Source organism: Anoplopoma fimbria, chromosome 17 (genome assembly GCF_027596085.1).
Source record: "Anoplopoma fimbria isolate UVic2021 breed Golden Eagle Sablefish chromosome 17, Afim_UVic_2022, whole genome shotgun sequence".
NCBI lineage: Eukaryota > Metazoa > Chordata > Actinopteri > Perciformes > Anoplopomatidae > Anoplopoma > Anoplopoma fimbria.
Genome location: NC_072465.1, coordinates 24,852,916 through 24,923,108, shown reverse-complemented (window position 1 = coordinate 24,923,108; position 70,193 = coordinate 24,852,916). Strand labels below are relative to the sequence as shown.

Sequence of the window (70,193 nt, the reverse complement as noted above, 5' to 3'; positions counted from 1 at the left end):
TTGATTAACATTGATCATTTTGATCAAAAATGTAAATTGTCCTTTTTATGGACCTTTTGTCATGATGGAATTTTACACACATTATGTGATTATTGAAAAATCATCTGTTTTAGGATCAATAGAGTTTTCCTTTTTTTGTAAAAGGTTTGTTTAACGTCACACTGTCACAGTTTTCCAGTGACAATGTAATTTTACATTTTGTAATTCAATTGAATATAGTGTTTACTGAAAACAATGTGACCTGTTGTAAGGTCACTTTTTACTATTTGTTTTGTTCACTAAGTGCAAATGTTTAAATCCATTTAGAAAAAGTATTTTTTAAAGACAGTGAGTACTGTGTACTCAAATATTATAAATGGTTTGTCTTTTATGAAGACAGTTGTTCCTCTACTCTCTCTGAGTACAGTGTGTCTTGTAGAAATCTACAAGTTGTTGTTGTGATGTATCATCACCTCTAGTTGGAGCTTTCATACTTCATGTTGCTCGTTGTCTGTTGTTGAATAAACAAACACCTCTAACTGAAAATCTTCTCTTCTCATGTCGTGTTTTATTCATTTCATCATAACTGATAGAGGTCTCCATGATCGATCATATCTTTGAATGACAAACCAAGATAAGGTTCAGGACATACAGTAATTGTTCATCCATAATATAATTGTTTATCATTAAACTATGTATAGGAATGTTGTTCGATTAGGATTATTGATGAAGAAGGAAAATCAATAGTACATCACTCTATATGGAGTAAGTCAATTCATCAAACCAAATGAGAAAAAAGTACATTTCGAGACAATTTTGTTGTCATTGAAATGTACTTGATTTTCTTAAAATCGTAAGTGTGAGGTGTTGAAATGTAAAAACTTTAAAGTTAACTTTATACATCTTTTAAGAGGTCAGTCATTGTATACGATGTGATGGGTAATAAGACACACTTCTATTGTTCCTCCAGTGAAAGGACAGAGTGTGGGAAACCAGAGGAAACTCACTCACAGAGTCCTGTGGGACAATAGATCCAGACCTTTGCCCTGAAGGGACAGAGATTAAAAGAGACTCTGGCTCTTAAAACTGGGACTTGTTTTAAATAACAACTTTGCTCTTAACTGTTCTTTTGATATGAATCAGTATAAACACATTTTCAGAATGTTACATTTTATTAAGACAAGGACAATACTTTTAGTATAGTGTTTTAAAGGGTTTCTGTCCGATAGTTTAAGTTAATTAACCTAAACATGTGGTTAATTGGTTTGAACGTTGGAAACATTCACAACCTATGTTTTTTTTCTCTTTATTATTATTCCGCTACTATTATTTTAATTTAATTGTTCCGCACACTTCAGTGTAAAATTTCATGTCTGCTGATACTTTTTGCATTTGTATCTCTATTTAATTTTGTAAAAAAAAACATTAAACCGGTCGTGACGCGGTTGACTTCCTCACATTAGTTCAACTTTCTCGTTTCTTTCAGAAATTTGAGGCAAATCGCTATATCGTTTATATTTTTCAACCTTCAACATTCAGACAGCAAATTCTTAAGATATTGCCTTCTATAGTTGAACTTGATGTCATGTTCCAGTTATTCATTTCAATGACAAATAATTTTTTGAGGAGGGCCACACCCTCTTCTCTTGGCGTCACACACTGCGTGCACAGGATCCTCAAAGGATCCATTAGTAGAGGAGCACATGCCTCTTTACTGCTAATAGACGGAGTGTGGGAAAGCTCTGGAGGAAAGAGTTGAGTGTGAATGACTTTCATCCCACCAGCAGACAAGAAATTCTCCTAAGGGATTTGGCACACTTCAGGAAACAGCTGCCCACAAAACCTCCCACCTTCATGTCTAGAGCTGGAGGTTTGATCTAGTTAATTGTCAATAATAAAGGTATGATTATTTATGGAAGTTCAAAAGGTATAAATATGATTGGACACTGAAAATATGACAGTACCAATTCATTTTGTGATCCTTAATGATAGATATTCAACCATAATTTCAAATATTACAAATGGTCAGAGTCAACCAATGGTGTTCTTTACCTCCAGATGGTTGGTGATGTCAGGCTCTTTTCCTACTACAACACACGTCCAGCATCAGTCACAAAGGCTCCATTCAACGTCCTTTTGTTGTTCATTGACCACAGCATTCAAGAAGTCAGTGTGGGAAACTGACACCAACTTTCTAAGTTTTCGAGAAAAGTCAAATCGTAATAAAGAAAGGTTTAATCTTAAATTATGAAGAAAAAGATACTATGGCATTTTATGTTTTGGCACAGATATACTACTTAGAGACACATATCTATTTTCACTGATTATTTAGTTTAGTTAAATGTTAGTCTTACAAGAGATTGTAACCAAGATGGAATTAGTTCTCAATCTCCCACGTTTCTGACGGGATGATGAGCGTGTGCTCCGTCAAAGTCATTGATCCCAGCATCAGGCAGCAGATCTGCTCTCTCTACAGGGTCACCACTTTCCCAGATTCACACAGAGCTCTGAGAGTCTCTCTCCATCACCCCCCCAGTCCTCCACCTGTTCCCTTGAGATCTAACCATTTCCCCCACATCAATAAAACCATTCGGAGTGTGGCATCCCTCATTGTCTCACCAAGCTCTCTGATTGGTTGAGACTGTGGGAAACACCAACTAGACCAAGACCCACACATTCATATGGAGATGAGGGACTATAAATAGGAGGGATGAAGCCAGCAGAGATCAGATTCTCTCTACAGAGACCTCTACAGCACAGAGATCCAGACATGGCTCCTACAATCACTGCAGCAACGACCAATTCTCAGGAGCATCTGACTCTGACCCACAAGGTAAATTGAAGATTCAAGAAGATTTAAATGTTGTCAATAGAAGTTGTCTTTCTTCATGCTAACACTAAACTCCAGAATAAGATTATTAATGACTTTGTTCTTCTATCTGCAGCTCAGAAAGCCTCTGGTGGAGAAGTTACGCAGAGATCGAATCAACAGCAGCATTGAGCATCTCAAGTCTCTCCTGGGTCCAGAGTTCCTCAAACAGGAACCAGACTCCAAGCTGGAGAAAGCAGACATCCTGGAGATGACAGTTTGTGTCCTGACACGACTGCAGCAGCAGCATCAACAGCAGAGAAGACTGCTGAACCACTTCAAAAAGCTGCAGTCTTCCTCTGATAAGAACCTGAGAGAGGCTGACTTCTCTCCTCTGAGCTCCACAGTCCAGACCAGCATCACCAAAGAGAAGAGTCCAGTCAACAGCGCCCCCTGGAGGCCGTGGTAGACACCTTCAGACTGGAGCAACTACCAGACAAACTGAGACGACCACATTGGTCAAAGATTACTGGAAGTGATTTCTTCTGAATTCTGAAATGTTATCAATTGTTCTTCTGTTTGTACAGAAGGATGTTTTTTGTTTCTATTTTCTTTGTGGAAGATGACATTTCCTGAGGAAATGACAACAACTTTCAAGTTAAGAAAGAGAACATCTTGTCATGCATGTTGCATGAACCAAATTTGATTGCATCAGCAATTATTATGATGTCTTACTCTACTTCATGTATTGGTGGAATGGTAAAAGATATGGATACCATTGGTATCTTTTGATTGTTATTGATCATTTTGATCAGAAACTTTAACTCTTCTTTTTGACACATGTTAAAGGACTTTAATCTCTCTGATTACTCCAAACTGATCTGTTGTTAGATCCAAATGTTTATCCTTTTTTATCTAAAAGATTTGCTTAATGTTACAATTTACCTGTGATACTTTTATTCTTCACGACATTTTTGATAATTTTGATCAAAAATGTAAATTGTCCTTTTTATGGACCTTTTGTCATGATGGACATTTCCTCACATTATGTGATTATTGAAAAATCATCTGTTTTAGGATCAATAGAGTTTTCCTTTTATTGTAAAAGGTTTGTTCAACGTCACAGTCACAGTTTTCCAGTGACAGTTATTTTACATTTTTGTAATTCAATTGAATTTAGTGTTTACCAAGAACAATGTGTTAAAAACATTGGGGAAGGTATTTTTTAAAGACTGTGAGTACTGTGTACTCTAATATTATCAATGGTTTGTCTTTTATGAAGACAGTTGTTCCTCTACTCTCTCTGAGTACAGTGTGTCTTGTAGAAATCTACAAGTTGTTGTTGTGATGTATCATCACCTCTAGTTGGAGCTTTCATACTTCATGTTGCTCGTTGTCTGTTGTTGAATAAACAAACACCTCTAACTGAAAATTGTCTCTTCTCATGTCGTGGTTTATTCATTTCATCATAACTGATAGAGGTCTCCATCATCAATCATATCTTTGAATGACAAATCATGATAAGGTTCAGAACATACAGTAATTGTTCATCCATAACATACCTGTTTATCATTAAACTATGTATAGGAATGTTGTTCAATTAGGCTTATTGATGTAGAGGGATTATCAATGGTACATCACTCTATATGGAGTAAGTCAATTCATCAAACCAAACTAGAAAAGCTAATTTCGAAGGCAGTTTAGTTTTCATTGAAATGTACTTTATTTTCTTAAAATTGTAAGTGTGAGGTGTTGAAATGTAAAAACTTTAAAGTTAACCTTATACATCTTTTAAGAGGTCAGTCATTGTATACGATGTGATGGGTAATAAGACACACTTCTATTGTCCCTCCAGTGAAAGGACAGAGTGTGGGAAACCAGAGGAAACTCACTCACAGAGTCCTGTGGGACAATAGATCCAGACCTTTGCCCTGAAGGGACAGAGATTAAAAGAGACTCTGGCTCTTAAAACTGGGACTTGTTTTAAATAACAACTTTGCTTTTAATTGTTCTTCTGATATGAATCAGTATAAACACCTTTTTAGAATGTTGACATTTCATTAAAACAAGGACAATACTTTTAGTATAGTGTTTTAAAGGGTTTCTGTCCAATAGTTTAAGTTAATGAACCTATAAATTTGGTTAATTGGTTTGAATGTTGGAAACATTCACAACCTATGTTATTTTTTCTCTTCATTATTATTCCGCTACTATTTTATTAATTTAATGGTGACGCATATTTCAATGTCAAATTTCATATCTGCTATTACTTTTCGCGTCTGTATCTCTATTTAATTAAAAAAACAAAAAACAAAAAACTGGTCAAGACAAGGTTGACTTCCTCATATTAGTTCAACTTTCTCTTTTCTTTCAGAAATTTGAGGCACATTGCTGTTTAGGTTTTTCAACCTCCAACATTCAGACAGCAAATTCTTAAGATATTGCCTTCTGTAGTTGAACTTGATGTAATGTTCCAGTTATTCACTTTAACGAGAAATCATTTTTTTGAGGAGGGCCACACCCTCTTCTCTTGGCGTCACACACTGCGTGCACAGGATCCTCAAAGGATCCATTAGTAGAGGAGCACATGCCTCTTTACTGCTAATAGACGGAGTGTGGGAAAGCTCTGGAGGAAAGAGTTAAGTGTGAATGACTTTCATCCCACCAGCAGACGAGGAATTCTCCAAAGGGATTTGGCACACTTCAGGAAACAGCTGCCCACAAAACATCCCACCTTCAAGTCTAGAGCTGGAGGTTTGATCCAGTAAATGGTCAATAATAAAACAACACACAGCCAGCATCTGTCACAGAAGTGCCTTTGTGGTTCACTGACCAGACCATACAGGAGTCAGTGTGGGAAACTGAGCTCAACTTGTTACTCACACTGACTACAAGGCACGTGTCAAAAGACTCTGCTGCATCTGGACAGCAGCATGATTATTGTGTTGAGTTTGTTTCAACTAGCAGGAATGTGTATCAAACTGGTTTCTAACATATTATATTATCATTTCACAAAATGGTGCATCTTTGATGCAGCAACATTCAAGAGAAATGGATGAAGTTTAAATACAAAATGGATCATCTCACTAATTTCAAACCAGACTATGTCTGCAACCTCTTAGTCTTAAAATCGAGAAGTCTTTCTCATTCTGGTCTTAATCGATTAAGATTATTTTGCAGATTTGTTGGATTCTTTAAAAGCATTTTCATGCTTAATAACTAATTTCCAAGATATTCAAGAGCACATCAACAATACAAAGGGGTGTTTATGTGTAATTATTCTTGAGAAAACTCAGCTTAAAAGATCTTATGATTAAATCAACTGATCAATTAGTCGACAAACTGTATCATTGATCGACTAGAAATTCTTTGGAGTAGGAGAGCTTTAAACAAGACAAGGATTTTACCCACTATTTAATGTTTGAATCATTATAAGCACTGAAGACATAAAATATCTGCTTGTGTTTTACATGTTTCTTTCACAAAGTAATCTAATTCATATATTTCACCATGGATGTTATTCTCCCACGTGTCTGACGGGATGATGAGCGTGTGCTCAGTCAAAGTCATTGATCCCAGCATCAGGCAGCAGATCTGCTCTCTCTACAGGGTCACCACTTTCCCAGATTCACACAGAGCTCTGAGAGTCTCTCTCCATCACCCCCCCAGTCCTCCACCTGTTCCCCTGAGATCTAACCATTTCCCCCACATCAATAAAACCATTCGGAGTGTGGCATCCCTCATTGTCTCACCAAGCTCTCTGATTGGTTGAGACTGTGGGAAACACCAACTAGACCAAGACCCACGCATTCATATGGAGATGAGGGACTATAAATAGGAGGGAGGAAGCCAGCAGAGATCAGATTCTCTCTACAGAGACCTCTACAGCACAGAGATCCAGACATGGCTCCTACAATCACTGCAGCAACGACCAATTCTCAGGAGCATCTGACTCTGACCCACAAGGTAAATTGAAGATTCAAGAAGATTTAAATGTTGTCAATGAGAAGTTGTCTTTCTTCATGCTAACACTAAACTCCAGAATAAGATTATTAATGACTTTGTTTTTCTTTTTGCAGCTCAGAAAGCCTTTGGTGGAGAAGTTACGCAGAGATCGAATCAACAGCAGCATTGAGCAGCTCAAGTCTCTCCTGGGTCCAAAGTTCCTCAAACAGGAGCCAGACTCCAAGCTGGAGAAAGCAGACATCCTGGAGATGACAGTTTGTGTCTTGAGACGACTGCAGCAGCAGAATCAAGCTGTGGACTCAGCAGCTGTTGGTCAGGGCTACTCCAGATGTGTCCAAGAGGTGACACACTTCCTGTCCAAGGAGCAGGTGAAGACACAGTCCCAGAGAAGACTGCTGAACCACTTCAACAAGCTGCAGTCTTCCTCTGATAAGAACCTGAGAGAGGCTGACTTCTCTCCTCTGAGCTCCACAGTCCAGACCAGCATCACCAAAGAGAAGAGTCCAGTCAACAGCGCCCTCTGGAGGCCGTGGTAGACACCTACAGACTGGAGCTACTACCAGACAAACTGAGACGACCACATTGGTCAAAGATTACTGGAAGTGATTTCTTCTGAATTTTGAAATATTTTGAATCGTTCTTCTGTTTGTACAGAAGGTTGTTTTTTGTTTCTGTTTTCTTTGTGGAAGATGACATTTCCTGAGGAAATGACAACAACTTTATCTTTCAAGTTAAGAAAGAGAACATCTTGTCATGCATGTTGCATGAACCAAATCTGATTGCATCAGCAATTATTATGATACCTTACTGTATTTCACGTATTGGTGGAGTGGTAAAAGATATGGATACCATAGGTATCTTTTAATTGTCATTGATCATTTTGATCAGAAACTTTAACTCTTTTCTTGACACGTGTTAAAGGACTTTAATCTCTCTGATTACTCCAAACTGATCTGTTGTTAGATCCAAATGTTTATCCTTTTATTCTAAAAGATTTGCTTGATGTTACAATTTTCCTGTGATACTTTTATTCTTTACGACATGTCATGTGTTGGTACAATATTATCCCATTGGTTATATTTGTAACCTATTGATTTCCATTGATCATTTTGATGTAAAATGTAAATTGTCCTTTTCATGGACCTTTTGTCATGATGGAATTTTCCTCACATTATGTGATTATTGAAAAATCATCTGTTTTCGGATAAATAGAGTTTTCCTTTTATTGTAAAAGATTTGTTTAATGTCACACTGTCACAGTTTTCCAGTGACAATGTAATTTAAAATTTTGTAATTCAATTGAATTTATTGTTTACCAAGAACAATGTGATCTGTTGTAAGGTCACTTTTTACTATTTGTTTTGTTCACTAAGTGCAAATGTTTAAATCCATTTAGAAAAAGTATTTTTTAAAGACAGTGAGTACTGTGTACTCAAATATTATAAATGGTTTGTCTTTTATGAAGACAGTTGTTCCTCTACTCTCTCTGAGTACAGTGTGTCTTGTAGAAATCTACAAGTTGTTGTTGTGATGCATCATCACCTCTAGTTGGAGCTTTCATACTTCATGTTGCTCGTCGTCTGTTGTTGAATAAACAAACACCTCTAACTGAAAATGTTCTCTTCTCATGTCGTGTTTCATTCATTTCATCATAACTGATAGAGGTCTCCATCATCGAACATATCTTTGAATGACAAACTAAGATAAGGTTCAGAATATACAGTAATTGTTCATCCATAACATACCTGTTTATCATTAAACTATGTATAGGAATGTGGTTCAATTAGGATTATTGATGAAGAAGGAAAATCCATAGTACATCACTCAATATGGAGTAAGTCAATTCATCAAACCAAATGAGAAAAAAGTACATTTCGAAGACACTTTTGTTTTCATTGAAATGTACTTGATTTTGTTAAAAGGGAAGCACCAAGCTTTCAAAGTTGAAGAAGTTTGAGAAGATAAGAGGATTTTCCCCATAGGGAACCATTTTATGAAAAATATGAATATTGCTTAATATTTTTTAAAAAATCACAAGAGGTAGAAATGAGAAAAGTCATTGCATGAATGTCCTGAAAGAGCTGAATAATTTGATAGTTGAACGGTTTCTGTAGCTGAAAGTATGCAGAACTAGTTAGCTGCCAAAAAACGTACGGAAGAAATAGAAGAAGAAGAAGAAGAAGAAGAAGAAGAAGAAGAAGAAGAAGAAGAAGAAGAAGAAGAAGAAGAAGAAAAGAAAGCTTAGAAGAACAATTGTTGGAATGCTTAATCAGCATTCCAACAATAATACATCACTCTATATGGAGTAAGTCAATTCATCAAAACAAATGAGAAAAAAGTACATTTCAAGACAATTTTGTTGTCATTGAAATGTACTTTATTTTCTTAAAATCGTAAGTGTGAGGTGTTGAAATGTAAAAACTTTAAAGTTAACCTTATCATCTTTTAAGAGGTCAGTCATTGTATACGATGTGATGGGTAATAAGACACACTTCTATTGTCCCTCCAGTGAAAGGACAGAGTGTGGGAAACCAGAGGAAACTCACTCACAGAGTCCTGTGGGACAATAGATCCAGACCTTTGCCCTGAAGGGACAGAGATTAAAAGACACTCTGGCTCTTAAAACTGGGACTTATTTTAAATAACAACTTTGCTTTTAACTGTTCTTCTGATATGAATCAGTATAAACACCTTTTTAGAAAGTTGGTTAATTGGCTTGAAAGTTGGAAACATTCACAACTTTGGTTCTTTCTTGCTCTTTATTATTACCCCACAATTTTTTTTTAACTTTACTTGTGCCGCACATTTCAGTGTAAAATTTCATGTCTGCTGATACTTTTCGCACATGTATCTCTATTTAAATTTCAAAAATCTTTAAACCGGTCGTGACACAGTTGACTTCCTCACATTAGTTCAACTTTCTGGTTTCTTTCAGAAATGTTAGGCAAATTGCTGTTTAAGTTTTTCAACCTCCCACAATCGGACAGCAAATTCTTAAGATATTGTCTTCTATAGTTGAACTTGATGTAATGTTCCAGTTATTCACTTTAACGAGAAATAATTTTCTTGAGGAGGGCCACACCCTCTTCTCCTGGCGTCACACACTGCGTGCACAGGATCCTCAAAGGATCCATTAGTAGAGGAGCACCAGCCTCTTTACTGCTAATAGACGGAGTGTGGGAAAGCTCTGGAGGAAAGAGTTGAGTGTGAATGACTTTCATCCCACCACCAGACGAGGAATTCTCCAAAGGGATTTGGCACACTTCAGGAAACAGCTGCCCACAAAACATCCCACCTTCAAGTCTAGAGCTGGAGGTTTGATCCAGTTAATGGTCAATAAAGAGACATGATTATTTATGGAGGTTCAAAATGTATAAATAAGATTGGAGGGTAATAATACAACATGACAATTACATTTTGTGAAACTTTATGATAGATTTTCGACCATCATTTCAAATATTACAAACGGTCAGAATCAACCAATGGTGTTCTTTCCCTCCAGATGGTTGGTGATGTCAGGCTCCGTTTCCATAACAACACACAGCCAGCATCTGTCACAGAAGTGCCTTTGTGGTTCACTGACCAGACCATACAGGAGTCAGTGTGGGAAACTGAGCTCAACCTGTTACTCACACTGACTACAAGGCACGTGTCAAAAGACTCTGCTGCATCTGGACAGCAGCATGATTATTGTGTTGAGTTTGTTTCAACTATCAGGAATGTGTATTAAACTGGTTTCTAACATATTATATTATAATTTTATCAAATAGTAAGGATATTTCATATGGAATTATTTGTGAAAAAACTCAGTTTAAACAATATATTGATTAAATCAGCTAATCGATCAGTCGACAAATCGTATCAATGTTCGACTTAGGGCTGCACAATATATCGAATTTTTATCGCGATGACGATATTGGCTTCCCACGGTGACATGTTGTGTTCTCGCGATATTTTTTTAAATAATGCTTCCACAAAAAAAGGAAAACGAAAAAAGAAACGAGCCCCGCCCATGCAGTATACGCTCTACCTCCGCTGCAAACCAAGCGCTCCCTGTACACCTGCGGTCTGCGACTGCGTGAGTACATCGGCGGCGGCGCGAAGCACTTGTGCATCCCGGCTACAAGTTCCCCTTCAGAGAGGGTTTTTAGCACTGGGGGAAATGTGGTGACCTGCCTTCGCTCATCCCTCAAGCCAGAAAATGTTGACAGGCTGGTGTTTCTTGCCAAAAACCTGTAAACTCTAAGGCAGTGCCCTTTCTGCATAGTCCTGCATTTAATTGTTTAGATTTTTTTTTTTTTCGCTTCTAGGAGGTCACGTGAATAATAACCTATTTTACAAATTCAACATAAATCGTTTACAATTTAAACATTGTAGAATCTTTGCCCTGTTGTTTTAAGTTGGTGTTATGTTTATGTTATGTATTCAAGTTTATGTATTCAAGTTTATGTTATGTATTGTGTTATGTTATGTATTCAAGTTTCCGTGAATGTTCAATAAAAAAATGTATCACTAAAATCAATGAATAATCGTGGTAAATAATCGTGATATCAATATTGATCCAAATAATCGTGATAATCATTTTGGCAATAATCGTGCAGCCCTAGTTCGACTAAGAATATCTTTTGAGAAGGACAGCTCTAAACAACACAATGATTTAACCTACCATTTTAGGTCATAAATCAAAAAAGGCACTGAAAACATATCAATATCTGGTTAGTTTTTATACATTTCTTTTATACACTAATCAAATTTATATATTAGACCATGGATGTTATTCTCCCACGTGTCTGACGGGATGATGAGCGTGTGCTCAGTCAAAGTCATTGATCCCAGCATCAGGCAGCAGATCTGCTCTCTCTACAGGGTCACCACTTTCCCAGATTCACACAGAGCTCTGAGAGTCTCTCTCCATCACCCCCCCAGTCCTCCACCTGTTCCCCTGAGATTTAACAATTGTCCCCGAGGAATTAAGAGCAATAAGTGTGCTGTGTCCCTCATTGTCTCACCAAGCTCTCTGATTGGTTTAGACTGTGGGAAACACCAACTAGACCAAGACCCACGCATTCATATGGAGATGAGGGACTATAAATAGGAGGGATGAAGCCAGCAGAGATCAGATTCTCTCTACAGAGACCTCTACAGCACAGAGATCCAGACATGGCTCCTACAATCACTGCAGCAACGACCAATTCTCAGGAGCATCTGACTCTGACCCACAAGGTAAATTGAAGATTCAAGAAGATTTAAATGTTGTCAATGAGAAGTTGTCTTTATTCATGCTAACACTTTACTCCAGAACAAGATTATTAATGACTTTGTTCTTCTTTCTGCAGCTCAGAAAGCCTCTGGTGGAGAAGTTACGCAGAGATCGAATCAACAGCAGCATTGAGCAGCTCAAGTCTCTCCTGGGTCCAAAGTTCCTCAAACAGGAACCAGACTCCAAGCTGGAGAAAGCAGACATCCTGGAGATGACAGTTTGTGTCCTGACACGACTGCAGCAGCAGCATCAACAGCAGAGAAGACTGCTGAACCACTTCAACAAGCTGCAGTCTTCCTCTGATAAGAACCTGAGAGAGGCTGACTTCTCTCCTCTGAGCTCCACAGTCCAGACCAGCATCACCAAAGAGAAGAGTCCAGTCAACAGCGCCCCCTGGAGGCCGTGGTAGACACCTTCAGACTGGAGCTACTACCAGACAAACTGAGACGACCACATTGGTCAAAGATTACTCGAAGTGAATTCTTCTGAATTCTGAAATGTTTTGAATTGTTCTTCTGTTTGTACAGAAGGTTGTTTTTTGTTTCTGTTTTCTTTGTGGAAGATGACATTTCCTGAGGAAATGACAACAACTTTATCTTTCAAGTTAAGAAAGAGAACATCTTATCATGCATGTTGCATGAACCAAATCTGATTGCATCAGCAATTATTATGATACCTTACTGTACTTCATGTATTGATGGAGTGGTAAAATATATGGATACCATTGTTATCTTTTAATTGTTATTGATCATTTTGATCAGAAACTTTAACTCTTTTTGACACATGTTAAAGGACTTTAATCTCTCTGATTACTCCAAACTGATCTGTTTTAGATCAAATGTTTATCCTTTTTTATCTAAAAGATTTGCTTACTGTCACAATTTTCCTGTGATAGTTTTATTCCTTACGACATGTCATGTGTTGGTACAATATTATCGATTGGTGATTGCGTTACCTCTTGATTAACATCGATCATTTTGTTCAAAAATGTATATTGTCCTTTTTATGGACCTTTTGTCATGATGGAAGTTTCCTCACATTATGTGATTATTGAAAAATGATTTGTTTTAAGATCAATAAGTTTATCCTTTCATTGTAAAAGGCTTGTTTAACATTACACTGTCACAGTTTCAGTGACAATGAAGATTTTACATTTTGGAATTCAATTGAATTTAGTGTTTACTAAAAAGGATGTGACCTGTTGTAAGGTCAGGTTTTACTATTTGTTTTGTTAACTAAGTACAAAAGTTTAAATCCATTTAGAAAAAGTATTTTTTTAAAGACAGTGAGTACTGTGTACTTAAATATTATCAATGGTTTGTCTTTTATAAAGACAGTTGTTCCTCTACTCTCTCTGAGTACAGTGTGTCTTGTAGAAATCTACAAGTTGTTCTTGTGATGCATCATCACCTCTAGTTGGAGCTTTCATACATGTGGCTCATTGTGACTTGTTGAATAAACAAACACCGCCAGCTGAAAATGTTGTGTTCTGATGTCATTGTGTGTCATGGTTTCCCGCTTCATGATGTTGAAAAAGAGACCTTCTTCAATTAATTCATTTTAACTCGATTAATAGAGGTCTCCATCATTGTTTCTAGTGAGAAGGCAAGATAAAATTCACCACACACACTTATTATTTATCCATAACATATATGTTGACTGCTAAAATAAGCATAGGACTGTGCGTCAATAAAGATTTTTTGACAAAGAGGGATTATCTATGATAAGTCACACTGTTAATAAAGGGTAAGTCAAGTAATCATACCAAATAACTATACATTTCAAAGACACTTTTGCTGCATCAATATTTTGGTTTAAGTTTGAACCTTTAATGGAAAAAGTGTAAAGCTAACCATGTTCCTCTTGAAAGAGGAGGCTCACTCACAGAGCCCTGTGGGACAACAGAACTTGACCTTTGCCCTGAAGGGACAGAGATTAGAGACTCTGGCTCTTAAAATTGGACTTTTTTCTCAATTACGCCTTTGGTTGTAACTGTTCCTCTAATTCTTACCAGCATTACCACTTTTTTTAAATAAACTAATTTAATCTAGTGAAAGCCGATACTTTTAGTACACTCTTTGAACATGTTTTGGTCGTTACGCTATGAAGCGTTAAATTGACCTAAGAATTTGATTTATTTCACTTAACGCGATATTACTCAAAACAACCTCACGATACTTGAGCTTTGAACGTATACCTGAGACAGTTGAAACATAAAACTAATGTACTGCACACAGTTGGTATGCTAACAGGCTGTTTTGAGATCAGTAGGCCATTAGCTAGCTAATGACATTAAGAGCATACCAGAGCTACCGTTAGTTAGCATTACTGAATAACTTAACGCTGGACAACTAACGGCATTGTTTCCCAGTCCGGATGGTTTTAGCTAACATTCCAGTAAAAACGCACTTAAAATACTTATATAAATGATCGTGTAATGTTTTCAGTTGATTTAATGGTGTTAAACTAAAGCTCAACTTCTTACCTTTCTAACTAAATATCGTTTTAATTATTAAATGTAGCTTTGCCTTTACCGTAGTCGGTAAAAGGACGCTAACGGCGGAGAATTAGCCGTGCGCCGCTCTTGTCCTAGTCCGGATTTACTTTTCTCGCCGTTGTTAACACTTGGTGCTGCTGGTTTTTTGGGGATATTAACTTGTTCAAGTGTCGCCAAAATGACCATCTATGCTGTCAACACATCCGGGACCGTAGTTCTGTCCTTCACAATAAGATTTCACGTTTCAACAACTCCAAATTATGCAATAAAAGATCCTTAATTTCCATTTGAGTGTATACCTCCACCTGCTGGATGTTTTGTTAAACTCTTCTCATTTCAATCTCTTGCAAATCACCAGCTGATGCATGGCATTTAACAATTATGCACACATATACTGTAAATGACAATTACTATCATAAAACACAATGCAGAGTAAGAGTAATATTACAACTAAAAACACAAGTATTCATGATTTAAAGGGTACATTGTTAAAGCCAAAGACAAATGACTTCTGATGATGATTGAAAAGATGATGCAAAGATTTATTTAAAATACAAACGAGACAAACACAAATTGAAAATTAAATAAAAAATCAGGACAGAGAAAACATTGAAAAGCATCCTCTTCATCATCCAGCTCCTCGTCCCAGCCCACACACATGGTGTGATACCATGTGTGGCAGCTGTCACACTGGACCCACGACACCAATCCCTCCGAACTCTCCGGAGGGTCAGGTTCCCTGCACCGGCCACACTCCCAAACTGTCAGCATCATCTCTTCAGGAGTGTGACCTATTTACAGAATTTTTTACCTTTTTAAATACATTTTTTTATCAGGTCTTCATGTGTTGGCATACAAAGAAAGTTAACATTAAGTTAACAGGAAGATGCCGATGGGGTTGGCGGAGGTAGTGAGGAGGTCCCACGCTGCGGCCCGGACGGCATGACCCGTGACCAGTCAATGGCCATTGGGTCCAGAGGGCAGAGGCTACACCTCCTGGACCCAGCCACCAACACTCTCCGATCCCTCAGCTTCTGGTCGGAGTCTCTTAGGGCCGTTGAAAAACTCCTTCTTGGAAACCAAGAAGGAGTGGCTCACTGCCGACAGATCTCCTGTTACCCCAGAGAAATCTGCCTTCAAGGGTCCGAAGAAACTCACATCCAGAGGCTGGAGGATGTGAGAAGTATGTGGTGGCAGGCACAAGACCAGCTCTGGATCCAGGTGGGACTGATGTCCATCCATGATGAGCAGCAGCGGGCGCTCCTGCACGGCGAACTTCAGGAAGTGCCCGTTTGGTTTACCAACGTTCAATGAAAAAGTTCTTTAAAACCGTTAACGGTTGCAACGGTTTTTGAGAACGAACCCGGTTTCAGTCCTTCTGCTTTTTGGTGCAAACAGAAAAATGTACCGTTTTATACAGACTTCCCTTTGCTGTTAAACTTTAGTCAGGAAAAAAACAAACATAAGTACGGTGGTCCCAATAGAAAGCAGCGGATCCAGTCTTTAGGGGATTCAGGAGCTTTGCTGACAGACGGCATCAGACCGACATTAGCCGTTAGCCGTTGAGGCGTTAACGGCAGAGGCCAAATTTCTTTCACTTTTTACTTGTGTCGTCCTCTAGAATTTCCTCCGTTTCTTCACTGTATTTTGGTCATAAAAGATTCAAAGACCATCTTAACATATTGTTAACCCACTTTTCACTGTATTTGGTAATTATTTTTTTGAGGGGGCCACACTGCTTCTGTGCAAGACCCTCAAGGTCCATTTAGAAAGGAGCACATGCCAATTTCTTTCTAGTGTGGGAAAACTGTGGAGGGTTAAGTTGAGTGTGAATGACATCCCTCCCACCAGCAGCCAAACCATTCTCCAAAGGGATTTGGCACACTTAAGGAAGCAGCTGCCCCCCCTGAAACCTCCCACCTTCATGAGTGGAGTTGAAGTTTTGATCCAGTTAATGGTCAGTAATGCAACATGATAATTACCGGAGGTTCACAATATGTGGCAATGATTGATAACTGAAAATATGATATGAATAAAATAGTGAGTGGTATTTTAGGACAGTTTATTCAACAAAATTTCACACTGTCAGAATCAACCAATGGTGTTCTTTCCCTCCAGATGGTTGGTGATGTCAGGCTCCGTTTCCATAACAACACACAGCCAGCATCTGTCACAGAAGTGCCTTTGTGGTTCACTGACCAGACCATACAGGAGTCAGTGTGGGAAACTGAGCTGAACTTGTTACTCACACTGACTACAAGGCACGTGTCAAAAGACTCTGCTGCATCTGGACAGCAGCATGATTATTGTGTTGAGTTTGTTTCAACTAGCAGGAATGTGTATCAAACTGCTTTCTAACATCATATTTTACAAAATGGTGCATTTTTTATGAAGCAAAATTGAAGAAAAATGTATGAAGATTAAAAACATAATAAAAAGTCTGACTAAACTCATTCAAGAATAGGGCTGCATCTTCTTAGTCTTTAATTTTGATGAAACCAAAAAAAAATAAAAAATCTAGGGATTTCACCGAATACATTTTAAATTTGGGCTGAACTAAGATTATTTAATACATTTTATAAATTACATTAGTGTTAATTCTGATAAATTTGCTTTATGTGACACATATAGCATGATCCACGTGTCTGACGGGATGATGAGCGTGTGCTCCGTCAAAGTCATTGATCCCAGCATCAGGCAGCAGATCTGCTCTCTCTACAGGGTCACCACTTTCCCAGATTCACACAGAGCTCTGAGAGTCTCTCTCCATCACCCCCCAGTCCTCCACCTGTTCCCCTGAGATCTAACCATTGTCCCCCAGGCATTAAGAGCGATCATGTTGCTGCTCCAAATGCCTCATTGTCTCACCAAGCTCTCTGATTGGTTTAGACTGTGGGAAACACCAACTAGACCAAGACCCACGCATTCATATGGAGATGAGGGACTATAAATAGGAGGGATGAAGCCAGCAGAGATCAGATTCTCTCTACAGAGACCTCTACAGCACAGAGATCCAGACATGGCTCCTACAATCACTGCAGCAACGACCAATTCTCAGGAGCATCTGACTCTGACCCACAAGGTAAATTGAAGATTCAAGAAGATTTAAACGTTGTCAATGAGAAGTTGTCTTTCTTCATGCTAACTCTACACTACCGAATAAGTTTATTAATAACATTTTTCTTCTTTCTGCAGCTCAGAAAGCCTCTGGTGGAGAAGTTACGCAGAGATCGAATCAACAGCAGCATTGAGCATCTCAAGTCTCTCCTGGGTCCAAAGTTCCTCAAACAGGAGCCAGACTCCAAGCTGGAGAAAGCAGACATCCTGGAGATGACAGTTTGTGTCCTGACACGACTGCAGCAGCAGCATCAACAGCAGAGAAGACTGCTGAACCACTTCAACAAGCTGCAGTCTTCCTCTGATAAGAACCTGAGAGAGGCTGACTTCTCTCCTCTGAGCTCCACAGTCCAGACCAGCATCACCAAAGAGAAGAGTCCAGTCAACAGCGCCCTCTGGAGGCCGTGGTAGACACCTACAGACTGGAGCTACTACCAGACAAACTGAGACGACCACATTGGTCAAAGATTACTCGAAGTGAATTCTTCTGAATTCTGAAATGTTTTGAATTGTTCTTCTGTTTTACAGAAGGTTATTTTTTGTTTCTGTTTTCTTTGTGGAAGATGACATTTCCTGAGGAAATGACAACAACTTTATCTTTCAAGTTAAGAAAGAGAACATCTTGTCATGCATGTTGCATGAACCAAATCTGATTGCATCAGCAATTATTATGATACCTTACTGTACTTCATGTATTGGTGGAGTGGTAAAATATATGGATACCATTGTTATCTTTTGATTGTTATTGATCATCTTGATCAGAAACTTTAACTCTTCTTTTTGACACATGTTAAAGGACTTTAATCTCTCTGATTACTCCAAACTGATCTGTTGTTAGATCCAAATGTTTATCCTTTTTTATCTAAAAGATTTGCTTAATGTCACAATTTTCCTGTGATACTTTTAGTCTTTACGACATGTCATGTGTTGGTAAAATGTTACCCATTGGTGATTGTGTTACCTCTTGATTTGATCATTTTGATCAAAAATGTCAATTGTCCTTTTTATGGACCTTTTATTCAATTATTATGATACCTTACTGTACTTCATGTATTTGTGGAGTGGTAAAAGCTATTGATACCATTGGTATCTTTTAATTCTTATTGATCATTTTGATCGGAAACGTTAGCTGTTTTGTCACAACTGACTTTAATCTCTGTGATTAATCAAAACTGATCTGTTGTCAGATCCAATTGTATATTCTTTTTTTCTAAAAGATTCACTTAATATCACACAGTCACAATTGTCATGTGACTGTCATGTTTTCTTAAATGAAAATGAATGTATTGAGCAGTTATTAACCTGCATGCATCACACTGTGATGATACCATTCTGATCTGTTTTAAGGTCCGTTACTGTTTTGCTTTCATTTATTCGGAGCAAATCATTACTTTTGTTTGAAAATAATATTAATGAGGCGTTTGTAGTCTCTTCTCAAATGTGTTTGTCTTTTATGAAGACAGTTGTTCCTCTACTCTCTCTGAGTACAGTGTGTCTTGTAGAAATCTACAAGTTGTTGTTGTGATGTATCATCACCTCTAGTTGAAGCTTCCATACTTTATGTGACACTTTGTGACTTGTTGAATAAAAAACACTTCCAACTGAAAACCTTGATTTCTCATGTTTTTTTTCATAAAGCCTTTAATAATGTTTAATAACTTTTGATACATTTTCTCAGCCCTGTTCCCATTTTAAAATCAGAGTGTCACTCTTCACTCTGCATATTGCTGCAATACATTCCTTATTATCCTTCCCATCCCAACCCACCCCTTCATTTGTTGAGGGTCAAATTATATAACAAGAGAGACAGATAACTGATGTTTGTCTATTTTACATAAAAATATAGCACATAAAATTAAACTAATTACTAATTATATATATATTGAGTTATTTAGATAAGATACAGGTTACATGACACATTCAATTTGTATTTCCAATTCCCCCATCTCAATGAGATAGTTTATTAGCTCATTAATTGACCACTGAATTTTGTTCTTCTTCTATACAAAAGACAGAGAGAGAGTCTCAGTCAATGAAAGAGTCACACACACACACACACACACACACACACACACACACACACACACACACACACACACACACACACACACACACACACACACACACACACACACACACACACACACACACACACACACACACACACACACATTATTAACATATTTCATTATTAAATATTCTTTATTCCTTTTTTCTAAAAGGTTTACTTCACAACTTATTTGACTAATATATCAATGCGCAGCCTGCAGACTTCCTATAAACTACACCCACTGAAGGCCGTGTTTTATGTTGGTTACACTTAGAGATGATGGTGCATTCAGGTGTTACATCATGAAGCCAGAGTTTACTACCAGAAAAGTGCATTTTGATTGGCTGACAGAATCATAAATATAAGAGAAGAAAAGTATTTGAGTTGAAATCTTTGCAGGTCCTATAGAACCTATAGAAGTCAGATTAATAATAAACCATTTAAGTTGTTATCTATAAGATTATTGTTTTTTTAAGCATAATCAGGAGCTTTCTCACAATATGATCACTGACACGGCATGTTTGTACCTTTTTTTAATATTTTTGATTTGTTTTCTGGTCAATAACAAACATCTTGCTGTTATTGTTCATTATTCTCTGTGAGCACACTTAGTCAACTGCAAGCTGTAATCATGTTGAGGTGGGTTTACCTTTACCCTGCTTATCTCCTCTCCATCTGTCCATCTGTGTGCGTGTGTGTGTGTGTGTGTGTGTGTGTGTGTGTGTGTGTGTGTGTGTGTGTGTGTGTGTGTGTGTGTGTGTGTGTGGGTCTATCTGCTGTCTGTGTAATAGGGGGCTCAGGTTTCCCAGTACTCCTCCTCTGGGGGCTCCCACAGCTCCCAGTGCGGGGCTGAACGTGCCCCGGTCACACGCCCTCCTCTCTCTCTGGAGCTTGGAGCCACGGCGACACACGGCTTCCCACACTTCTGAATGCAGGCTGCTCAGCTGCCTGCACAATAGAAGTGTGTCTGCTCCCACAAAGCCTCCGGGACGGTTCTCAGGCAGAAAGCCACTTCACACACAAACCATCTGCTTTGGCTGTAACTCACTGCTGAGACACACACAGTCAGAAAATATCACTTTCAAACATTATTACAGCTTTTGGATCTTGTGTTAAAGATTGTTTTTAGTTATATTGCATTGGGGTTTAGTGCATTTTTTATTTATTCATTTTTAAAAATATTTTTAAATTTTTATCAAGTAAAATAAACCAGTTAAAACAGTTACATTTTTGCTACTTTTCAATACAACATTTTTCCTTCTTATGTTGCAGATTTTCTTTGGGACATTACAATGTGTTTTAGGTTAAGCATAACATTATTTTGTTTATTTTCTTTTCACTTCCCAAACTTAAAGTCTATAAGGATCTTTGCCATATCGAATCATAATCAGAGTCGAGGCCTACGCGTCACAAAACCAAAATTTTCCCGTGTCCACCTCAGGAAAACCATTTTCCCACTGACCTCGCTGATGTATGGCATAAAGATAAAGCAGCCCACCTGTTCTGTGTGACAGGCATTAAATTCACTCTATTGTCCCGAGCTGGGAGCCCCCTGATTGGCTGCAAAAGAAGAGGGAGCGCAGGATCGAACGGCATAAATGCAGAGCAGCAGACGCCGATGTCAACACAGACTTCCTCCTAACCTCCTCAAGCAACACCAGAACCTCTCACCACCAGAAGCAAACCTCGACATGGCTCTCTACGCAGACCTCGCTTTCCAAGACAGCGTGAAGGAGCAGCTCTTTAGGTAAGCCGAAGATCCATTTTCTCCAAACTCACAACTTTAAATGAATACGTTTCTAGTTGTTATTTATTTCTTTAAGTTCCCTTTACTAAACTAAATGACTTTGTTTCTCTCAGGTGTAAACTCAGCATGTTGGAGAGGAAATGCACGAGCGGAGTGGAGAAGCTGAAGGCTCTTATTGTGGAACATCTGCAGAATGGGATCCCCGTTGCAGACATCCTGGAGAAAACAAAGTCCCTGCTCACACTGAAGAAAGCCCTGCTGTCACACAACGGTTACTCCAAATATTCGAGGGACATCTTGCGTCTGTTTCCTGACGAAGAGGAGGACTTGGCTCCACTGTGTTTTTAAAGAAAACGAGGAATGGACTTAAAAACTGCAGTAAAAGAGTTGCAGTTTGTTTGATTTGTGAACCCAAGACTTTAGTGATGCCAGCTGCATCTCTGTGTGTCGATCTGTTGGCTGTAGAGAAATGCATTGTTTGCATTGTGATGAGCAGATCTACAAAACCTTTGTGGTTTAATTTTAGCTTCAACAGAAGCCGGAGGAAAAAAGACGGAAACTTGGATTCAGTGTCAAGAGGTCACTGACTGAGAAGAAGAGAAGAAGAGTCCGTAGCTGCCTTGTTAAAATATGTTGTGCTGCTATTTGTGGGATTTATGATTCCTGGGGTTGTAGTTTTTGTTTGAAAAACCCCACAGATGATAAATCCGGTCTTTTAACTATGCAGGAATTAGTTAAGACCAAAATGTTTTTAAAGTATCTAATTTAATCTTTAAAATCTATATTGATAAACTGCAGTAAATATTTAGCCAAACAGAGCAATATGAACCTTTTATTCCTGAGAATATACTGTATAGGCTAATATTGCTTACAGTGCCTTACTGCCTTGTTTCAAGGTATAATGTTCCTTATCCTTAAACACCGTCCTTTCTACTGAAAAGGGATTTGTTATTGTTTTGTGTATGCCATGTATGCATATTTTTATTCACTGTTTTAATTTTATTCATCCAAAGTGGATTGAAATTTGTTTTGTTGCTTTTGCAGACTTCAAAAAATAAATATGTAAGAAATTCAAGTCTTTTCACGTCACCTCATTTAAATGAATCTTGGAGGAAAACATCTTTAAAACTCTTCATATTCAGAACGTAATCAGAACGGCACTAATCTGTACAGATAATTACATTTTTAAGGATGTTTGTTAATCATAGTTTAAGTTCTTAAGTGGAACAAATGTTTTTTAAACACAATGAACAGCAGCATTTTGTTGCTCCATGACATGCCAAGTAGATTTACTCAAGTATTGAACTTCAGTACAATTTTGAGGTACTTGTACTTTACTTGAGTATTTCTGTTTTCTGCTAAACTTCTTCTCAACTATATCTTAAAAGACAAATATTGTACTTTTCAACCCACTACATTTATTTACCATCTTAAATTACTTTGCAGGTTTTGATTATTAACACAATATATAGTTTACATTTTGATTTATTATTATTGGTTAAGTCACCCAGCAGTATATGAATAATTATGATGAGCTCCACATTTACCAGCTGCATCATTAACATTATCGTATTACTAATTATTATTCAGTAATATAATATTATTCTGAAAAGGCCCATTCTACATGTTGAGGACTTTTACTTTTGGTAAAGTATATTTTCATGTTGATACTTTTCTGCTTTTACTTTATCAAGATTTGAATGCAGGACTTTAATTTACAGATTATTTTTACACTGTGGTATTGCTACTTTTATTTCAGGAAAATATTACAGGAAAAATACTTAACAAAAGGGCAGAAAAACTTAATTATTCCAGATGCTTGCATGAAGGACTAAGAAGGTTCAGTGAATGATGAGTGATGATGATGATGATAATGTACTATGGCCTTTGAATTCACCAGAGCTCAGCCCAGTTTATCACCTATAGGAGACGGACATGTTAGCTTCCCATTTCTACCAGTATCTTTAAGAGGAACAATGTTCATCCCACCAGTAAAGTTAAAGAGACATGTTTAATATGTGTCACTGAGACACAATATGTTGATGTTCACAGCTGAAGGGACCTTTTATGGCTCATTGTCCATCATAAGTTTTTGACATCTATTCAAGATGTGTAATCACTGTGTAACCAAGACCAAACTCCTCTTATCACTGACCAGGTGGACAGTGGTGACTTTTTTTTACCAAAATTATATAACTCAGACATTTGTCAGCTATTTATACATGCTCTTCATGTTATCTACTGTATCATAATATATTTGAAAATATGCAGCAGATTAAGGTGTGGTTCTTTATGTTCAGAAATGTATAAGATTGTGATAAAAAAAAGAGAAAACAACCTTTTTTTGTTTTGTTTTGTTTTTTGTGATTGTTTTATTGCGCATCACTTGGCATGAAGAGATACATTCACGTTGAGACATTTCCTTAACAACAAGCCCTTCATTGAAGGTATGAGCGCTCTAACTCACAGAGCTATAAAGCAGCACATTTGTCTTAATTAAAATACAAAATGCGTCTGCTACAAATGCAGACAAATGGTATGTCTAAAGAAATATCAGAAAGGACATTTCAATAAACAGAATATGTGAATATCACATATAAATCTGAAACATGTTCAACATGATTAACTGTGTCTCCTAAATGGAGAAAAAGTACAAACATCATTGTCAGTGTTGGTGACAACATCAAGGCATTCCCATGGGGAACAATATCATTTACTTCACAGAGTAACATCTAAAATAAGTGAATATCTTTGAAAAACAAAGAGAAAGCCAACCTGCAATTATCACAGAAACAAAGAATGAGACCTTTACAAAAGGTATTACAAGTTAAACATTGCAGTAACATATGCAATAACTCTTCCAAATGAGAGTACAAGAGTTAGACAACTGCTCGCTTCACTTATGAGCTTCATCTTGTACAAGTTCATGGGTGTCTACCACGGCCTCCACGGGGCGCTGTTGACTGGACTCTTCTCTTTGGTGATGCTGGTCTGGACTGTGGAGCTCAGAGGAGAGAAGTCAGCCTCTCTCAGGTTCTTATCAGAGGAAGACTGCAGCTTGTTGAAGTGGTTCAGCAGTCTTCTCTGGGACTGTGGCTTCACCTGCTCCTTGGACAGGAAGTGTGTCACCTCTTGGACACATCTGGAGTAGCCCTGACCAACAGCTGCTGAGTCCACAGCTTGATTCTGCTGCTGCAGTCGTCTCAAGACACAAACTGTCATCTCCAGGATGTCTGCTTTCTCCAGCTTGGAGTCTGGTTCCTGTTTGAGGAACTCTGGACCCAGGAGAGACTTGAGATGCTCAATGCTGCTGTTGATTCGCTCTCTGCGTAACTTCTCCACCAGAGGCTTTCTGAGCTGCAGAAAGAAGAACAAAGTCATTAATAATCTTATTCTGGAGTTTAGTGTTAGCATGAAGAAAGACAACTTCTCATTGACAACATTTAAATCTTCTTGAATCTTCAATTTACCTTGTGGGTCAGAGTCAGATGCTCCTGAGAATTGGTCGTTGCTGCAGTGATTGTAGGAGCCATGTCTGGATCTCTGTGCTGTAGAGGTCTCTGTAGAGAGAATCTGATCTCTGCTGGCTTCATCCCTCCTATTTATAGTCCCTCATCTCCATATGAATGTGTGGGTCTTGGTCTAGTTGGTGTTTCCCACAGTCTCAACCAATCAGAGAGCTTGGTGAGACAATGAGGGATGCAGCATGCTGAATGGTTTTATTGCCTGGGGGACAATGGTTAGATCTCAAGGGAACAGGTGGAGGACTGGGGGGGTGATGGAGAGAGACTCTCAGAGCTCTGTGTGAATCTGGGAAAGTGGTGACCCTGTAGAGAGAGCAGATCTGCTGCCTGATGCTGGGATCAATGACTTTGACGGAGCACACGCTCATCATCCCGTCAGACACGAGGGAGACTGAAAATGAAATGATGTTACATTAAAAAATGTTCTTAAACAAACTTATAAAACTTAACACTAATACATAAAAAATATTTCTCTAGCTTGGTTTCCTTTTTTACCTGGGTGGTTTGTTACTACTACTACAAATACATCAGATTTATTTTTCAAAGTTCTCAAAGACGGATCAAAATTGAATAAAATGAGGAAACAAGCAGTTACCTTTAACACTGATGAAAAAAGATAATATTCAAATATTAATGTGCAGACTCTGCAGTTGAGGTGCTAGTCATACTAACCTTAAAGTAACACTCTCTTGATCACATTAGAACCTTTTTAATAGTTTTTTTAACACAGATCTTCTTGTCAACAGCTGGATGAAGATTCAATGTTTGATCATGTTTTAAATATATTTTCATTATAGGCTATTAAAAATAAGTTCTAACTTCAAATCCATGATCTTATTGCAGCATAACCAGCACCTGATCAGTTCAGGACTAGACACCCTTTTATCCGTCCCGTCAACATAAACAGCCAGGAATGCAGAGGAACTATTTGAATCTAAAGAATGAGGGGTGGGGGGATCTTTTGAATGTTCATTAATCCTTAGCATGTCTGCATTCCTGATAGACATTTCACAAAAAAGCCTGGCAATGACGAGTCGTGATGACAGGAATTTCCATTCGGAGGCGGTGAGACAAACCTCGTAAACTGACTCCATAATTAATGTGATGTGCAACCAGACACACTTCCTTTGTTCTGGAGAGCGGTGAATGGACAGAGTGTGGGAAAGACGGGAAAACTCACTCACAGAGCCGGGACGGGACAAAAGAGACAGACAAAGACGTCTGCGAGGGGGGGAGGACTTCTTCACTACTGAATGTTAAATGTTTGTATGTTCTTACTCACTAGACTTCATAGTATGTATACTTAGATTATATGCTTAAAATAGTTGTTAGAAAAAAAACTTTAAATACATTTAAATTGAGGTTTGTTGTTTGTTGAAAGAAATTCAATAACAATTTGCTATCAAAGTTATCAAATCTGTTTTATTTAATGATATCATAGTTTATCTTTAGATATAGTTTATTAAGGTATCATTTAAAAGAACATGTTTTAAACAAAAAAAACACGACTTCGATCCTTTAAATAAAGAACATACAGAAAAACTTGCGTAACCTCCCTTATTTAGCATTTCCAAACTTATATAAGCATTTAATAATTACATGATACAGCAGATATAAGTGTTTATTAATGGATTTGTCACCAACTATTACTCTTTCTCAAGAATTCATAAATTGGGGCTTGTGTATAAACAGATAATGGGTAATAATGCTATATGAAAATAGTTGTAATTATTCAAAATCTGTCTTTATATGAGATGTTATAACTGTTGATAAATAGTGTATATGAATAGACACTTCCTAATGTCCTTTTATCTGCGTACAACTACTTCATAATGTCAAAAAAACATTTATTAAAAGTGTAAATACTGCTTATTAAAATAATGTGCAGTTTAAAGCTCTATGTAATTGTGAAATCTGCCCCTAAATACATCTAGTTGCCTGGTTGTTACATTACATTACATACTCTGGCTACATTCCCAGTCAAAATATTTGTGTTTATTTGTCCTGCTCTCGTCTCCTAATTGAGGAGTGTCTAAACAACAAACGTTCCCCTCGGGGGGAGAGCGCTGGGAGCTGCTTGTGTGGGGATGAATTAGCATTTAACAAGGCACAAGTCTATTGTTGAGCTGCAGCTCAGTCAATGGACGGAGTGTGGGAAAACCCAGAGAGCAGAGTCACAGTTCGGTGTGATTAGCATCCTCAACCCCACCAGCACCTGACTCGTCTCCGAGGGGAGTTGGCACACTTTTCATCTCCTTATTCTTTCACGGTTCGTCTCTCTCTCTTTCTTTGGTCCCAACTCTATAACTTTTGCCAACTTAATTTCCCCTCTGTTTATAAGGTCATTATTTAAATGTAAGCCTTTTTTGGTTATTTCTATAGATGGATGCCAAAATGTCGCCCTTAAAACAACGGTTATAAAGACTTGCTTCATGTTTGGACATGTACCTTTGTCTAAATTCCATGTGTTATAAAAAAAAAACCTCTTAATAAATCAAAAGTTAAAATGCTACCTAACATACAAAAAAGCGGAATGACATTTTTGTTTGGGAAAATTGAAAGTATTTTGGTATTCCTATACGTTTTCTTTCAATTACCTGTAAGCTTATTTCCATTCAAATCCCCTTTCACATTAAACCTTAGCCACTGTCTTTGTTTTCTTCCAGATGGTTTTTGGCGCCAACTTCTTCCCTTTTCTCAGCAGAGGGCCGACAGCCGCTGTGTGAGGCGTTCACAATGCTTTTGTTGTGCATTAGTCCCAGATCCCAGTGTGAGAAACCGACCAAGTCCTCACTCACTGGAACAACACACAAGGCACATCTGTTTCATCTGGACAACTTTCAGCTTCTGATTTACTACGCGAAGTCTCCTCACAATACATGAACTCAGCTTGTGTGATCTAATCACATTTATTATTACTTGCAAGATTGTTATGTTTGCTTAAAGAAACTTGTGGTACCTGTTGGTTATAATCCAGTTTGTCGGCTTTAAGGGGAAAAAACATGCAGGCGATAACCTCTTCTTTTTGTCAATTTTGAGATTTTGTGCCATTTTGCATCCATGTTTCCATGTCTTTTTTTCAGACTAGTGGGAATAAAACATCAAAAGTAAACATTTCGGTGTTTATTTAACTAGTTTGTCTATCTGTGTCTGTAGATTTCTCCTAAAAAAGTAAGCATTGGATAATGCCTTATTTGCATACTTAAACATAACATTTCAGAAAAATTGCAATACAAAAAATAATTTAATTTAAGTAACAGGGGAAGTTTCATTGTAGTATATATTGGTTCATTTTTTTGTCGTTCTCCCTCGTGATGATGAGCGTGTGCTCAGTCAAAGTCATTGATCCCAGCTTCAGGCAGCAGATCTGCTCTCTCTACAGGGTCACCACTTTCCCAGATTCACACAGAGCTCTGAGAGTCTCTCTCCATCACCCCCCCAGTCCTCCACCTGTTCCCCTGAGATCTAACCATTGTCCCCTGGGCATTAAGAGCAATAAGTGTGTTGCATCCCACATTGTCTCACCAAGCTCTCTGATTGGTTGAGACTGTGGGAAACACCAACTAGACCAAGACCCACACATTCATATGGAGATGAGGGACTATAAATAGGAGGGATGAAGCCAGCAGAGATCAGATTCTCTCTACAGAGACCTCTACAGCACAGAGATCCAGACATGGCTCCTACAATCACTGCAGCAACGACCAATTCTCAGGAGCATCTGACTCTGACCCACAAGGTAAATTGAAGATTCAAGAAGATTTAAATGTTGTCAATGAGAAGTTGTCTTTCTTCATGCTAACACTAAACTCCAGAATAAGATTATTAATGACTTTGTTCTTCTTTCTGCAGCTCAGAAAGCCTCTGGTGGAGAAGTTACGCAGAGAGCGAATCAACAGCAGCATTGAGCATCTCAAGTCTCTCCTGGGTCCAGAGTTCCTCAAACAGGAACCAGACTCCAAGCTGGAGAAAGCAGACATCCTGGAGATGACAGTTTGTGTCTTGAGACGACTGCAGCAGCAGCATCAAGCTGTGGACTCAGCAGCTGTTGGTCAGGGCTACTCCAGATGTGTCCAAGAGGTGACACACTTCCTGTCCAAGGAGCAGGTGAAGACACAGTCCCAGAGAAGACTGCTGAACCACTTCAACAAGCTGCAGTCTTCCTCTGATAAGAACCTGAGAGAGGCTGACTTCTCTCCTCTGAGCTCCACAGTCCAGACCAGCATCACCAAAGAGAAGAGTCCAGTCAACAGCGCCCCCTGGAGGCCGTGGTAGACACCTACAGACTGGAGCTACTACCAGACAAACTGAGACGACCACATTGGTCAAAAGTTATTATCAGAGATATTATTCTGAAATGTTATAGAGATGTATGTGCATAATGTTTCAATTAACCTCAAAGTCATATTGTATTGACATTTACATTTATTCTGGGAATAATGTTTTGGGAAAATTAAATCTTACTATTGTGAAATATTCAGTAGCGTAAAATTGTATTCTATGAATACCAAATATCCTTGTATTGATTTCTAAATTTAACACAATTTTTTGGGCCAGAATTCTCACAACTGCCTTAAAGTCCTATAACTCATCTGTATCTAGATTGAATTAGTGACATGGAAATTGGCAAATCTCAGCTACTTTCTTGTAGCACCTTTTCCTTTTGGACGTGCTTGATTGACTTTTTACTTTGTAACAGATTATTGACCCATGTTGGGTCTTGAAGTTATCTGTTCTGTCACCAACATGTTCTGTTGTGTGAAGTTCAAATGAATATCTGGAAGTTATTTTCTCTCAGTGAGAGAAAGTTGCTTCACTGTGTTTAGTTTGTACTAAACGATTCCCTGTGTTTTGTTAAAAATACTGAAGCTGTTCCCTCTACTCTATTTGAGTACAATGTCTTGAACTATGCGTTTTTCCTGTGATGCATCATCACTACTAGTGCCTCTATGATGTGACCCATTCAATATTTTTGAATAAAAAACATCAACTGAATCCTGATCTGTGTCATCTCTTAATTTAACAACATGATTTGATTTATATTATTTATTTGGTTCAATTGTACTGAGCAGTATTAGTTTGTATCCCTCAGTCTGTGGTCAACTGCAGAATCTCTCAATGGTGAATTTATATTCCTATCATGGCTGAGCGCTCCCCTCTAGTGTTTGGTTTATGTATGTGTACTGCACACACATGGCAGTAACTGACCTGATGTAGAAACTGGTAAAAACATCTTATTCCACAGTTTCACATATATTTACTCAACTTTTCATTTATTGCTCCATTTCATTACAAATGGAAATATTCGACAAGTCTTGTGCATCTTCTCTGTGGAAATTGTGCCAGACATTGCACAATTTCCACAGAATTCTGCCAGACATTTTATTGGTATTTTTGGAAACCTTGGGATCTCCACTAGGATTTGAAAAATGAAGTCATGTGGGTTTGAACAAAGTATGTCTGCACAGCATAAATGTGTTCTGAATTACCAAGCTGCTGCTTGTTAATGTTTGATAGTCAAAACAACTCAGCTACAATTCAATTCAATTCAGTTTATTTTGTATAGCCCAGAATCACAAATTACAAATTTGCCTCAGAGGGCTTTACAATCTGTACACAAGAGACATCCTCTGTCCCTGAACCCTCACATCGACACAGGAAAAACTCCCCTAAAAACTCCTTTAATAGGGAGAAAAAAGGAAGAAACCTCTGGGAGAACGACAGAGGAGGGATCCTTCTCCCAGGATGGACAGAATGCAATAGATGTCACGTGTACAGAATGAACAACATAACAGAGTTACAACACATTGGTACACTAAAACTCTGATTAGCTGAGAGAAGCTGCAGGCTACAGTAGTTGTTACTCCACCTGTTATTCCTGTTTCAGAAGTCAAAACATAACTGGTTTAATAAAGATGAAGCACATATTTATTTATTTTTAAGTCTTTAGCTGCCACATTCAAATAATTTGTATTAGCAGTACGCAATTAAACGTTAGCATCCATTGTTACATAAAAAAATTAATATTATATATTATATTATTATTTTTTCTACTTCTTTTTTTATTATTAATTCGTGACATATTAGAGTAGACGTGCAAATAACTGTCAAGGGATAATTTCATATATTCTATTCATGTTAAACTCACAGAGAGGGGAGCGAGTACATGAAATCAGCTTTATTATTTGTTTATTTGTCTGCTTTTTATTAGTTTATATGCAAATATTATATTATTATAATTTTTCCACTTCTTTTTTTTATTAATTCGTGACAGTTTAGAGTCGACGTGCAAATAACTGTCAAGGGATAATTTCATCTATTCTTAAAATGTGAATAAAGTTATTTAAATTAGTTGAAAAGTCTTTAACAAATGTTTTCTTCAAGTGTCTTCTATGTAATCAGTAATCTCTTTTAAATCACTTCTTAAAACACATTTTTACAGAATGGCTTTTATGTGATGTCGTCGTTTTAATGTTTCATTTTCATTTGATTTTAGTATTTTATCTTATATTCGTTGACTATATTTTACCTATTCACTTGATTTTATTTATTTTATTTATTTTATTTATTTTATTTATTTTATTTATTTTATTTATTTTATTTATTTTGTTCGTTTATTTGATTGTCACTTGTTATTTCATTTTGTTTCTTTGTTTAGTTTTATCCTAACAATTGTTCTCAATGTTTCTTCTATTGCACTGTTTGGCTGCCTTGTCTGTCGAAGCACTTTGTAAACCTTGTTTTTAAAAGGTGCTATATAAATAAAGTTATTATTATTATTATTATTATTATTATTATTATTATTATTATTTATTATTATTATTATTTATTATCATTATTATTATTATTATTATTTATTTATTATTTATTATCATTATTATTATTATTATTATTACATTATTATTATTATTATTATTATTATTATTATTATTATTATCATTATTATTATTATTATTATTATTATTATTTATTATTATTATTATTATTATTATTATTATTATTATTATTATTATTATTATTTATTATTATTATTATTATCTATTATTATTATTATTATTATTATTATTATTATTATTATTATTATTATTATTATTATTACTATTATTATTATTATTATTATCATTATTATTATTTATCATTATTATTATTATATTATTATTATTATTATTATTATTATTATATTATTATTATTACTATTACTATTATTATTTATTATTATTATTATTATTACTATTATTATTATTATCATTATTATTATTATTATTATCATTATTATTATTATTATTATTACTATTATTATTATTATATTATTATTATTATCATTATTATTATTATCATTATTATTATTATTATTATTACTATTATTATTATTATCATTATTATTATTATTATTATTATTACTATTATTATTATTATCATTATTATTATTATTATTATCTGTTATTAATCTGTGGCTGAAATGTTTACAGGAAAAAAAAACCCCACACGCGTCACAGTGTACGTGGATGCTGATTGGACGAGCCGGGATGGAGGGGGCGCGCACGTACGCACGGCGCGCACGTACGCAGCGTCAAATCGTCATCGGACCATGGCGGAATGTGGCCGACTTGACAGCAGCACCAGCAGACACGCCATGGATAAAAGCATCATTCTGCCGCCTGACGAGATATTCCGCAACTTGGAGAACGCAAAACGGTTCGCCATAGACATAGGTACCCGGGGATACCAGTGTTTTCTTTCTTACTTTAGTATTTTAGGAGATAAACAGAGATAACCATGCGTGTTTGTGCAGCAGCTGTGCAGCATTCTGGGTCCAATGCTCCAGCACAATGACCACAATGAGCCTGTGTGACTTTGTTTGGCTTCCAGGCTTCTTCTCTGACATTGTGCATGCTGTTTTGCTTCAACAGGGGGATCTCTCACCAAGCTTGCATACTACTCAACTGTGCAACACAAGGTGGCCAAAGTGCGATCTTTCGACCACACTACAAAGGTAATAAAGGTTATCTGTCCATCAAGTGGCGGAATGTGGCTTTCGACCACACTACAAAGGTAATAAAGGTTATCTGTCATGCATCAGTGTGTGTGTGTGTGTGTGTGTGGTGTGTGTGTGTGTGTGTGTGTGTGTGTGTGTGTGTGTGTGTGGCCTGGGTTATATGTTGGCCTGACAAAAAAGCAGAAAATAACCTAACATATGCAATCTTAATAAGTAGTTAGATCTGTGTTTGTTCCACTCTTGCAGATTATATTATATTCACCATTTCTCCTCAGTACTGCACCTCTTCAAGAAGTACTACCACTTACTACTTATTGTATTAGTTTGTTTCTGCACTTATTGTATTCATATTAGTTTGTTTCATATTAGCACTTATTGTATTCATATTAGTTTGTTGCATGCCAAAGTGCAATCTTTTGACCACACTACAAAGGTAATAAAGGTTATCTGTCATGTGTGTGTGTGTGTGTGTGTGTGTGTGTGTGTGTGTGTGTGTGTGTGTGTGTGTGTGTGTGTGTGTGTGTGTGTGTGTGTGTGTGGGTGGCCTGGGTTATATGTTGGCCTGACAAAAAAGCAGAAAATATCCTAACATATGCAATCTTAATAAGAGTTAGATCTGTGTTTGTTCCACTCTTGCAGAGGTTATGCCACTGTTAAAGTATTCACCATTTCTCCTCAGTGCTGCACCTCTTCAAGAAGTACTACCCTGAGCCTTCCACTTACTACTTATTGTATTAGTTTGTTGCACTTATTGTATTAATATTGGTTTGTTTCTGCACTTATTGTATTCGTATTAGTTTGTTTCTGCACTTATTGTATTCGTATTAGTTTGTTGCACTTATTGTATTCATATTAGTTTGTTGCACTTATTGTATTCGTATTAGTTTGTTGCACTTATTGTATTCATATCAGTTTGTTTCTGTACTTTTGCTCTGGTTTATGCTCTTACATGCTTGTTTAAGAAATGAGATAAGATAAGATAAGATAATCCTTTATAAATCCCGCAGCAGAGAGGATAGTGCAAACAAGAGACATAGTAAAAAAAAAACAAGATCAAAAATAAGTATTATAAATAAGCAAATGAGCTGTAAAAAAAACAGTAAAAAAATCCACAGTAACTGAAATATTATATATACAGACAGAAACTATTATAACTATTGTATTGCACAGTGTAAGTCACTTATGACTTCTGGTGACTAGTAGTTCTCTTGAATACCTATGTTGAATACACTTATTGTAAGTCGCTTTGGATAAAAGCGTCTGCTAAATGACTGTAATGTAATGTAATGTAATGTTTCCGTCTCATCTGTGTCCCCAGGAGGCTACCAGTGACGAGCTCTATGAAATATCAGTGCAGGAAGAGGTCACTGCACGGCTGCACTTCATCAAGTTTGAAAATGCTTACATCGAAACATGCTTGGACTTTGTCAAAGACCACCTGGTCAACACGGACACCAAAGTTATCAAAGCCACAGGTGGAGGGGCGCACAAGTTCAAAGAACTCATTGAGAGGAAACTCGGACTCAAGTGAGTATACGGACCGATTGTTTAGACACTTCATGTGTGGACATAAACAGAAAGGGAGGAGGCAAACATCTGACATTCTTTATGAATATTTTGGAACACAAAATGGATCCGCTCTCCTCTGGCTGTTATTAGCTGTCCACTTCTTGTGAAACAGGAAAAACCTGATTGTTTTCCTGAAAGGTTACGACTGATTGTTGGCTTGTAAACTGGTGCAGAAACTTTGTTAGCTATCCCATCATTGTGTGACAACAACAGAGCTTTCATGTTGTTGTTTTTTTCAACTTTCCAGTTTAATGTTAAATGTTAAACTCGCAGAGAGGGGAGCGTGGACATGGAATCAGCTTTATTATTTGTTTATTTGTCTGCTTTTTATTAGTTTATATTCAAATTTCCCCGCTGTGGGACTAATAAAGGATTATCTTATGTGAGTGCAGACAGCTGCTCTGTTGAGAAAACTGCAAATGTGTAGTAACATTGTAAAAACAAAGGAGATGCACATGATACTTTTGGAGGACAAACCAGTTAGTCCTCTACTCTGTCTGTATTTCACGATTGGCTGGTGATGATTTGATGTAGTGGACTCTTTATTTGCTGCGTTGTGGCAGAGTGGACAAAGAGGACGAGATGACCTGTCTCATCAAGGGCTGTAACTTTGTCCTGAGGAACATTCCCCACGAGGCGTTCGTGTACGCCAAGCACGCCGACTCAGAGTTCCGCTTTCAGACGACTCAGCCGGACATCTTCCCTTACCTGCTCGTGAACATCGGCTCCGGCGTGTCCATAGTGAAGGTAATGACCACCCAATCAAAATGTTGTCAGTGGTTTAGACAAGTAGAGTTGTTATTTTCGATGAACCACTCATTGTTTAAGATAAGATAAGATAATCCTTTATTAGTCCCACAATGGGGAAAGTTGCAGGATTACATTTGCTCAGTAGTAGTGCAAACAGATAAACAGATAAGAGACATAAGTAGAAAAACAAGATCAAAACAAGTATAATTAATAAGTAATCACACAGTTAAAGTATAATAAACAAGTTAAAAACATTAAAAAAACAAAACAATAACTAAAATATGATTTAAACACAATCACTCTCAGGTTTAGGCTTCTCTAATTTGATGACATGCAGCTTTTTTAGTGTAGTAAACTGAGAATCTTCTGGTTTTATCAGACAAAAAAACACAAAAGGTCAACATCCTGTTCTCTCCCTTTTCAACAGGTCGAATCAGAGGACAAATTTGAGCGAATAGGAGGAAGCTCAATAGGCGGAGGGACGTTCTGGGGCCTTGGAGCGCTGCTCACCAAAACAAAGGTATCCTAAATAACTTGCTCTAGTTTTACTGTCAGGTTGTAAATACTGTTTGAAGTCAACCAGTAAAGATTGACTTCTCTAGTCCTGTAAACCTTGATGGATCTTTACTCTTTTTTTTTTTTTTTTTCTCCTGTAGAGATTTGACGAGTTGCTACAGTTGGCGTCCAAAGGACAGCACACGAGCGTCGATATGCTCGTCAAAGACATCTACGGAGGATCCTACGGGTCTTTGGGTTTGACTGGAGATCTTATTGCGAGCAGTTTCGGAAAGTCTGCTACTGCTGACAAAGGTGACACATGGGCTCATTGATTTTTAAGGCTGTCCTGTAGTGTTGTAAAGTTTATACAGTGGGGGAAATAATTATTTGATCCCTTGCCGATTTTGTAAGTTTGCCCACTGACAAAGAAATGAACGATCTATAATTGTTATGGTAGGTTTATTTTAACAGTGAGAGACAGAATATAAAAAAAATTATCCAGAAAATCACATTATATAAAAGTTATAAATTGATTTGCGCAAATAAGTATTTGAGCCCCTACCAACCAGCAAGAATTCTGGCTCCCACAGACCGGTTAGATTAGTCCTTTCACTTTAAGAAAGTACTCTGAATCTCAACTCGTTACCTGTATGAAAGACATCTGTCTCAATTCATTACCTGTATAAAAGACACCTGTCCACAGAATCAATCAATCAGATTCCAACTTCTCCACCATGGGCAAGACCAAAGAGCTGTCTAAGGACATCAGGGAAAAGATTGTAGACCTGCACAAGGCTGGAATGGGCTACAAGACCATCGGAAAGCAGCTCAGTGAGAAGGAGACAACTGTTGGTGCGATTATTCGGAAATGGAAGAAACACAAAATGAGCATCAATCGCCCTCGGTCTGGGGCTCCACGCAAGATCTGGCCTCGTGGGGTATCGATGATCATGAGAAAGGTGAGGGATCAGCCCAGAACTACACGGGAGGAACTTGTTAATGATCTCAAGACAGCTGGGACCACAGTCACCAAGAAAACCATTGGTAACACACTACGCCGTAATGGATTAAAATCCTGCAGCGCCCGCAAGGTCCCCCTGCTCAAGAAGGCACATGTACAGGCCCGTCTGAAGTTTGCCAATGAACACCTGAATGATTCAGAGAAGGCTTGGGAGAAGGTAATGTGGTCAGATGAGACCAAAATCAAGCTATTTGGCATCAACCCAACTCGCCGTGTTTGGAGGAAGAGAAATGCTGATTATAACCCCAAGAACACCATCCCCACCGTCAAGCATGGAGGTGGAAACATTATGCTTTGGGGGTGTTTCTCTGCTAAGGGGACAGGACGACTTCACCGCATCGAGGGGAGGATGGACGGGGCCATGTACCGTGAAATCTTGGGCGACAACCTCCTTCCCTCAGCCAGGACACTGAAAATGGGTCGTGGATGGGTCTTCCAGCACGACAATGACCCAAAACATACGGCCAAGGCAACAAAGGAGTGGCTCAAGAAGAAGCACATTAAGGTCATGGAGTGGCCTAGCCAGCCTCCGGACCTTAATCCCATAGGAAATCTGTGGAGGGAGCTGAAGCTTAGAGTTGCCAAGCGACAGCCTTGAAACCTTCAGGATTTGGAGATGATCTGCAAAGAGGAGTGGACCAAAATCCCTCCTGAGATGTGCGCAAACCTGGTGACCAACTACAAGAAGCGTCTGACCTCTGTGCTTGCCAACAACGGTTTCTCCACCAAGTACTGAGTCATGTTTTGTTAGGGGATCAAATACTTATTTCACTCGATCAAATGCAAATCAATTTATAACTTTTATATAATGTGATTTTCTGGATTATTTTTTTTTTTATATTCTGTCTCTCAATGTTAAAATAAACCTACCATAACAATTATAGATCGTTCATTTCTTTGTCAGTGGGCAAACTTACAAAATCGGCAAGGGATCAAATAATTATTTCCCCCACTGTATATAAGATAAGATAAGATAAGATAATCCTTTATTAGTCCCGCAGCGGGGAAATTTGCAGGCTTACAGCAGCGTAGAGTAAAGTGCACACAAGAGACATAGTAGAAGAAGACAAGATTAAAAAAAACCAAAAAAAAGAAACAAGTATTATAAATAAGCAATAATTAAAAAAAAACCTGTAGAAAAACAACAATAACTGAAATATTATATTTAATATTAATATTATATATTTTATATATGTCCAGGTTAGTGTAATAACAGACTGTATCACACTTAGTATACAGTTAACTTTATTGATTGGCCCAAAACATACATTTATACTTTATCCTTTGTCACCTCGAAGAGCAGCGACTGCAGTCTGCTTTGATTGGTGCTTTGTAAACGGTATTTCTATGGTGACCCAGTTTTTACAGTGAACAAAGTAACAACATTTCCATTGAAACTCAAACCATTGCTGAAAAACCACAAACCACATCCATATGCTCAGAATATTGCAAACAGAAAATGTAATAGCTAAATCATCTCTTCTTATTTTGAGACGAATATCTTTGTGCACGGCCCTTGTTTATAAAAGACTCATGATAATAATTATAATGATAATAATAATAATAGTCAGACTGTAGCTTCCCCAATAAATGGCAAAACACACAACTACTAGTTCAAGTTTAAATAAAATGAAAAGGATGTAACAAAGTCGATCCATATTTCTGTGGTCTTTGTGATGTCATCTTGGCAAGGCTGGTGTGATATTGTTAAACCTGCGTTGAAGTGAACTGATGACCTTTCTCCCAGTTCTTTAATTCATTGCTCTCTCTGTGTTCTGTATTTGTAACTGGATGGCAGCACTCAACAGAAATTCACAGTTTTTGCATGACATTATATTCTCTTGTGAAATATATATGAAATTACATTCTAGATTATAAATATTTTTACCTAGTTGTTGTCCCAATGCTCATATGATTTAGTTATTCTGTATACTTCCATCGAACAGAAAGAAGTTAGTAAGAAGCTTCCATATTTGAATGCTGAAAAAAGTTTTACAACTACTAAGGAAGAGTTCTGCTGCTCTATTTAGTGGCAGTATTTTAATATTCAGATGTCAGACTTTTCAGTTTTGTGATGTGGACGTTTTGCCTGATGACTCTGTTCTGAACTGTAGGCTTCTCTAAAGAAGACATGGCCAAGAGCTTACTGCATATGATCAGCAACGACATCGGGCAGCTGGCCTGTCTGTATGCCAAACTCCACAACCTGTCCCGGGTTTACTTCGGAGGCTTCTTCATCCGAGGACACCCTGTCACCATGCACACCATCACCTACAGCATCAACTTCTTCACCAAGGCAAGGCTTCTTCCTCTGCTGACCCTTAACACAAAACTAAACGCATTACATCGTGAGGACAACGTGTGTCGGTGCTCTACGAGAGTCTCCTGAACTTGGTCTGTTATCAGCTGAACTTCACCTACAACCCAGTTTTTTTTATGTCACCACCTTCTTTTTGTTTGTAGGGTGAAGTTCAGGCCTTGTTCCTCAGACATGAAGGCTATCTCGGAGCCATTGGAGCATTTCTTAAAGGAGCAGAGGAGGACAGTAAGGGGGAAAAAAAACCCCCACACATGCACAATATTGTCCTCAATTTGGTGTCAACAGGGTTTACTTTAAATGTTGATAAATATTAGGCTGAAACATACAAATGTCATATAACAGAGTGTGAAAAAAAAGGTATTTCAGCAGTTCATTGTTATTTAAAAACAAAGTTGCTGATAAAAGCAGATACTTTGTTACTTTAACTGATCACTCTCGTTTTCATACACGTCATGCAAGTGATCACTCCCTCACACAGGACAGGAAACTCATGCTTGAGGTAGATTGTTTTCACAGACATCAGGTCTGAAAAAAATCCCGAGATGTTTTTGCGCCTGTTTATCTATCACATAAACACATTTGAGTAACTGCAATGGCAAAATATAGAAGAAGTGATATACTACAAGGACCAATAACAGACTAACGTTTGTATTAAAGTAACTCATTTCAAGCCAGCTAGCTTGGCACTACATTTTTTCTTTATAAACAAACCTTTAATAATAATTAAATTCACTATAATTCAAATGTAAACCATGATTGTGTAACTGCATCTTGTACTCCTCCAGATCCAAACCAGTACAGTTGGGGGGAGAACTACGCGGGAAGCTCAGGCCTGATGAGCGTTTCTCCAGACATGAACCCGATGCAACGTGCACGAAGCGGAACGGTGAGTCTGCAGAGGAGCCAAAGAGTGATCAGTCATTTATGAAACCACAAGGCCCTCACCTAAAACCTCTTCACCTATTTTCACTCTGCTGTCGGTTCATTGGTTTTTATTCCATTCATCCTCTTCCATAATATTTCAGATATCTTTTTACCTTTTTAATAAACTTTTTAAATCTCCTTTATTGAAACACCACCACCTCTGTTCTCACTGAATCCACAAACATCATCAAAAGACATTGTTTTAATCTTTCTCTTCATTTCCTCTCCACACATTCCTCTGTCTACCTAACCCTCTCCTTCAGTTTCCAGTAAGTATCTCCGTCCGCCTCACTGGTGTGCTCTGGTTTGATGACGTGTGGCTCGTGCTCAACTTTAGAATTGAGATGTCACCTTGTACACTGCAGGTTGTTTTTTTTAGCTTAGCTTAGAGTTTGCTGAAGGTCTTACCACTGATTTGTCCGGAACTAACTCATTTTTGGATCAAATCTCACGCTGGAAAATAACCCTGTTTGATGTTTTTGAGAGCCGCTTTGCTTCCTGATTCCTGGCTGTGATACTTTGATCATGCTGGTCTCAGTAGGACGTCAACCTCTGTTAACATTAGCTGCCCTAGAATCCCCTCTCACCACAGAAGTTCCTGCTTTTTTTCTCCAGCTGAGCTCTCTAGTTTTCATTAGTGCAAAGTACGATGCAGGACTGCAAATGAAATATTAGCTCATCTTTGGTGACTTACCACAAGAAAAACCTATCGATGTAGTCCTTTAATGGAATATCGATTGTGTCCCATAATTAATGAATCTGCTGGCTTCCACTAGCTTTTCAGTGTAAATCTTTCTAGAACGTTCCCTCCTTTGTCACGCGTACTGCATCTTCCTCTCTGCTGTTTTCTCCCCCTAATAAAAAAATATACTAACACGAGTGAAAGCTTCTACAGTTAGAAAAAAAAAAAGGGGAATTTTGTGAATAAAAGAGTGATGGCTGGAGTCGGCTCTGACGTGTGAGGAGCTGCAGCTGAGTTCATGAACAAGACAGCCAGCGTGGCATCTTTATCCGTCTCTTCGTTGTGTCTAGTTTGACATGTTGGAGATGGACCGTCTGGAGAGGAAGCTGGTGAATCTGCCTCTGCTGCAGGACGCCTCGTCTTACATCCCCGACACCGTGGACCTCACCGAGGACGCTCTGGCCCGCGAGTACTGGCTGTACTGCTTCGAGGAGGCCCTCGACGGGGTAGGATGACGGCTCATTGTTTGGAACACTGCAGCAGAGTCTGAAATTAAGATGTTGCAATACAGACACTTGTTGTTGAAGGAAACATCTTTAAATGAACACAATGATGAAAACAATTATGAATTTTAGAAGTGATTGGGCAGTTTTCAAACTGATAATCTGCAACACAATTCTTGTGTGTGTTGAAACTTTAATCTTTATCTCCTGTTATGGGTTTGTGTCTGTAAAACAGATGAACCATATTGTAAATTAAGGAAGAACTCTCTAACAAAATGTCTCCGTTATCACTGATATTTTAGACCGGTTACAGCTTTTGCTAATATAAAGCTACACTGTATAAATATTTTTGGGATTACAGTTGGATATCATGTCACATCTTCTATGTTTAGCCAGTTAAACTGTCAATATTAATACGAAATAAGCCCAGAAATGGACGGTACATTTTGTGTTTACAGGTTAGCTTTTCATATGACTTATTATGTAATTTTTTCTTCACTCTGTGCACCACAGACGTTGTAAGCATGGCTGATTATACATGGTTCTTGTTTTTGGTTTTTTTCTCGAGCAGGTGGTTAAAAGAGCCTTAGCGAGTCAGCCCGACATGCTGGAGGCGGCCGAGCGAGCCGAGAAGTTCCGGCAGAAGTACAGACACAAGCTTCAGACCCTCCGCCACCAGCCTTTGTAAGGACTGCTTCTGTTTTTTTGCATGTTAGGCTTATCTGTTTAACCTAGAAGGTTGCTTCTAGTAGGCTAAACCTCCAGTCTGTTCTTCAACGTCTGCTTTAGTTTCATGTCTTTATAGCTGCTGTAACTGCCAATGTCCTTGAAAAAGGGAAGTCCGTTAACTGTGTCAGTCGTTTTAACTCTGTCAATGATTCATTAGAATAAACTGCTATGATATCACAATAATGGACATGTAAGCTATTTTAATTTGTTAAAAAACCTCTCATAATGCCATACTGTCAATACGAGTTCTCTGCATCGACCGGCCCAGCCCCGTTGTGTGAATGTTTTTCTCTCTGGCTAACGTAGAGTGCTTCTCTTCTCACCCAGTGCTTACGGATCCCTCACTGTCAGAAGTCTGTTAGACACGAGGGAACACTGTTTAAACGAGTTCAACTTTCCTGATCCCTACTCTAAGGTCTGGGCCAAATCCATCCACCTTTTTTGTTGTTGTCTTCTCTCTGCTTCATCTTTGTGTGCCACACAGCTGCTTTGGCTCTCACCTCATTATGTTTTCACGCAGTCACGATTTAATTCCACCTCATGAATTGAGCCTAGCGTAACATAAACATACTCTCAAAAAAATAAAATCACATTTTCTTACATCTCTGACTGTGCTGTCAAACCGGCTGAGAGGTACCGCAGGTCCTTCCTTCCTGCTGCTGTCAGGTTACACAACCAGCTCTGCTCCCAGCAGACCACATGACACATGACAATAAAAACACTGTGCAATAATGGTTAATATAGTTTTTGTTTTTTTGTTTTTTTCTGTCTGTAAATATTATATTTCAGTTGTTGTGTTTTTCTACTGTTTTTGTTGCTTATTTATAATACTTGTTTTTTTATTTTATTTTTTCATTTTCATTTTTATTTTTATCTTGTCTTTCTTTACTATGTCTCTTGTGTGCACTTTAACTCTATGCTGCTGTAAGCCTGCAAATTTCCCCGCTGCGGGACTAATAAAGGATTATCTTATCTTATCTTATCTTATCCCTCTCCTCTGCTGCAGATTAAACAGAGGGAGAACGACGCGGCTCTCAAGTACTACCAGAAGGCGGTGCAGTCCCTGGACGAGCTGAGCTGGGAGGAGCGACAGTTCGCCCTGGTGAGGGGCGTCCTGGCCGGGAATGTCTTCGACTGGGGAGCCAAGGCCGTGTCAGAGTGAGTGGAGTTAATGGATTTTATATCCTGGTTGAGTGTGGGAAGTGGGAGAGGCTCTGGTTTCTATATCTTGGTAGTTTTATGTTGCTACAGGGAGCTTTTCCACTGCTGTGGTTGTGTGTTTGGCAGTGTTACTTTGTTTTGAGAAGTTGCCCGTTACAAAGAATGTAACTGCATGACAATGATTTAAGTTTCTGTTGCCCTTTGAAGCCACAGTAATCTTGTATTTTGACTGTTGAAAGATCAGCTGTGAGCTGCCTGTCTCTTTAAGAGATAAAGGAAAAGCGGAACGGCTGTAGAGTCGTAGTTTCAAACTCATTAGAAAATGCAGTTTTCTGCCTTTTTAAATATAGAGATTTCCTTCTTTTTTCTTTTTTATATCATTTTAAACGTATTATCTTTGGGTACAGACCGGCAAAACAAGACATATAAAGACAACACTTTGGACTTTGAGAAACTGGAATGGACATTTTCACTATTTTCTCATATTTTATAGACCAAGCGTTTAATCGTTTATTCTTGAAAATAATCAGCAGATTAATCAGTGTTGAAAACAATTGTTAGTTGCAGCAATATTTGGCAACTTCTTGTTATTTTTTAACAACGTGGTCCAAACACCTGTCTTATTTCTGCACATTTTTATTTTTGATGCTGTGCAGCGTCCTCGAGTCTGATCCCGAGTTTGGCTTTGAGCAGGCTAAACGACAGTTGGAAGGTATCCAAGTATTTCTCTTCTCTAGTTTTGCCTTTTAACCATTTTACTCTAGAGAAAATCGTCTGACTTTCTGAATGACTCTTCTGCTCTGACAGATTTTTTTAACTCTCTTTTTTCTCCACAGAGCGGCCATGGCTTGTTGATTCCTATGACCAGTGGTTTGAGAGACTAAAGGTCAGACTCTTTCTCCACTTTCTCATTTCAAAGCCAAGTTATTGATTGTAGCATTACTGGTGGGAGGTTTTATCCAAAGCATGTGTCGGTACCACACGTCGTAATATTGTCTATACTTGCAATAGTGTTTCTGTGTTGTGTTCTCTTGACGATGAGTGCTTGAATACAATCCATCCTGGTTTTCTCTTGCAGGGTCCTCCTCATAAGTGTGCCTTGTTTTTCGTAGATAATAGTGGAGTAGACATCATTCTAGGAGTGATGCCTTTTGTCAGAGAGCTTCTCTCTCGAGGAACGGAGGTAAGAAACTCTTAACGTCATTTCACAAATGCAGAATACAGAAAAACTTGGAGGAGATGCATATGCAATTAAACCTAATTTCCCAAATAAGAATTAAAGTAAAGATACATGCAATTAAATAAATAAAACTAAGAAGATATAAAAGATGTGACTTTCTGTTTCTTAACTGTAATCTATCTGTGATTTTCTCAGTGATAAGGACTTTTGTTTGTTTGTTTTTGTTGCTATTCTAACTCTTCTATCTGTGTATCCTCAGGTTGTGTTGGCCAGCAACTCTGGTCCGGCTCTAAATGACGTAACGAACGGTGAACTGCAGATATTGACCGAAAGCCTCGCTGCTATGGATCCAGTGATTCAGTGAGTGATTTATGAGTGTTTTTCAGACGGGACAAGTTCAAAGAATTTTTTTAGTATAGCCCACAGCTGATAATGTAGTGGCTTTTTAAAAACACCATCATATCCTGAGTAGTTTCTAAGATATAGTTTTCCATCTGATCTCATGATTTCACACCCGAAAAGCTTTTTAAAAACAGATGATCTCTGCTGACCTGTGGTGTGTTTGTTTTCTGTGTAGGGCTGGTCTGAGCGAGGACAGGTTGACGTTGGTCCAAAGTGGTTCCAGTTCACCCTGCCTGGATCTGAGGTTGGTTAATTAGCACCTTTTTAAGTTTGACATTTCTAAAGGGAGTAATATTCAGCCCTAGTTTGTGCTCCATATTTACACTTTTTTAAAAGCGAGACCTGTGAGCTCCTGGTGAAGAGTTCATCAGACGTAATGTGCTTTGTTCTCTCTCTCTTTCTTCACTAAGTCGTCTGGACAAAGTGCTGGCGAATGTGGTGCGCGAGCGAAAAACCGACCTGGTGATCATCGAGGGGATGGGCCGAGCCATTCACACCAACTACTACGCCATGCTCAGCTGCGAGAGCCTCAAGATGGCCGTCATCAAGAACTCGTGGCTGGCCGACCGGCTGGGTGGGAAGCTGTTCAGCGTGGTCTTCAAGTACGAGGTACCGGCGGCCGACGACCACCACTCCGCCGCGCTGACGCCCTCGTGAACGCCGCGGAGTTCGAGCGACCTCAACGGATGAGCTCTGAATGTAAGGACAATGGTCATATACTGCTACTAAGGTAATGAATGGCAGGGAGGTTTTTTTTTTACATTTAATTTTAAAACATCAATGATTGCAGTTGCTTTCTTGCAGGTCAAATATCCCGTACGATCCCTTCGTTTGCTACCATCATTACTGCCTATTGATCCCAATCAACATCTGCAGCTTGTTTTCCATGCTGAGTCAGCACTGGCTCTGTTTGGTAAACCTCAACAGACTGTTATGACAGATGAGATTATCAGCTCGTAGAAAAATCAATGAAAAGAAATGCCCTAATTTTGCATCAGTCATCGACTTGCTGCCAACACACAAACGCTGCGTGCACCCATACAGGTTGGTGTGTGTTAGAGAGCGAGAGAGAGAGAGAGAGAGGGGGAGAGATAACAGTTTTCAGCTGTAACACTTTTTAAATAAGTGTATTTAATGTGCCTTGAGGCCAATGTGATTAACGCGTTATTCACTCAGATTGCTTTTAATTCATGTCGAAGGTGAAATACAACACAAATATCTACGTTTGTTTTCTCTGCAATCTCACACCATAGACAAGGAGGAATCTCCTGTTTTGCCTTTCTTCTTTTTTTTTTTTTTTTTATTACTGGCAGTGAATGAATTGAGATTAAGAAATGAATCACTGTAGCTGTTCAGGGGGCATCAGGGAAAATGTTTGATCGGTGGGAGAAGAAAACACTTTGTCACTAAGAGCATAGGTCCTGTCCCTCCACAAGGTGGCAGTATTCTACTGTGACATAGGTTATAATTGTGTTTTTATCATGATTTTAAAAAGAATCTTTACCAAGGTGCTTGGTGTGAAAATGAACACTACGCATTTCAGGTTGAATATTTCGAACCGTCTCCATGGATTGACTGTAATTAACTATCATGTACGAGTACACGCTGTAATCCATCCCTACATCGAAAAAAATGCTGTTTGAAGAGAATAATAGCAGCAGATAGTCGTAATAAACACCAGACAAACTGTGTGATTGTGTGAAGTGGCTGAATGTTTCCGTTACTTCATCCTAAATATCAGATTTCGAGGCAGGATGTGATTTTAAAAAAACAAAAACCCAACAGCCTTGTCTTGGTGTGAAAATGTTTTTTAAAGTTACAGTTGTTTGGCATCAGATTGCAATATTGTTTTTGTCATATGTACATACAGTATGTGATATACAAGTGTGCGTATGTGTGTGTGTATATATGTATAAATATATACATTAAATAAAAGTCATTTGCATCACCTCAGTTAAGCACACCAAGCACAACCGTGTGTATCATTCTCCTGACAATCGATTTTAATTAAATGGTGAAAACTCTTTTGTTTTGATTCCTTTTTTATGAGCGAGTGTGTTCATTTATCTCTGCATGCGTTGGGGGAGTTTAAAACCGTGTAGGAGAAAGTTGTCCCATATTTAAAATAAATAAATAAATAAATAAAACCCCAACCTGCCCCCGGCGGTATAAAAGCTCGGCACCCTGGTATGCGGCGGTTGGTTCCTGCTGCGGAGCTGTGGGCTGATAATGCATGAGGAGGCCTGGCAGGGGGTCCTCCTGCTTCTCCTCTGGCTCATCACTCTCACTGCACACACACACACACACACACACACACACACACACACACACACACACACCAGTTCTGCAAGACACTCATGGGTTTAGTAACATTATGTATAACGTATATAAGCTCCGTCCTGGTTTTAGCTGTTTCCTTCCAGCATCAGTAGACTCATGGACACATTATGAGTCGCTACACAATGTGCCGTTTGCAGTCGTTTCAGGTGAACCAGAGCTCTCAGGTGCTGCACATGAACCTCAGTATTTACCTCACATCCACACTGACGCTCTGCAAAGAAAAGGAACTTGGCAGCAACACGTGACGGGTCACAGTTTCAACAGACTTCTTCCTGCAGCTGCAGCGGGACAAAACCGTTTGTCGCCGTTGCTGTTCACTGTATAACTTTCCAAATCACAGGATAGTCGTGTAAACACCCCGATACCAGCAGGCCCTGAGAAAACAGTGCAGCATTGACTGCTACTGTTTGCATAACACTAATTACTGTAGTTACAGTAAACAAACGATTTCAAAAGACGTGTTTTTTTTCTCGAGCTATGAATTCAACACACGGTAGCTGAGCCTTTTGTGGCTCCTGGGTAACAATAACATCAATTTGTTTGGTCATGTGACCTGAAACGTACAATACGGCACTTTGTGTATCACCACTTTTTGGATACATGTAAATACAGAAGGTTCCTTCGGTCTCATGGGTAATTTAAACCCTTTTTTCTCTCATAAGTGTTATATGTGAGAGATTTACTGAATGTGATAGAAGGATGGATCTTCAAACGGGAAACATTCCTCTTGTTCCTACTGTAATAAAGAGCTGGCCAAACTTTTTTGATTGAGAGCCATAAAAAGTAACAAATAAGGAGTCAGGGACCAAACTATAGTAAAGTTTTCAACCAGTTACATTGTTACACTACACTGTTCCTAGACCAGGAAACCCGATGTGCCATAGCAAATCAATTTGTATCAAAATATTCACTCAACAGTTTAATGTTGGACATGAAACTAGTTTATTGGTGTGCCAACATATTACGAAAAGTATATATGTATCTGATGCTCTTGAATTTTATTCAAATGTGCATCTCTTAAGTGCCCCCATGAAATATTATGATGTCTAAATTTAAAAGTCAAGTTAAAACATGCAGAACAGACAGAAATAGACAAATATTGGTTTTCTGTTTGTGGCCTAACTCCCACTTAAAGATTAAATGTAAGATGTAACAGCCAGAGAAAAGGAGAATTAGTAACGTTATGATTTCTGTGCCAAGAGGTTATGAGATCATTTCACACAATTTAGTCAAAATCTATAATGTTTAAACAATGATGTGTGCAGATATTTTGTTCCTGGCTCGTCATTTAAAAAACAGGCAGTGGTTCCCAAACCTTTTAGTTTGACAAACCTGATGTTATTTAATATTTATATAAAAACAGATAGTGTAACAATTATAAAAGACACAGCCACCCTGGAGTCGTTTTTTCTCTTTTCTGTCTTTATAAACTCTTTACTTTTAGCTTCTGCTTCTCTGAAGGCTTTCAAAAGTCTTCATGCTCAGTCTCAGCAGGTGGCGTTCGGGCGTTTCAACGGATTCAGGTTGGTGTGATGTGCAGTCAGCCCATTGTAGCTGGTAATTTATATTTTAAAAAAATCAGCCGCACACCAATTTGTGATCCTGTTGGTGTGTTTATTTTCCACCCAAACTTTTTCCACATTTCCACTTGACCCCCCCTGGGTGGGAATCACTGATCTCCATAATTCCAGCCAGAGAAGAGAACACCTGGGTCTCCAGCGGCTACCGTTCACGACGCTGCTGCAGAATCCAGAGCTGAGAGAATACATTTGTTTTGATTCCAGCATTGAGTGCCACTGACACCGACTCCCATCGTGATCTCTGAGAGAGAAAGAAAGAAAAAGAAAGCCTGTTCGGTCTCACAGGAGCTACAGGGGTCCCATTCAAATGCCATCTCGTACTTTAAAGAGCTGTTGATATCTTTGCTCAAATTTGCCCGACTCACACTGCAAGCATGAAGCAATGTGTGGAAATCTCGACTTGAAATGGAAAAGCCAATAAGAAGCGTTTTAATGTGCTTTTTAAGTGCAAGGAATGTTCAGTATCAGTATCAGTGTGCAAAGGAACCTCCTTAGAAGTTCTTTACCCAGAAAACATAATAAAGACACACAGATGAATAATGAAACTTGTATTATATGTATGAAACAGAGAAAAATAATCCCACAGTGCACAACATGAATTCACTCATTACAATACAAGACGTCTGAGCACTCAATAAACATTTCTAAAGGCATTTTAAATGTCTTGTTATCTTCCTGCAGCAGACTCTGTCCCTGTGCGTTACACTCACACTTCACTAAGTAGCATGTCAGCATTGTTTGTAGTCAAACCAAATGAGTATAAAGCTTGTTTCATTTGGCTCAATAATGCTAACAAGCTATTTATTTTTCAGTGGCGGACACACAAAACCAAACTAAAACTTCTAAATGTCAACCAGTTCCCTCAAGGGATTCGCTCGCCTTCTCCAAAACGAAACAGCGTTAAATCTGTCGGCACACAACAGGCTCACAGCGTAGATTTAGAATTAGTCCTGCTGGCTCTCTGCACTCAACTGACTCTGCAAGATCAAGACAGAACAGGCCATGAAAAATGCAGCTACAGGGTTTCACTGCAGAGGACGTCGACCAAACCGAGCTCACTGCTGGATGTGGCCGAGGGCTTCTTCTTCTAGTTCATTACTTTGACTGATTCACATCGAGGAATAAACACCAGGTCACGTTTATTTTTCCTCTTAAACATTTCAATTTAGATTTTTTTTCAGTTGAAGGTCTGACACACACTGAAACGACCAAAGTATATGGACACCAACACGTGATTGTGGAACGTGTCGTTTCTATGCTATGAGCTTTAATCTGCTCCTATAACATCTTTCCACCAGGTTTTGAGGCCCGGCTGCACGAGCGTTGGTGAGGTCCAGTTACTGGGTGGTATGATCCCACGTCATCAATGAGGTTCAACTGAGGAAACAGAGGTATTTATTACCAGCCCTGTGAGTCATCATGACCAAATGTCGTCCTGGAGTCACCTGCTGTAGCAGAAACTACCACAGAAGAGGTTCTGACTTGTACTTTTCCGGGTGTTTTTATACGTGTGTCTAACAAGATGCAGACAGGAATCTTGACAGGTGTGTAGCTGATATCAAAGGGGTGTATGGTTCGAGCGAGGGCGGGGGGGGAGTGGAGAAGGGGCCCTGATTTGGCGTTGTAGCTGGTGTGATGAATGAATGAATGAAACCTTAACTGCTCCTAGAGGTATTTGCTTTGCACAAAGAGCATAAAAGAATATCATGAGAACGTCAACAACTACTGTATACATGACAGCACATTATGTCATATAAAGCATCATAAAAACCAAATAAAATCCATCCCATCACAAGACAATCTCTTGTTTATTTATATCGCAAATTTTAACGATTTGATTATATTCCATGTAGGATTGGAAAGCTTTGGATCACCATTTTGTTTTACACCTTAACATTGGGAAACAAAACCCACAGAAAGTACAACTGAATTGAAGTGACTAATAAATAAAAGAAATCCCAGTAATTCAGCGACCTTCTGGTTTGGTTGGTGGGTGGACGTTTGTGACCTGGTTGGACTGGGTTTCTGACAGGAGAAGTTCATTATGGACATCACTGCACTAACAGTGGTCAGGTTGCATTGTGGGTAATGCAGGCGCCTTGATTTAACAGCAGTTGGGAGAAGTTTGCTTTCTGCCAGATATACCTCTTTATGTGTGCGTTTTGACGAAGAGGAAGGAGGCGAGGAATAATTAAAAAAAAGACTAAATCTTTGGTGTGATGTTTGATCATTTTTCTAAAACAGTCTGATGTTGTAAAAGCGTAAAGGCTAAATCAGTGAAGAACTCTTCTAAGAACTAAGAAAATGTTGAACTCACGCCAAACCTGTCAGATCAGACAGAAAAAAGAAAAAGAGCCCCAGACATTACATTACATTACAGTCATTTAGCAGACGCTTTTATCCAAAGCGACTTACAGTCAGTAGTATATTACATATCATTCACCCATTCACACACTGATGACAGGCTACCATGCAAGGTGCCACCATCAGACTCTAACTAACATTCATGCAACATCCAGTCCACACCGATGGCAAGCCTTCAGGAGCAACTTGGGGTTAAGTGTCTTGCCCAAGGACACATCGACTGCCGAAGCCGGGTATCGAACCACCGACCGTCTGATTGGAGAACTACCTTGAGGTTGACTGAGTCCTTGTTTAACACTTCTGGACTGATCACTTTGTTGATGGATGATATTGCAAATTCTAATTATTTCACACACTTGTTTTGGAAAATACTTAATTAACACCAAATGACGTCCTTAGATGATCTTTTCTCTTTCATATCATTCAGCTTTTGTTTTGGCTTTTGACCGTCTGATTGGAGAACTACCTTGCTCTCCACTACGCCACAACCACACCCCCAAAAAAATGATCAAAAATTGAGTCTATTGAACCCAGTTGAGGACATTTTTGGACATTCACATGCTGTGGATGTCTGATGTGACAGAGATGACAGGCTGTGGAAAAACCCAGATGATAAATTGAGAAAAACAAACAAATCTAATCTCTGTTATCTGCCTCTCCCCTCCAGAACACCACCATACAGCACAGGTACCACTAACACAACACTGCCTCCCTCTCTTGCTGGGACAAGCCCTCTCACCAGTCAGCCCTCCCTCACGCGGACGCGCAGTCGGGAGCGCGCCCAGTGGGAGCAGGTGGTGACTCTCCTCCTCATAAGAGGCTGGAGACGGTCCGGATGCTCGGAGCGGACTACAGGAGCTGCAGCCTCTGTCAGCCTGCAGCCTTATGACCGAGCTGCCATCCAGACCATAAACAACAAGAAAGGACAACTACAACAAACAAACAAACAAAAAAACCATCCAACAAACCATCCAACACACAGGTAAGGAGGAATTATCTTTATGTCTTTGGGTTTAATGCTCCAAAATGGGTTTTGTGGTGTTTCTTTATGTGACTTTATGCTCATTTATGTCATTTATTTATGGCTTATTTTATGTCACAGTGTCCATATAGTCCTGCAGCTATATAATCATCATTAATATTACAGTTTTATAACAACTGACCCTGCACAATATCCAGTATAGTCAGATTACCATCATTTCAATCTGTGCGTAAAAGCATCCTAATGATGCCACAGAAGTTAATAACTCAATGAATGCACATTGTTCCCAGTTTCAATGATAAAAACGCGTTTTGACAATCGACAGCACTGCTTTGCAAACAGCAAATGGGATTTGATGCTGTAAAAAAAAAACCAGAGTTAACCCGATAATGTGGTGAACTTTTGTCCGGGATGTCGGTGTTTTATTGCTGCTGTCACGCTTTTAAAAAACCACGTCAACGTCGCAGAGGAATTCACCGGATGAATGGTGAGGAGAATCAGAAATGATTGCAGCAATTATCTCCTCTTGACAGCTCATTGTTGCACCCTGCACACTAAAGACAGTGTGAAACGGTGTGTGTGTGTGTGTGTGTGTGTGTGTGTGTGTGTGTGTGTGAGAGAGAGAGAGAGAGATAAAAGAAGGAAGGAAGGGATAGAGTGGGAGTCTCAGTGTGACACCGTGAAATTAGACGTGGAACAGAGCTGCAAAGGAGAACACATTTGTGGACTCACATTAACGAGTTTATGTTAATTAATAGCAGGTCAATCAGCAGGGAAGCATTGACCTCAGGGCCGAAACAAAAGCTGAATGATATGAAAGAGAAAAGATCATCTAAGGACGTCATTTGGTGTTAATTAAGTATTTTCCAAAACAAGTGTGTGAAATAATTAGAATTTGCAATATCATCCATCAACAAAGTGATCAGTCCAGAAGTGTTAAACAAGGACTCAGTCAACCTCAAGGTAGTTCTCCAATCAGAGGGTCGGTGGTTCGATACCCGGCTTCGGCAGTCGATGTGTCCTTGGGCAAGACACTTAACCCCAAGTTGCTCCTGAAGGCCATCGGTGTGGACTGGATGTGAATGAATGTTAGTTAGAGTCTGATGGTGGCACCTTGCATGGTAGCCTGTCATCAGTGTGTGAATGGGTGAATGATATGTAATATACTACTGACTGTAAGTCGCTTTGGATAAAAGCGTCTGCTAAATGACTGTAATGTAATGTAATGTAACCTTTAACGAATCAGTTCATGTTGTGATTTCAGTCGCACGTCTATTTATGTCTTTAATTAGGAGTTTTAGCCAAAAAAAGCTAGATTTCCTCCATCGTGGTGTGAAACTGGCCTTGATTGAACATCACCGCCCAAACGTGGCCGCATCCGTTTGATCAGGACTCTGCAAACACTGGCAGGCAGTCAACGCCGCTCGCCTCCACCCAGAAGAGAGGGAGGGAAGGAGGGAGGGAGAAACTTTGGGTTCATATAATGCGTTTACATGCTTCACTTGATCGTCTCTAAACAGCAGAGGTCCCCCCCCCACCACCCCCACCACCCGCTGACCGGTCAAACTGTTCCCATGCGGAGCGCCCCCACAGACAACAGGCCCAGGTGTCCACAATTCACGGGTTTTTGCAAAGAGCTGAAGTTTTGTTGCTGGTTTCGGAAGCCAAAAGATTTTTTTTTGTGTTTGTTTTGCCACCAAATGAAAGACGCCACCGACACTTTGTTCCAATTAAGACAGGATAAATCCTCCCTCTGTCTCTCTCTCTCTCTCTCTCTCTCGCTTTCATTCCTCCCCCTCTGCATTACATCTTATTTTCTCCTTTCCCTCTCAGTTTCTCCCCTTCCTCCTCCTCCTCCTCCTCCTCCTCCCCCTCCTCCCTTTTGTCTCTCTCATTCTCTCTCTTCTCTGTGGGACGCCTCTTGCTGTGCTTCTGGTGCTGCTTGTGTCTCACAGCATTTTCTTTTTGGAACATGCCTCCATGTGGGTGTCTGGAGGAGGTGTCCCCGCTGTGAGTGTGTACTTGTGTGCATGCACTGATTGTCTCAGAGTGTGTATGTGTGTGTGTGTGTGTGTGTGGGGGGGCTCAAACTAGGTGCCACATCGCGGGATGTCGCTGATGTTTCCGTGCTTCAGTGACAATGTTCTGGTTTCACATCTGTTGTACCTGCGAACCAAATTGCCACTGAATCAATTGGTGTTCTCTTGTTCTCTTGCTCCGGCTCACTTGCTGACAGATGGACCTTCCTTATGGCTCTTGTTTTTTTTTTATCACCCTGTGTTGCTTCCAGGGGCCTTTGCCATCCAATACACACCTAAAAAAGAGTGCAAAAAAAAAACCCCCCTTCCCACTCGATGTGTGAATCCCACCAATATTATTCGCGATTTGTTTTTTCGGGAGACGAAGCACTTTTTTATTGCTGAAGTCAGTTGTATCGGCCCTGCAGGAAATGAAGTTTTATGGCGTTAACTGCAGCTTGGCAGAGTTGTTCATTATGCAGAGGCATTAACTGGAGCTGTAATTTGGGTGCTCGTTATTGAGCTGATATTTATGATAATTTGGTGGTCGCAAACGAGACCTGTTTTACTACGAGATGAGAGATTTGACAGTAAGTGTTTACCCATCAAATATTCAGCGTCGCTGCTTAAACGCGGAGAGGGATGGCTGTGTTTGGAGCAAAGCTGGATTGTTTTTGTGTCACAACTGATAATACATTTATTTTTCTTTTGTGACTTTTAGATTGCATCCTGCTTTTCTTTCCCTTCTCATTATTCTGTCATGTCTGTTTAAGCTGCGGCTCAGTGAAGCTTGCAACAGATATTTAGATATTTACCTGGGTGTCGGACTATTTCTTCTGGAGGAATAATACCTGGAATCATCAGTTTTGCACTTTAGAGTAAACAAACCGGATTAGTTTGAAGTCGGTTAAAGGGTGGATTTTGTCACCTTCATATGGAGCCTTGCTAGCTGATTCCCACCTGTGTCTTCACGCTAAGCTACGCTAATTGGCTTCTGGCTTCACATCTTCTCATCTAGCCCTCAACCAGAAGGCTAATAAGCATATTTTCTTTTGGCGCTTTTAATCTCAGTATGTGGCCAGGAGAAGCAGAAAACCTTGAAGGTGGCCTCTGCCTGACATGACAGCTCTGCATCAACAGCGTGAGTCGGGAGTCTTTGTTAGCTGGATCCTTATGGCCCCGCTGGTTGCTACGAGAGATAAAACAACAGGAGCAGATGGCTCCTGGAGGTTTGGTGTCACAGCAGGTGAAGCTAAAAGATGCACACACACACACACACACACACACACACACACACACACACACACACACACACACACACTCAGAGGTTTAATACCAGGGTCGCCTCGCTGCCTTTTTTCCGCTCTCACCTTAAAATAAAGTATATTTTCATAACTAGTGTGTCACAGAGCTGATTGATCACAGACTCAGGTCTCATCAGATCTTAATCATCCAGCCTTCATATAGTGCCCCCTTTGCAATTTCTTTCAAGATTACCCATCACTTCATACTTATCACACTCTGCTCTCGTTCATGTTTCCCTGAAGGCCGTCTCACACATATCGGCACACACACACACACACACACACACACACACACACACACACACACACACACACACACACACACACACACACACACACACACACACACACACACACATATATATATATTGTGTTTCCAACAAACTGTAAAGCAATTTTAGCTCCCACTGCTCTGGCTTCCTAAAAAAATGCAGAATTGATTTTACGATTTCATTATATGTGATATTGCGGTTCATATTTTCTCTCCATGCACTGCTGAGCTCAGACGTCTATAAACTCCACGTTACAACCTCAGGACTGTGGTCAGAGTGTTTCAAAAACCTTTATTTATTTGTTGCTTTTTACTCGATTACTTCTGCACAGTAAATTTCCCCTGACATCACAAGCAATCTTCTCCACTTCATAGAGGATTCCAAACACAACTTAATAGTGTGCTGTACAACTCCAGAGTGTGTCTGCTCAACACACACATGCACATTTTTATTGCATAATGGTTATTTTTCTTCTTCTTTTTACTTTTACTTACTGTTGTTCTGTTGGCTGGGTTGGCAATAACATCACTATATCATTGGTGCTGCTGTAATGGCAGTTAACTGACATCTAGAACAAGATAAGCTGTAATTCTCAAAGTTGGAGCATATTATCAATATGCAACCTGCCTGATTTATTTTCTTCACTGCAAATCCTTTGGAAACCCTTGTTCATACCACAACCACCTTCTGAATAATTCTTAATGTTCATTTCAACTCCACACCTGTAAAGGTTCCTGATTGCATCATGCACGATTATGATGCAATCACGTTAACAAAAAGGTCTCCAGGACGACGCATGTTTCACCATGATGACAAACACACAGATTCACAAGGTGAAAGTGATTTCCAGCGTCGCTGTCGTGGCTGGTAATAAATCCCTTTCCTTAAAGTCAAACGTTTATATCTGGAAAAAGCTCTAAATTCATTTTTAGAAGGGGGGAAACAAAACAAAATCAACTTAATATCAAAGCAAGCTAAATAGGATCTAATGTATTTTGTTAAAGCCCTTGAAAATTTGGATTTCAAATCTTGAAATCTTTTCTGCAACGATAAAAACGTAGGTAAAGGTGCAGTTTTATCACGTTTGATTGACAGCAGAAGGTAAAACCAACGACCGTAAGACTGTGACTTAAATATAGTCAAATCCTGATTGGTGCACAGAAACAAGTGACATCATGTTTTACCAACAGAGCCCCGCCCACTTCTAACCAATGAGAAGAGCTCAGATAGAAACAGAAACATCTGCAGTGAAACAACCATAACTTTTCTAACATTGGCAGAACATATTGTAATAAAGCAGATTAAAAAGTCTTTCGGGACAAGTTTAATACTTTCAACCAAAAACTCTTTAAAGCCAAGAAAGCTTAGTAATTTATTTCTGAACAGTGGCCGTGTACGTATACGTATCATGATACAGGGAGCTACGATTCAAGTAAATGTTCATTTAGCACTACTTTTTGTGCAATCTGAGCCACTGATTGCCACGAATCTTTACATGTTAACTATTAAATAAAGATGATTACACTATCACAAAACATGATATTGCGATCCTCGAGTGTATTGGTATTAGTCCCTGTTTAAATGTCGCAGCTCAAACGGTGGATTATCTCATTTGGGAGCGAGACCCGTCCGTTGGTTTGGCCTCCCATCGCCTCAGTAGCAGATGCTCCGCTCCTCCTACAACACACAGCCACGTACAACACCGACTCTGGCAGGAGGCTCTGTTGTTAGCGGAGATTGTTTATCACACACGAGAGACTGTTCTTAAAACCCCGGCATGCCACCCAGAGTGCTCCATTATCATCCCCAATCCTGTGTCTTTCTCAAAAGGACCACCTGTTAGTGGCACATGAAAGTCTGGGAGAGGAAAACAGAGATACCCCCCCCCCCTCCATCACCGCCTGCCTCCTCTTTCACATGACAGGTCTATTCAGGCCTTAGATTGGATGGGGTTGACGCATGGTGCTCTCTGTTTCTATGGAGGCTTTCTTTTATGTTGGGAAAATTAATTTTTTCCAAGGGTCATGTCGCCGTGGCTGTTGCTCAGCTTGTGCCGTTATCTCCACCTCAGATGATTCTATTTCTGTAAATATTTTGAGTGTCAACATGCTCAGACAAGAAATGAATGGATGCATCTGCTTTTTCTTCTTTTGATTCACGAGACTAAAGAAACATCTCCCCAATCCTGCTTACATTAAAGGAATATCACACCAAGAATGTATGTCAACAAAAAAAAACCTCATCTACCAGCAACTCTGAAGCTCACTTTTAATGTCTCTCATATTGATTGTTAAGTTTGTACAAAAAAAGGGTAAAAAAGACCCTTTAAGATTTAATAGAGGGTTATGCACGGGACTTTTTGAGAAAATGCAGTAAGTGCCATGTTATTCTAAAACATTTATTAGTATCCCCTGTAATGCAACACCTCTTACACTTTTGTAGAGAAAAGAGAAATAAGATATAATGTGTTGATTACAGAGCCTTAGTGGTGCTTGTGGGCGGCTTGCGGTTTCCTGCTGTTTCTAGTCTTTATGCTAAGCTAACCTGGCTGAGGCTTCATATTTACTGTGCAGACTTGAGGGTCTGTTTAAGCTGCTGCTCAGGGATTCCTGCAGCAGAAAGGAGATATTTAACCTGTTCCTGTGCAGCCGTGTACATGCTGGAGAAATAATAACCGGAATTGACGGATTTCCACTTTGGGTTTTGAAGATATTTAAAAATAAACAAACAAAATTTAACATGTTAATTGCGCTCTTTAGGTACTGGTAGGTAGACTTCGTCAACTTTGTATGGAGCCTGGTTAACTGCTCTCCACCGGTTTCTTTTAATGCTAAGCTATGCTAATTAGCTTCGGGCTTCATCTCTTCTCATCTAACTTTCTTAAAACAAGCACATTAGTGTTTTTCCCAAAATGGCCCATTCCTCTGTAATGTTTGGATGTTTCCTTTGCTTTCATGAATGAAATGACCCTTTTGGTCGCACAGGGTCCTGCTGCAGCACCTCACGTGTCAAACAGACTGATCGTAATCCCGGCTGAACACTTTTGTGTGTGACACGGATGGTTGCCACCCCCCCCCCCCCCAACCCTCTACACGCCTGTTTGGAGATAAAGGTCTCACCTCAGCAGTCATCCTCACACTCTTGTTTGCAAACTGCACAGCTGGTCGACCTCCCAGAGGCCAGCCGACGCAGTCTGCCTCTAAATCCCTCGGGGCGCTGCCTGCACTCGCACTGCAAATAACCCCCAACAACACCAGCATCATCTCCACACAAACACACATACGCACACACAGACACACACACACACACACACACACACACACACACACACACACACACACACACACACACACACACACACACACACATACACATGCATGCATACATTCGGTCCTGTTTTTAGAAACAACTAAATAACCCACTGTAAACCCAAAGGGCATGTGATTTCAACTTGGTGTGTGTCAGTGTGATGAAAGAGCAGAGACCTTATCCACCCCCCCCTAACCAGCAGCTCAATACTTCTCCCTCATTGATTTTCTGTATGTCCTGCACCGCCGTTTGTTTTTCAACACAAAGGAGTCTCCTGCCATAATGACGTCTGGCGATGGATTGTCTCTGCATGTTAAAGTGGAGAACAGAACAAAGCAAATCATATTTAGAAACAACACCTGGACGGGTCATCTGACATGACGTGAGTTTTTAAATCGAGAAGAAGTGGCGTTCCTCGTTAGGTCTGTCAAAATGAAAATACAACACGCTTTATTCACCTCATTCAGTGATTTCAGTCGTCACCATGCCTTTATGAGATTGTCTTAGGTTAGTTTAGCTTTTCTTATATACAGTCACCATCTTTAAAAAAACCTTACTTTTCTCTTATTTGATAAATATAATATAAATAAGGTAAATATATACCGCCATATACAAAACATATCATTTTACAGCCATCTTTTCAGAATACTGCTAAACAAATACAGGCGTTCAAAATTATTATAATATTGTTTTGTTTTATAAGTCACGTTATTGCAAATAGGGAACCAGTGTAAAGTGTCTTGACTTTGATAATAATATATCAGATACACAGTTTTAGTCGAGTAGTATTGTACCTGTGTGATCGTCATGGTATTGCTTACCAATAATGTTTGAAAGATTTCTTACTATATCCCTCTTTTGGGGAAAAAAGTGTACCAATTCTCAGCTAGAATTTATTTAATTAAATTATACATGAATGATTTCAAGCAAATAAAAAATAACAAGAATTGGTTATTTAGGTTTTTGTTTGATATGTGACAAGTTAAAAGCATTGAAGTTATTTGCATTAAACACCAATTCGCAAGTTTTACATGTAATATTGCAGACATTTCAATATTGCAGGCATCGAAAAGTACTTTAAATGTACAGAAAACACACATTCCTTGTGGCTTCATTATGCAACAATCACTGTACAACTAAATGTCATGCTGTGAATGCAAATAAACCTTTAAGTAACATTAAATCAAAATTTGCATTGAGCCTTGACTGTAACGTAGCTTTGAACCTTCAGATGGGAATAAAAACACCATCATTTTATTAACGTTTGTTGAAGGTGCCGTGCCTCTCATGCAGACACGCAGAACCTCATATTTCACTTCAGTCACGCCTCACACATGTGTTGATTTTTGTAATGAAAGGTACAGTCGGAGGGCTCTGGAGAGCACTGAATAGACAGCGGTGAAGGATGTGGAGCAGCGCAGTATCTCATACTGAGTGAGGAGGGAAGGTACAGGAATGAAGGCTGGGAAGTCATTTCTAAAAAAGTGTCCAAGTCTTTATCACACAGTTCAAATAAAGGGCATGCTCAAGAGGCTGAGAGGGAGGTAGTCTGAATTTGTAGGATGGTGATGGGAGAACGAATACAGCAGAAGATTGGACACAAAACCTCTGTGGATTCAGATAGAAGCTTCTGCATTAAACAGATAAAAGGTTGAAGTTAGCTGAAGGATGCTCTTTTGAGGGGCGTTAACCAGGCTGGAGCTTTGTTGTCCGTATGAATGTAAAAATATCCAAAGATGTATTTGAAAAAGCTTCTGAAAGACTACATACATACTGTACATAAAAAGTCTGCAGCCAGGCTAGCGGCTATGAAAGGCTGTACCTGCACTGTGCTGCTTTGAGCTAAATGCTAATGTCAGCATGCTAACATGCTCACAAAGTTCACAGTCATTGCCTTGGGATTTATAATTATATGTCTCCAGCATTGTTGTCAAATTCTTAGCTCATACTGTACATATAAATCCAGAAGAAAACACGTCACAACTGTCTCCTGAAGGCCAAAGTGGCTTCTTCTCATTACTTGAGTTTTGTCGGTCCAACAGTCAGAAAACTCTAAAATATTCCAGTCTGGTCTTACCAAATGGCGTCCAAATGACATGACAGTTTGCAAGTCATTTAGGGTGTGATAAGAACGCCGTTCTTGCTTTTTAGGTGCCATTTCACGTCATGTAATCTGTGCTGCAATGCAAATGCATGGATGTGAATATGCTAAACTGAGAACAAGTGATGTAGTATGAAAAGTCAGATAGACTATGTATATGGTTCAAATATTACAGGACTTTAACCAGGAGACTGGTGTTAGTTTCCTGTACTTGTTATGTTACGTTGTTTGTGTTTTACTTATTTTACGTACTAAGACCAACCATGATGTTTCCCTAAACCAAGTGCAACTGTTTCACTGTTACGAACAAAGCCTAAAATGTTCCTTATTTATTTGCCTTCCCATGAAATCAGTTTTCATATTCAGTTTATTGTCATATAAGACGATGAAATCTTCATAAATGACAGTAATATCTTGCATTCTTTTCTTGGAACATTGCTTTATAATTGTTAATTTCATTATTTCCCCAGACAGTTAAATTATCAGTGAATACACATATTGTTTCAGCTCTAGATATAATCTTCCAAAATAAATCACTCAGAAGAAGCCTGTCAGATTGTTTCGTTTAATCGAATCTACCTAAAGTCAGTTATTTGAATCTAACTACAAAACAAAGACAGTGTAAAGTATCGAGATGTGTTTCTTCTCTCCAGCAGGTGGCGTAGTGCTGGACAGACGATGGCTCTCTCCTGGAGTCTCCTGCTGGCGTTCTTGTTTGCCACCCTGACGCTGTCTCACAGCGCCGAACCCGGAGCTCCTCACGGCAAGAGGAGACAGACGGCGACCTCAGCAGGTGGCAGCAACGCCCTGCAGCACCCTCTGCACGGCCTACAGGGCCACCGCTACATCCGGGACCGCGGAGGGCCGGGGGGCCAGGGGGGCCGCGCTGCCAAAGGCGGAGCCGGGCTGCTCTCCCACAGGTCCCTGCACCCCCTCGCCAGGCCCGAGGATGACGGGACGGGCCTGGAGAGTTTGAGCCCGGTGAGACTGGAGACGGGCCCGGGCCGGGACAGAGACAGAGACAGGGTTCGAATGAGCATGAAGAGTCCGTCCCAGACCCGGGAGAACCAGCTTCTGGGGACACGCAAAGGACGGGGACACGGGAACGGACACGGACAACATTTTGAGCAGAGGAGACAGGGGAGTCGGCGAGACAAGGAGCGGCATGGAAAAGGTGAGCGGATCCAGATGTACAGGACTTTGATCCACAGCTGCATCCACGCTGTCCAGTGATGGACGAGCAACAAGGAGCTATTCATGGAAGACCTTTTTGACTTGTGGCAGGAGGAAATGCAGACGAGTAAATAATAAGATGAATGCTTTGATTGTACATGCTTTCAAAAGAATAGATCTGATCATTAATGCAATTCCATCCATAAACAATGTTCTGCGTGGCGACTTCACAGGCATCACAAGGCGAGCTGTGTGGATTATTTCAGAGGAACCAAGACCTTGTTTCTGAAAATGTTGAATTTTTAAAAATGTGACCATGTCCAATGGTCTAGGCACCACACATGAAACTCTAACATCTCCACTGTGCTGAAGTGGTGGCTCAGTGGTAGAGCAGGTCGTCCTACAATCAGAGGATCTACGGTTTGATCCCTGGTCTACTGGTCCATGTCGTTGTGTCCTTGGGCAAGAAACTCAAATACCCCCAAATTGTTCCCGTAGGCTGTGCTACTAATTGGACCTTGCTGTGAGACAGTTTTCAGGGAGGAAATGTAGTAATAATTGAATTGGCTGGACATAGTCTTCCCACTGCTTAACTCTTTATAGAGATTTGGTTACGTAAAACCTTTTAACTTACACATCAGAATAGATATAATATTTTCTCCCCAAAATATTCTGGAACACACAGATTTAAAGCCAACCTACTTTGTGAGAGGACTAACGTTTTGATGCCAAGTGGGTCTTCATCAGAGTCAAACAGTACAGAGAATAACTGTGCGTTCCAATATACCCGTACTACAAGAATATTAAGGAAGCCAGAAAAATATTAAGTTTGGATACTGCGTTGAGATTTAGTATCTCAACGCAGTATCCAAAAATAACAGGATGTCCTAGAGCATCCAGAACATTTGCAGCATGCAAGCCAGCATGTTTTTCTGACCCACATCCTCTGCAGAGTAAATATATGAGCAAGAGGGTAAAAGTTCAAGGTGCATTGTTATGAGGAAGTAGTATATCACAACTGAATAAGGGCACCTTTAATGTGAATAGAAAATAGAATGCAATTTGGAACGCAGTCTCACATTCTCTTTAATAACGTCCTTTAATAAGGAAGTAATTCAGTGCAGTTTCATAAATATATATTATATAATAATAAAAACAGAAAAGTAAATATATAAATAAGCTATTTATGACATTACATATCTGTAACACCATCCTGTTTTCTCCTCCTGTCCTCTCAGGGTTCCTTCCAGAGCCGGAGCTCAGCTCTGCGTTTAAGGACAGAGATCTGTTGGAGGATCCTCCCTCCTCCTCCTCCGCCGCCTCCCCCTCCCTCAGCATGACCCCGCCCGATGACACCCCCTCCCCCATCGCCGCCGTATTCGGCTCCGGCTCCTCCATGGTTACCACGGTGATGAACGAGCATCCCCCAACGCTGCCCCCGGCCTCCACCAAACCCCAGGTAACCCCAGCGGAAACCCAAGTGCTTATTAAAGGCTGCGTCTGTTGTGCCTCAGTGTGATTCCAGTGTGCGGGGGAAATAGAGCGAAAAAGGGCCCCCATTACTGCCGTTATGCTGCCGCAGAACCTCATAGCTCATAACTGAAATGACACACAGAGTGAACCTGAAAGTGCTGCCCGTGAAAAATATCCTTCAGCAGGCTGCTGGCTCTTGGTCACAGTGTGTAAGATAGATATGGCTTCGTGTTCTGTATAATAAAACGACGCCTCTGGGATCAAAATCACACAGTTCAGAGTCCAGCAGCACATTTTCTGTAACTACCTTCCCGCTCTTTTATTAAAACCATGGCAGGAATAAATGTACGGGTGCATGGAGAGTCTTTTTTCTTTGGTGGGCGTTGGGAACCACTCTCCACCTGTCACACACACACAGTATGATGCTTCATAAACAGCATTTACATGGGGAAATAAACATGTTTTCTCAAGCCTCCTTTAATCCTGGAACCATTACAGACAAGACTCTTTGAAGACCTGATATCAGTAGAGACTGAGCCAGTACCCACTGAATGAAAGCTTCAACATTTGTCACAGCTGCTGCTACAAATACCCAACAGCTTGTAGGGCGTCTGTGGGAAATATGTTTACCTCAGTCACTTGATCACAAACAACTGTTTGATTGACAGCTGTTTTGATGAGGAGCGCTGTTCAAGGAAAAGAAAACAGAATCTCCGGACTGGAGATGTGATTTAAGACGTTCTTTTGAAAAGATTCTTTAGTTTTTATTGTTGATCCCATTGTGATCTCATCCCGCTGTAGGACAGATCCAGGTACTGAAATCAAATCTATTGTGACAACAGTTAAAATCTAAAGCAACGTCTTCAATCAAGACATTTGCACCACATGAATTTAACAGAAATATTAGGCTATTTTTTTCCACTTCATTAGTTAATTGGAAAAGGACACAGAAAACACAATAAATGAGCTAAAGTTAGCACAAAAGGCTAATTCTCATCAGGCACCCCAAAAATTCACTTTTCTAAATTGTATAAAGAGATGCAATGTAACGTAAATTTTATTTATTCACGTACTGTAAAACTTTGAGGTACTTTGCATGAGTATTTTTCATTAAATGCCAGATTATACTACTCCGCAATTATTGTTAAAATAATATGAACATTGCATAAAGATTTTCAGCACCTGGTTAAAGTTTCAAATGAAGTCAGGGTGGCTCTCTATGCTTTATGTCCTCACCGACTGTTGCTCTGCTTGGTTTTCTGAGAGTCCAGATGTCTCTATGCGTCTTTACTATGAAAGCGATCAAATATTATTGGACCCCAGAAGAAAAAAGCCTTTCTTGAACTTTGCTTCAGTTCCACGAGCATTGCGGCAAGGCCTCTTAATTAATGTTCGATCCTCTGCTGATGGTTTAATGAGCAGCCGAGCACAAGCAGATAGGCACCTGCAATTAATCTAATTGTTATTTCCATATCGGCTTATTTCCTGAGGGGGGGAAAGGAAACAAGTATGGATCTGTTTCCACCAAGACTTTGATACTCATTTTTTGATGGATGTCTTTCATGGACCGATTATTCCTCAAGAGACGTCTCGAAGTCCTGCTGACTTAATTATACCGCCGAACATTTCTATTCTGCTTCCTCTGTGTGTGACGCAGGCAACGTTTTTATGGCTTTTATTGCAGAAGGTTATATCCACGAGCAATCCACAAAGGAGTTTTGTTTCATAGCAATGTCATCAAACACTCATCCGAATGACAATACTTTACTGAGGTAGAATATTTCAACATCTGGCACTCGTACTTTTATATGAATTTATGGATCGGTCCAAAAGGTATGCAACTGCTGACTAGAACTATTTAGAGAGCTAGAAGAAAAATAAACTGTAAAAAATAAAAAAACTGAGGGTAGTTCAGAGACAATAGGATCAGAAATATTAAAAAGGGTAATTTTTTTTTAATTTCCCTTTTTCATGATGTCATGTCCGGTGCAGTCTGCTGATATTTTGTTTTATTAAGTGTTTGGGCGAGATTAAAGTCCTTGGGCCACATGCAGCCCAATTTGATCTCGAATGGGCTGGCCCAGAAAATAATTTTATAACAACCGATAAATAAAAACACCTCCAAAAGTTTCCCTTTATTTTTAAGTTAATTCTGAAAATGTTCAAAATGTATGAAGAATCTATTCACAAATGGATGATGAACAGCCTGAGATGTCTTCCTGTTCTCAGATGTCCTTGAAAACTCCTGCATTTTGATAATGGCCCTGAATATTTTATTCCTTGAGCCTTGAGAGGTGCTGTGAACGCACCAAGCATACCGGATTCTTCTTTATCCCTCTAGAAGAAATAGGAAAACACTGTGTCCACTTTTAAAGACATTTTCCACCGGCGGCTCCTTCATTAACAGTAGCCTCGGCTTGACAGTGTTGTATCACGTCACCTGTATGTTAAGCACCTGGGATCCAGGCTGTGGGCAGTCATGTTCTCTGTTACCAATCGATTGGGTTTTATAGCTCTGCTTCTTTCTCTGTTGACTCTGTCTGGGCGTTTTACGAATCAATGAGGCATTACTACAACACAAGTCTGATGTGTTTCATTAAGAACAGCCTGGACGTGTTTACCTGCAGTACTGACAGAAAACACAGTCGACAAATCAAAACCATAGTCATCCATTGCTGCTGCGCTGTAATTGTAGTAACTGAACATTAATCTGAGGAGACAGAATTGATCTCTTCAATGAATACTCTACAGCGGCTCGTAGGCTGGATAACGCCAAAATTTAGGATACATTTTTTTATCACAATTGTCTTTGAATTCATAAAAGAAGAAGATATTTCATGGAGGCAAAACTTTCACAGCATGCTGAAACTAATTGAAAATGTTTAATGTTTACAGATCTGCATGTCGGCATGTTTGTTCTGTCTTGTTAGGATTTTCTGAAAGTTGAAGAGTTGAAGAGTAAGTTAATTTAAAGTTACGTTTCCTTTTTCAGAGGTCCGGAAGAGGAAAAGGACAAGGAGAGGTGATGCCAACGCTGGACATGGCACTTTTTGACTGGACAGACTACGAGGACATGAAACCTGTGGACACCTGGCCGTCCTCCAGGAAGAAAGGTTAGTTATCAGCTGTAAATTAAATCTGTGGTCATAAAAAAAACGGATTTGAAAACAGGTCTGGTGGAAATAAACCATATTAAACTAAAACTTTATTCATCTAACAGCTGAGGCTGAAGGGAATGTTAATAGATTTGCTGCTATTTGGTCAAAAACCTAAGCATTGGACAAAGTTTGACCTCACAGTGGCGCTTGATAAATTGTTGTTTAGATATTACGATAAAAAACAACTATGTCAACCTCATGGTGGTGTCACCAAGCCTCCAGGAAGAGCGCTGAACTTTGAGGCAAATCTAACATAGTGTCCAAACCATGGAAAGTCCGGCCAGGTCCACCACATGATGCTGTGGAGCCTAAAACACTTTTTCCCATAGACTTACATTGGAAATAGACATCTATAACTAAGGTAAGGGAAATATTCTCCCACTAATTTTAGTGTACAAACACTTGAAAAGCCATTAATTCAAAGTTTTAAAATACACTAATAGCTGAATTTAGAGCATTTTTCCCTTACGCCATTCATGTGAAGGAGTCAAAGAATGAGACTAGAGGCGAGTTAAAGGAAAGGCTATCGAGCTTGCTCTATTGGCCCATAGATGCAGAAGATTCCTGGAAATCTGGTTGATTTTTCACATGGAAGTCAAACTTTATTGTCTCCACAGAGCAACTTTCTTAGAATGAATGTGGCCCCACTTCCAACGCTGTATTCAGTTCTATTTATACATCCATGGGTGCAACAGGAACGGTCTGGTGATTACCAAAGTCTTTAGGGTATATCATGTGGGCACCATGAATGCTTGTTCCAAATGTGGTGCTAATCCATCAAATAGTGATTGAGATATTTTACTTAATAAAGTGAGAATTTATTGTCACTGGTGGCGCAAGAAAATAAATCAGTGAATCATCTTGGTCATTAGAATTTATCCTCAGGAGTCCTTCAATAAATAACACAGATGTGAAGCTCGTTTTACTAGCCTACATCTGACCTGAAATGAAATCGTTGTGTATGACTCAAATGAAAAATGTGTTCTTGAAATGACTTCCCATCAAATACCCGACATAAAAGCATAATTTAACTGAGTGACAAATCAAAATCGATCTGTTTGGTCGAGGCTGTGTATCGATCAGATGCCTTCAGGTTCCAACTCTTGTGTTCATTTATTTCTCCTGCTGCAGACAAGAGGCGGAGTAAGAACCTCAGCAGTGGAAATGTGACTGTCGACGCTGACGCCATCGAGCCGTGTGACCACCACCTGGACTGTCTCCCAGGTCAGTCTGGACTAGACCTGGATCACTTTTTCAAAAGCTCAAAGTTCAGAGAAAAACATCTGTATATATTATTTTTAAACAAAGAAAAAAAAATCATCTAATTAGCTTTATAACCAAACAACCCCACACCACTTTTTTTTATCTCAATGTATTTCAATTATTTGGTAAATAGAAGCATGTGACATAATGTTTTTTTCCCACTAGGCCCCGCCCACTTCAAAACAATTGAGAAAAACTAAACAAATGAATTATTTAAAGTGAAATAACAAGAACGAACATTAGTTTTCAGAGCCTTTAAGATGAAATGGCTCTGAAGACTAAAGGAATAAACAGGTGGCATTTAACTCCTTTTTGAGCATTTGTGCTTTTTTTTGTTAGATTAGTTAGTGAATTTTTCAAAGACATTCATGTTATTTGTTAACTTGTTGACAGTATTACTTATGCAACAATGTTTCTCATGTGTTTGGTTTTTGAATTTATAACGTGCTTGTTCCGTTCCAGGTTCTTGTTGTGACTTGAGACAACACGAGTGTAAACCTCACAACAGAGGCCTCAACAACAAATGCTACGACGACTGCATGTGTGAGGAAGGTGAGTGAAGAGAACGTGGTCAAACTGTGCTTGTTGAGATGCTCAGAGACAAACAGGACATGTAAAAGTTCATGTTTAAAGGTAAAAAAAAAAACAAGCTGAGGACACAATAGAAAACCTGGAAGAGAGTGAGAGGAACTCGGCTCATATATAAACTGCAGGTCTGATGAGGGGAAGTGAGAACAGGTGTGCAGGTAGGTGGGGGAGGTCATGTGAAAAAAAGAACACAGGTGTTTTAAATGACATTCATCTTTTAGAATTGATTTTAAAGATATTTTACTTGTTTTACTTACTTTTAAATGAACTTATCAGAGAATCCTTTTTATTTTACATTCCAGTCAGATCACAAAGCTCCTCCCCTGATTTTCTTTAAAACATTCGACATGTGTCTCATAAAAGTGAGAGTGTCCTCTGTGTTTATGTCCCTAAACTGAGGCCGCCTCTGGATATAAAAACGGCAAAACCCCTTAGTTTTTAATCTGGCTTTTAATTTGGAGTCATGTTTTAGCCTTAGTTTTTAAATTTGAATCATTTTTTCTGTATTTTTTTTTTATCCCTGGAGTTTATTATATTGACTTTTAATATATTTTAAGCATTTCCTTTTTTCAGATTTTTTACAATCTTGCTAAACTGTATCTATTGTTGTCTATTTTTGCTTTCATTTGTTGTCTGTGTTGTTTAAATCTCTCTATGTGAAACACTGGGCTGCAAATTGCTATGAAAGTTGCTATGGAAGTAAAGTTGAGTTGAATTTCACTGGCATTGCATGCTGGCTCACTGGAATAATTTACTGGGATGTATTTTAATTTACTTTATCAGTTTCACCTGTGCTTTTCCTGCTGTGACAAGTGGAAATGTCTGCTGTGAAAAAGATGTATGATTTATAAAAATTTGAATAGTACATTATCATAAGACACAGGTCACTTCTTAAAGGAATAGTTTGACATTTCAGGAAATAGGTGTATTCAGTCTGATAGCATTCTCTCTTTTCATCACACTCTCAGACAGAAAGTGAATTATCCAAATAAATGTGGACCTTTTGCTTTAAAGCATTGCTCCACGTTGTGGCTCTTTTCGCATCTATTTTATAGCAGCAGTTTGTCTTTTCATGTGCAGTTGTCATTTCCCTCAAGTCTCACTGTTTATCATTAAGATTTTAAAAGTCATTGACTGGTGACGGGTAAGCTTCCCCAGAGTGGCCAACAATTAGTTGCAGACTGACTTAGTGGTAAACAGAAAATGTCACAGTGTTGTGAAATGTAGATTTTTGTGTGAAATGGTTTTGAGTTCAGAAGTTTGATGCATTGATTTTGTGCTGTTGGAGCTACTATCGATCTGGGGTTAGTTTTTAGTTTAGTTTACTTTCAGACTTTGGTGATTTGTTAATGTTTACCAGGGATTATGGAGCTGGTTTGTTTTATTTAACCAGTGACCAGCGAACGCCTCATGAACGACTCTTTTGCTTTTGTATACACCGGACCCTGGCTACATCATTGAGAGAGTATTACAGATACAGGTCAAAACTGATAGAAGGGGACTCAGGACTCAAATCCGTTTGCTACTTCAGCACCACGGACAGCGGCATGTATTAATCAATAGAGTTCTGCAAGGATGACGTTT

At 39.1% G+C, this 70,193-nt stretch overlaps 8 protein-coding genes across 10 annotated transcripts in view; 7 read left to right on the top strand and 1 right to left on the bottom strand.

Annotated features, from left to right (window-relative positions):
• Positions 1 to 2,689: 2,689 nt before the first annotated feature.
• On the top strand, positions 2,690 to 3,257 carry LOC129106359 (protein hairy-like). Its single transcript, XM_054617748.1, has 2 exons — positions 2,690 to 2,812; positions 2,925 to 3,257. Exons 1-2 carry the CDS (start codon positions 2,690 to 2,692, stop codon positions 3,255 to 3,257), a joined length of 456 nt encoding a protein of 151 aa, XP_054473723.1.
• Positions 3,258 to 6,640: 3,383 nt separating this feature from the next.
• LOC129106276 (transcription factor HES-5-like) lies at positions 6,641 to 7,290 on the top strand. The gene is made up of 2 exons (XM_054617658.1): positions 6,641 to 6,754; positions 6,868 to 7,290. Exons 1-2 carry the CDS (start codon positions 6,692 to 6,694, stop codon positions 7,288 to 7,290), a joined length of 486 nt encoding a protein of 161 aa, XP_054473633.1. The 5' UTR covers positions 6,641 to 6,691.
• A 4,564-nt stretch (positions 7,291 to 11,854) lies between these two features.
• LOC129106338 (enhancer of split mbeta protein-like) lies at positions 11,855 to 12,423 on the top strand. Its single transcript, XM_054617725.1, has 2 exons — positions 11,855 to 11,977; positions 12,091 to 12,423. Exons 1-2 carry the CDS (start codon positions 11,855 to 11,857, stop codon positions 12,421 to 12,423), a joined length of 456 nt encoding a protein of 151 aa, XP_054473700.1.
• A 5,047-nt stretch (positions 12,424 to 17,470) lies between these two features.
• Positions 17,471 to 18,039, top strand: LOC129106360 (transcription factor HES-5-like). Its single transcript, XM_054617749.1, has 2 exons — positions 17,471 to 17,593; positions 17,707 to 18,039. Exons 1-2 carry the CDS (start codon positions 17,471 to 17,473, stop codon positions 18,037 to 18,039), a joined length of 456 nt encoding a protein of 151 aa, XP_054473724.1.
• Positions 18,040 to 24,359: 6,320 nt separating this feature from the next.
• On the bottom strand, positions 24,360 to 25,018 carry LOC129106288 (transcription factor HES-5-like). Its single transcript, XM_054617670.1, has 2 exons — positions 24,896 to 25,018; positions 24,360 to 24,782 (listed from the first exon to the last, which is right to left on the bottom strand). Exons 1-2 carry the CDS (start codon positions 25,016 to 25,018, stop codon positions 24,360 to 24,362), a joined length of 546 nt encoding a protein of 181 aa, XP_054473645.1.
• Positions 25,019 to 28,565: 3,547 nt separating this feature from the next.
• Positions 28,566 to 29,224, top strand: LOC129106255 (transcription factor HES-5-like). Its single transcript, XM_054617632.1, has 2 exons — positions 28,566 to 28,688; positions 28,802 to 29,224. Exons 1-2 carry the CDS (start codon positions 28,566 to 28,568, stop codon positions 29,222 to 29,224), a joined length of 546 nt encoding a protein of 181 aa, XP_054473607.1.
• A 3,313-nt stretch (positions 29,225 to 32,537) lies between these two features.
• On the top strand, positions 32,538 to 46,695 carry pank4 (pantothenate kinase 4 (inactive)). Of its 3 annotated transcripts, none has more exons than XM_054617629.1 (20): positions 32,538 to 32,661; positions 32,860 to 32,942; positions 34,264 to 34,472; positions 35,078 to 35,261; positions 35,692 to 35,784; positions 35,921 to 36,074; positions 38,898 to 39,079; positions 39,247 to 39,328; positions 39,889 to 39,989; positions 41,060 to 41,215; positions 41,784 to 41,896; positions 42,269 to 42,356; positions 42,948 to 43,099; positions 43,759 to 43,814; positions 43,939 to 43,988; positions 44,181 to 44,285; positions 44,542 to 44,642; positions 44,860 to 44,928; positions 45,095 to 45,383; positions 45,489 to 46,695. In XM_054617629.1, exons 1-19 carry the CDS (start codon positions 32,538 to 32,540, stop codon positions 45,339 to 45,341), a joined length of 2,349 nt encoding a protein of 782 aa, XP_054473604.1. In that variant the 3' UTR covers positions 45,342 to 45,383; positions 45,489 to 46,695. The 3 variants fall into 3 exon arrangements, with proteins under 3 accessions (XP_054473604.1, XP_054473605.1, XP_054473602.1); XM_054617630.1 differs by having other exon boundaries at positions 45,475 to 46,695; XM_054617627.1 differs by having other exon boundaries at positions 45,095 to 46,695.
• A 14,929-nt stretch (positions 46,696 to 61,624) lies between these two features.
• Positions 61,625 to 70,193, top strand: part of draxina (dorsal inhibitory axon guidance protein a) — a 10,609-nt gene continuing 2,040 nt past the window's right edge. Inside the window, exons 1-5 of the mRNA XM_054617558.1 lie at positions 61,625 to 62,128; positions 63,366 to 63,586; positions 66,593 to 66,713; positions 67,890 to 67,982; positions 68,484 to 68,573. Of these exons, the coding sequence (XP_054473533.1) occupies positions 61,633 to 62,128; positions 63,366 to 63,586; positions 66,593 to 66,713; positions 67,890 to 67,982; positions 68,484 to 68,573 (1,021 nt within the window). The 5' untranslated portion in view covers positions 61,625 to 61,632. The remainder of the gene's footprint in view (positions 62,129 to 63,365; positions 63,587 to 66,592; positions 66,714 to 67,889; positions 67,983 to 68,483; positions 68,574 to 70,193) is intronic.

Excerpts from the sequence above, each read along its gene's own strand:
- pank4 (XM_054617629.1), top strand. The coding sequence starts at position 32,538 with ATGGCGGAATGTGGCCGACTTGACAGCAGCACCAGCAGACACGCCATG. Across the intron at positions 32,943-34,263 it reads CTTTCGACCACACTACAAAG|GAGGCTACCAGTGACGAGCT; the intron begins GTAATAAAGGTT and ends CTGTGTCCCCAG. Across the intron at positions 34,473-35,077 it reads GAGAGGAAACTCGGACTCAA|AGTGGACAAAGAGGACGAGA; the intron begins GTGAGTATACGG and ends GCGTTGTGGCAG.
- LOC129106359 (XM_054617748.1), top strand. The coding sequence starts at position 2,690 with ATGAAGCCAGCAGAGATCAGATTCTCTCTACAGAGACCTCTACAGCAC. Across the intron at positions 2,813-2,924 it reads ATCTGACTCTGACCCACAAG|CTCAGAAAGCCTCTGGTGGA; the intron begins GTAAATTGAAGA and ends TTCTATCTGCAG.
- LOC129106276 (XM_054617658.1), top strand. The coding sequence starts at position 6,692 with ATGGCTCCTACAATCACTGCAGCAACGACCAATTCTCAGGAGCATCTG. Across the intron at positions 6,755-6,867 it reads ATCTGACTCTGACCCACAAG|CTCAGAAAGCCTTTGGTGGA; the intron begins GTAAATTGAAGA and ends TTCTTTTTGCAG.
- LOC129106255 (XM_054617632.1), top strand. The coding sequence starts at position 28,566 with ATGAAGCCAGCAGAGATCAGATTCTCTCTACAGAGACCTCTACAGCAC. Across the intron at positions 28,689-28,801 it reads ATCTGACTCTGACCCACAAG|CTCAGAAAGCCTCTGGTGGA; the intron begins GTAAATTGAAGA and ends TTCTTTCTGCAG.
- LOC129106360 (XM_054617749.1), top strand. The coding sequence starts at position 17,471 with ATGAAGCCAGCAGAGATCAGATTCTCTCTACAGAGACCTCTACAGCAC. Across the intron at positions 17,594-17,706 it reads ATCTGACTCTGACCCACAAG|CTCAGAAAGCCTCTGGTGGA; the intron begins GTAAATTGAAGA and ends TTCTTTCTGCAG.
- LOC129106338 (XM_054617725.1), top strand. The coding sequence starts at position 11,855 with ATGAAGCCAGCAGAGATCAGATTCTCTCTACAGAGACCTCTACAGCAC. Across the intron at positions 11,978-12,090 it reads ATCTGACTCTGACCCACAAG|CTCAGAAAGCCTCTGGTGGA; the intron begins GTAAATTGAAGA and ends TTCTTTCTGCAG.
- LOC129106288 (XM_054617670.1), bottom strand. The coding sequence starts at position 25,018 with ATGAAGCCAGCAGAGATCAGATTCTCTCTACAGAGACCTCTACAGCAC. Across the intron at positions 24,783-24,895 it reads ATCTGACTCTGACCCACAAG|CTCAGAAAGCCTCTGGTGGA; the intron begins GTAAATTGAAGA and ends TTCTTTCTGCAG.